Here is a 72,089-nt window from a genome sequence, read left to right on the forward strand (position 1 = left end):
TCTATAGATTTGTGTCTTCATTTCTCACACTAAAGTGAAGACTTTCAGTATTTTTAACAGAGGTGTCCCCCCAGAACCACTCCCTGTGGGATTGGCCAAGAACAACTGCTTGTCCTGGATCAGGTGTGACCATCCCACTCGGGACACTGCTGGGATGTGGCTTCTTGCCATCCTTAGGAAAGCAGGTGATGATGCAGGTGATGATCACTCCAGCACAAACTTGGGGTAGCACTGAAAAATACATGTATTTATCTTACCTGGCAAGGCCTCTCTGCTGGGATAGATTTCCCACCTCCAGATGTTTGGAATGAACTTTTAGACGGGGTGGGATTTTTGGAACTCCAACGTTCTGTGCTGCCAGTGGCTGCAAGGTTTGTTTTAAATGCAACCTCCCCCATGCCCTACAACCACTTTTACCAGCTGATGGAACTGCAGACTTACCTTCAGGATTAGAGAACAGGAGGATTAAGAGAATCCCAAACCAGAGCTTCCCTTGGATTTGGACTCAACCAGAGATGAAGAACGTTGCTTAGAGAAATACTTGAACCTGTGGCCCCATAAGGCAGGTGAGAACAACAGGATATTCAAAAAGGACCTGATGAAACCACTTGGAAATTGTAAAACCCTGAAGCACCTGTCATATGGGTATTGCCATAGGTTGGAGAGGGGGTGGAAAAGGGCTGTTTCACCCAAAAGCTTTTTTTTAACTCTGAAAACAACCCCATGAATGAAGAATTTCAGAGGTTACTTTTGCTGCTCACAGAGTTGCTACTAAACCTCTACATTCCCCATCAAGATTAGCAAAAACCTCTTCATTTCTATAAAACAGCGACTTAAAACTTTTAATAACCAAGGGTTTTTGTTTCCTTGCTTTTTACTTGTATAGAAAGCTATTGATTAAAGTCCATATAGAGTTGCTGGAAAGCCAACAAGCCACTGCAAGACTTATTTTCAGATCTTGCTCACAAATTAGTCTGTTATTCAGGTTATACTGTCCCAGGAAATCTTCTGGGGACTTTACATGGCAATCATTGTTTTGGAAGCAAATTCATCAAAACAGTACAGGGGATACTGATACAAAACAGCATCAAGAGAGAAATTAAGAAAATAAATTATTACCTGAGTGATTGGATCCTCATATTCAGAGGAAAAAAGCTCATTATTGAGAATATGAAAGAATTTGAGAGTATTACTGCAGGTGGCCAAATTAAATCCCAAAGCAGGAAGCCCAGACCAGCTGAAGTTGTACCAACACTTTCATTTCAGTTTTATACTAAACAAACCATCTATCACTGTGGAATTGGGATTCAGTGGTTTTGTACTCATCCTGCCAAAAAAAAAGAGATTTAATAAATGCAAACCCCTAATTACTTTTCAGCCTCTGTTTCTGCAGTATCTTGACAAACAAGGGAAAAGTTTTCTTCCCCTCAGTCTTAAAAAATAAGCCAATACACAGCTCACTGAACTGCTCCTAAATTTATACTTTATTGTTATAATCCTTGAGTTTCATGAGATTGAGTTTCATTTCAATGAAAGGCTGTTGCTCAGCAGTTCAAAGCTTGACACATTCAGAAATGATGAGTTGTTAAAAAAAATGTTATGGTTAAAAAAAAAAACCAAGCACCCCCAACATATTTATCAAATTGTTGCTGAAGTCTTACAGATAAATATTTTTTTTATACTCCCAAAATAATTTTTATAAATCCTAAGAAATTGACACCATTTGGGCTGTCTGCATTCTACAAGAACAGCTCTTAAATAAGGTAATGAAATAATTTAGTCTCTGCTTCCAAGCAGCTTTTGCATTACCAAAAAGCTCCAGAAAAGTATTTTAAAATATTACAGTATAAGGAGTTCACGAAGAGGCATCAGCAGCAGGAGTTACAAGTGATAAATTAACCCTTGGAAAACACTTGAGACATACAGAGTTACAGATAAATAAGACCAGTCAAATTTGTGGGTTTTCTGTTTCGTTTATTGAAATATGAGCAGCAGTATGCAAAAAATATCTTTAAAAACATAACATAGCAAAACCTAATCATTTTAAAATTAACAAAATAAAAAGATGTTTAGAGTTAAATGAAAAAAAAAACAAAACAACAAAACAACAAACCTCATTGCTAGAACTGTGTTTCCTACAATGTAAACAAAAGCATAAAGGTTATGCTTGCAACGAACACAGAAGCAGGTTTATGGAGCAGCACAAAAAAGCAACATATTGTTGTAAATCTGATGGTTTGGTCTATTGATTTGAATTCAGAATGGGGAAACCTTCCTAAACAGAAACTTCACAACTACAGAAAAAAAAGTTAGTCACGTTTGCTGTTTGAAGCAAAACATTTAGAAAATGTTTTGGTTTTTGGGTTTTTGTTTGTTTGTTTTTCTAGAAACCATCATTAGCAATTTGAGCAAGTAAAACAATATCCTGAAAAAATTATTATTTCAGACTAGGGAGGAAGCCTGATATGTTTTAATGTCCTCTAGAGCTATAGTGCAAGGATCCAAGTTAATCTCACACCCAAGAACTGACAACTTTCACATTTTAATACTGTGGGGGGAAAAAAAAAATCATCATTTTGCTTCAAGAAAAAACTAGAAAAATTCCAATAATTTAAACAATTCTACCCCGAATTGTAACACCAGTTGAATCATTGTTTTGCCTACTGGGCTGCTAATTTGTCTCTCATCAGGCACACTAGAAAATTGTGTTTTGGTCCTACAGATACTCTAAGCCAATGTCAGCCCTTCCAGCCTGATGTAGTTGTGGGTGTAAAACACAAGGCACTGATTGACTGCCAGCACTGAGGTGCCCAAGGAGCAAGATCCAAGCTCTTATCCCAGGGACTGCAGGAGCAATCCCAGCAAGGATGGGTGTCAGCCTGCTCCAGGCTCTGCTGGTGTTGCCAAAGCTGCCAGTCAATGCTGTGGTTGGTGCAAAGGAGATGCCCAAAAAGAAGAAAATACACTAAAAAAGCCAAATCAGTTTTCACTGAAGGGTAACACCCAATCCAAGCTGGGCTACACTGGAAAGGCTCCTTCTTCCACTACCACACTACTGGCTGATTTAATTTCTCCATCTCTCCATCTGGATACAGAAGTGATTTATACACAGGATGCTGCCCCAGCAGCAGCACTCCCTGCTCTCCCTGGACTTGACACATCGTTAGGGTCAAAAAACTCTCCATCCCATCCATCTGTGCACTGATATCTCATTTTGTACCAGCAGCACAGATGAACTAAACAGGATTAGGAACACCATGAACCAGCAGCACACAAAATTTGCTCACTAGAAAGCACCCAAAAAGCTCTGCTTAAAAGGAACAGAGAAGTAGAAGGCAGACAAATCTTCCTGGGTTTGCCCCTGCTCCTGCCCTGCCAAACCAGCAGTCACAAGGCTATCCCAGCATCCCAGATATTACAGTTCCAGAACGTGGACACAAGCAGAAAAAATGCCAGAGCACTTTAGCACTTAATGACAGCATCAGAAGTGGGTTAACTGGATATTATTGCAGAAATTATGGTTCAGTGCACGGGCAGCCAATCAAACCACAACACCAGCACTAAGCACCAGCTCTGGCTCACAAACACCCACCTCAGCACCCATTCTTGAGTCACTCAGTTGGCCACATAAAAGCACACAAGTGAACAGAGATGAAGCCAGGTGAAAAACATCTTGGATAAAGTAAAATCTTGTACCTACAATTGCAATCTTTCCTTAATTCAACGTGCCATGGCATTTATTACAAAAGCTAGTCAAGAAAAATAATACTCTGTAGTGTCAAATATACATATTCAGCTACTTGACAAAAGTCAGGCCCCGAGGAGAAGAAAACAAGCTGGATTCTGTGGCCAACTGACTTGGCATCTCATTCAATCAAAAGAACTGTCTGTGGGTTGCAGCTCCAAAGAATGAAAGAGAAGACCCCAAAGGTAAACAGCAAATAATGTTCCTCCCCTTCTCCTGAAGATGCACTTGTTGGTTTTTAAACACACTTGAGAAACTGTTTAAAAAAACCCCAAAACACAAAAAACACCCCCCAAAACACCAAGTAATACAGAAATTCCTGTACAGGAGAACATCAGGGTTCTGCAGAAGTGTTACAGTTTATTCCTTTTAAGGCATTTCAGAAGAAACATTTTAAGGACACGTAAACAATTTGAATCCTTTAAGATCATTTGTTACGCAGGTACCATACGATGCATGATTTCCACATCTGAGCAGAAAATGTCATTCAATAGAAGACACAAGAACTTGTGTAAGCAATCAGTGTCTCAGGATTGCAGCAATTAACTGCAACACATCTTTCCATAATTATTTGCATATTAGAGTTTTCAGCCTCTCCTCCAAACACTGAACCCTTTGCTGAAGAGATATTCAGGAAAGAGAAAAAGGAAGGTGAGAAGTTAAAAAATACAAGAGGTTTTTTCTGCATGCAAAGACATTTTGTATATAATTCACTTCTAATTCTCTTAGAGTATTTCAGCCTCCTTTTTATCATAAAAAGGGGGAAAACAGGCATAAGTTATTTAGCTGATTTCTTTTAGTGTTTAGTAGTGTTTGAATTCTCCACCAAAGCTCACTGATGCAAACTTCCTGAAGTTCACCGAGGTCTTACACCCGGGTCAGGGCAATCCCAGACACACCTACAGCTCGAGTGCAGAAGGGAGTTGGAGTAGCCCTGGGAGAAGGACTTGGGGCTGCTGGTTGATGACAAAGTCCCCATGAGCCAGCAGTGAGTGTTCACAGCCCAGAAACCAACAGGATCCTGGGCTGCTTCAAAAGGCTCGTGGGCAGTAGGGCAAGAAGGGGATTCTCCCCCTCAGGTCTCCTCTTGTGAGACCCCACCTGGATCACTGGGTACAGTTCTGGAGTCCCCAGCCTAAGGACAAGTGCAGAGGAGGCCACAATGTTGGCAAGAGGACTGGAGCACCTCCCCTGTGAAGACAGCTGAGAAAGCTGGGGCTGTTCAGCCTGCAGAGGAGAAGGCTATGTGGGGACCTCACAGCACCTCCCAGGGTCTGAAGGGGCCTCCAGGGAACCAGAGAGGGACTCGTTGTCAGGAACTGCAGTGACAGGACAGACAGTAATGGGTACAAACTGGAAGAGGGAATGAGCTCAGATATCAGGAAGAAATTTTTTCCTGTGAGGGTGGTGAGGCACTGGCACAGGTTGCCCAGGGAGGCTGTGGCTGCCCCAACCCCAGCTATGTTCAAGGCAGGTTGGGTAAGGCCTTGAGTGACCTGTTCTAGAGGGAGATGTCCCTGGGCTTGGCACTAGATGATCTTTGAGGGCCATTCCAACCCCTGAGCATTCCATGACTCTGTGATTCCTTACATGGGAGGAATTTCATCATATTAATGCAGTGCTTCAGTCCCACAAAGCTGCCAACTACAGTTACAAGTCTCCTGATTGAACCCCTGCCATGAGGGCCAGGAGTGAGACCATCCTTTCATGTAGGCTACAAAGAAGGGATTACTTTTGGTCATTACCAACAGGTCTGCATTAAATTATCTGGAAGTAAAAGCTTCTGCATTCAGTAACTCATTTGCTAAGCCACTCACAGTCTTCAAAGAGACTCAAACTCATACTGAAAGTGAATTAAATACAGTGTAATCACTAATACTGTGTAATGTCTACTGAGAGATTAAAAAGGCCTACACAGATCAATTCCAGACAGGTAAAATAAACAGCTAGAACACCAAAAAGAAAACAAAAAACTTATTCCTTCCAAAAAGTAGTAAGCACTGCCATTTACAAATAGTAGTGTTTATGTTAAAAAAGAGAAGGGTACCTAAAAAGAGACAGCCTTGGCAACCAAATCCAAACTGCATGAGTGTAAATCAAAGCAAACCAAGAATTACTACTCCAGAAACGTGCAAGATGTTTACCTTGTATCAATTACTATTTTAAATGGTGGTTAAAAGAGATGTTACAAAACCAAAGTGGGAAAAGGCTAAGAACTGCTATTCTGCATTAATATACAGTGTGTTTATGACAGCATTTTCCAATAGAAAATACAAGTGTTTTTACACCACTCCAATATTTGTAAAAAGTATATTCATGTGTACACTTAAAAAAAAAAATCACATTGTTCAATCTGAGGCAAATTAGCCATAATAAAGTCTAATTTTGCTTATGACAGATGTCAACCTTAAGATGTTTAAACCACTATGCTAAAAATACAGCTTGCAAGCTGGAGCTGCACATGTTCAAACAGTTTCATAAACATTAAAAAAAAAATCCCAAACTATGATATGTATTTATTTTCTGAAGTCAGTCTCCATGATTCTTGTCCCTACAGGACAAAAAGATTTTCCAGTTAAGACATATGTCTGTTTAAGTTCTAGGGGAAGGAGGGGAAAAAGTGTTCTGAATTTCTCAATAGACTATTTTTTCCCTTAGGGCTCAACTGTCACTTAAGCATCACAAGAACAATTTGAAATGTAAAACTGATTAGCTATACACAATGGAATTGGTCACAGAGGGATTTAAAAAAAAAAAAACCAACACAATTAAACCATAAGATCCATTCTCCATATAGCTCACAGTATCCACTGGAAGTTGCTCTAGAATTAGAATAAGTTCGCTAAAAATAAGGCTGGAGATAGAATGTCAGCACTATGAGACAGATGAGATGGGATTCAGAGGAGAACCCATTTGGGTAAGTACTTTATCCAGCCACTGGAGGGGCCCGTGGAGGTGGATCTCTATCCAGCACGGGGTGCTCGTGACGTCCTGGCGGTGGTACTCGGCTCCCCAGCCCTGCAGGGGAACACAGGGTTAGCCAGCAACTGCAGGACACGGCTCTCTTCTAAAGTAACACTAACAACAAGCAGGAAAGCAGGACTGAAGATACTTATCTGAAGGTAATTCACAATTTAGGAACACTTCTTATGTAAAGGAAAAAACCTGAGGCTGGGCAGGAGCAGGAGGGAGGGGCAGCTGGGAGCCTGAACTGCCCACTGCAGAGCTGGAGTGACCACACGGGCTCCTGGGGAGCTCTCTGCCCACTCCAGGAGGGCTCCTGGCATGGCCACATCTCTCTTCTGCTTCAACCTCCTGCTCCCTTATCCCCCACACTCTCAAACTGAGCAGTATTTATCATAAGTGACAAAATCAACACGACATCTTTTGGACAAGATGCAAAAAAACCCCTCGACTCCACAGTAAATCCGAGAGGGACAGTATGACAGTATCTTCATTAGACAATGCTGAGAAAACTCCTGTGAGACAACAGCACAGCTTGACTTCATAAACTCAAATCAAGCCTTTTTTCCATAATCATTTTTTAAAAATAATATTAATCAATTGGAAGGAGTTGAGTATTTTCTGTAATCAATTCCACTTCCTTTTAATGGACCTGTTATTCACTTTGTTCCTTCAAATTTAGAACATGAGCTCAAATCTTCTTTAATAAAATTACAGCAACCACAATGATTAAATCCCTGTCCTGGATACTGAAGTAATTAAATACCCAGCCAACATTCAATACAGCAATCTGTGCTTTTCCTTTCTTGCACTGATTTCCCTCTCCCCAAGTTAAGCATTTTCAATACACTGATCATTGAAAAGACCCACATCAGGTCAGGACAGCTTTGCTACAGTGCTGATGGAATTACTCCTAAATACCCAAACCCACAATTAACTTAAATTGCCCTCAAAATAACTTACCTTTACAAAACTCATTCGAATGGTGCACATTTTGGTGAGCTCATATACTGCTTCAAATCCATGGTTGACAGACTGAGCTAAAAGCTGAGCAAACTCCTGATTGTTAAATATTTTCAGACTGCATCCACTGGGAATCTTGCACACAGTTGTTGGATGAAAGCCATGGTGGTAGTTGCAGTTCCTGCTCTGTACAAATATGCTGCTATCACTCAAACACTCAGCATAGACTTCTCCACCAACGTAGTAGAGATGAACTCCTTGAAAACAATGATAAAAACACTTCAAATTAGTTTGTTGTCTCTGATTTTGAGGTGGTTGTAGTAAATCCTATTTTTTTTTAAAGTAAACTTTCTGCCTGAGCTTTTCAGAAAAGCTCTTTTGCTCACACTATAACTTACTTTCCCATTTCAAAATACAGTAGGCTCATGATACACCAGCCACTAGATGTCCTTCTCTGACTAGTTACAAAATAGAATGGAAAACCTACTGCCACATTTCTTTCAACTGCTATTTCAAGTTGTTTTTCAAGAGAATTTATGTGCCTTTTAAAACTCCAGTTTTATACAACTGGTAGCTTCTGCCTATGGCAATTCCAACAGAAATAAGTGTGTCCTGGGAGAAGGGTCAGACGTGAATGAGGAAGTACATCCATGCTCTGATTTTCACAGCATCTTATCAAGCCAAAGGAGAGGCAAGTCCAATTAGTTGCTCAACTTAATTACTATCAGTCTTTACAGACCTTAAAAATCAAACATGGTATTTTATCCCCAAACAGTCTTAACTGTATGTAGACATTTCAAAGCTCATTGCAGCCAATATTACCCTACCCAACCTGATGGATCCTGGTGACACTCCTGACCTTGGGAAGATGCACAGGATTCCTCTGCCAGTACCACTGAGAGGGGGGAGCCCAAACAAAAGAACCTGACAAACCACTCACACCTCAGGAATCAGCTGTTCTCCTTTATAACATTGTTTTATTTATAAATTTTCTTGGATAACTGCATTGCAGAGCCAAGTTTCCAACACACATCAATAGAACTTGTGGTCTCCAAATTATCTGCAAAATTTTGCCATAGTTATAGAAGTTTCTAATCTAAAAAGACTGTTAAGGGACAGGATGAATTTTCATCAAGCAAAACTCAAGACCAACTTTACCAAATGATCTCAGGTGCAATAGAAAGAGGGTTCTCTTCTCAGGACTGACTTGGTCACAAAAGAGAAGATATTAAGAAAAGGAGCACTGCAATTTAAGATAATCCAAGCACATTCCATCACAGATGAAAACTGTGCATCTCTATGTGCTATCAGCCAAACAGCACAGGAAAACTAGAAGATCTTGCAAAACCTGCTGTCTCCAGGAATCCCTCCCACACACAAACACACCCCATGGATTCACTCAGACAAATGAGCCCTTGCAGTTTTGCATTAGCACTTCAAAGTCCTGCTGCCAACTCACCAAGATATTTGAACACAGACAGCAGGTAATGCCTTGCAACAACAAAATAAAACAATCTTTGATATACTGTACAGAGGGATGAAGAATATGATTTAAGGAGGAGAGAGAATGCAGAATATCAGGAGTCCTGCAATGTTTCTTGGTGCTGAAACAAAAGAGCTCTAGGTAAATTGTCATGGGGGCTTGTTTGTTAGGGTAAATGATAATCTTGTTTGGCAAGGAAGAGGTAAAATTTAGTCTTTTAAATTAGCACCAAAGAAAAATGTCTGCAATTCCTGACTAATTAAAATTAAACCATGCCCAAAGAAGTTGTCTTCTGATTCTGCAGAGGTCAATAATGCATCAGATCTCAGATTACCTCTGGTATTCCCATCTGAGAACAACCCCTGCTGCAGTGCAGAGAGGGTGAACCAAACCTAGGGCCTTGGTTTCCTAAGCCCAGCTTTACCTTTGCCAATGTGCCGCCGAGTGTTCTCGATGGTCGAGTTGCGATTTACATTCGAGAGCAGCCCTAAGCAGAACCTGTTCTTGTTGTTGGAGGGATCTGTAAACCCATCTACCAAGACACTTGTGGAAGATGCATGAAAGGCCTCCCCAACACGATTATTTAACTCATAATACACGATGGAACACCAGTGTTTGGGTTCTTCGTAGGCAACGGGCTGGACATCTGAAAAGAAGCAAACAGAAAGAACATTTTACCTCCCAAAACATCACTAGATAAGTAAAAGCTTAGCTGACACTTAGGATGGGCAAGGACCATCCTGTTTAACATCTTCATGATTTTTATCTTCATGCATTTTAGCTAGTCTGCTGATTTGACAATTATTTTCCAATTTTAAGTCTGATATTAAACTAAAAAACCCCCCTACACGCACACGAAAACACTGGGATAACAGGTGAAACATGAGTCTCCTGCCCACTTTTAAAAAAATCTGTTATAATGGCTATTTTGGGACCCAAATTTTCAGAGCCTTATTTCACATATAATTCCAGCAACAGTCAAAGGTGGCAGAAAAGAAACGAAAAAGAGTTCAACTTGTTGGAAGCCCTCAGGCTTTGAAAACAAGAGATGAAAATAAGCCAGGCAAGTTTTATTTCTCAGTTTTCTCTGCTACAGCCCCAGTTTGCCTTGAATGACTTACCAGCGAGGTTTACTGGCCCATTTGAAGTTATTCATTCAGTTTGGTCGTGAGCTGCAAGAAGCCAAACTATGTAATTTTACCCCAGACCCCACAACTCACCTCTGGTGGATATATTTGGCATGATTTGAGGGATCATTGTATTGCTTGTGTCCATGGACTGGGAATTATCCTGCCCCATTTGATCATCAGGGGGCATATAGGCAGGAGGTGGAGTATCAGCTACAGAGGTGGAAAAAATAAGAATAAACCTCAACAATTTAGAATATTTATTCATTGTACTGTTGTAAACATACCAAAAAACCCCCAAACCCTCTTGAACAAGAGATGTTAAAAAATTTGGACCCATTTTCAAAGTGATCTGAAAACAGCCAGCTGTCTTTACAGTAAACTCCTTCAATAGCTGAAGTTTTATGTATGGGACTAACAACAAGATTGGATACCTTAAAAAAATGTACTTTTTTCTTTTTGCCCCTTTTTTTTAGTTTAATAACTGCACTCCTGCAGCTGGGAAAGATGACTGTGGTTTCCACTTTTTGCCACACAAGCATTAGCTTTCTTGCCTCCCCTTTTCTCCATGTTCAAAAATAAAGTAGTAGCAGAAATAACTTTATTTGCTGTAGCAGAAAGAAGGTCTATAGCAGTTTTTGGGGTTTTTTTCTGCTTTTCTAGGCTGAGGTCATTCTAAAAGTGGGGATCTCTGTGTTCTTCCAGCAGCACACAACTGTGCCCCATTAATGCATCCATCCCAGTGATCCCAGTACTCAGCCAAGAGATCCCCCTGACTGGGACACTCTTTTGGGGGAACTGAGCAATCAGAAACAACAAAGATGAGGCCACTGAGCCTCATGATTAAAATCATTAATCAATTAACTTCTTGGCTTTATAATCACACCAAGAGCCAGACAATCAGTAAGACTTCTTTCCTTTGCCCCTATCAATTGTTTTTCCCTTTTTTCACCCAAATCAGTTAAAGAGAATCAGTTTAGTCCCATCTGTTTCTAACAAAGATTTGCTACTTTTTTCCAGTTAAACACCACTGTATTCAGAGAAAGACATCAATAAACCTCTTGCTCTGCCTCTTATATCTGCTTTCATTTCATTGCTAGACATTCTTTTAAAGTATGTATCAGTTACTCTATACTGAAGTTGTGCAAAATAACTCACCACTATTATATCCATGACAAAAAACACTTGGAAAAATAAAGCTACAATAATTAAGTCTGACCAGTGACAAAACTAGGAAGAAAACTCCCTGAAATGCAAACGGAAAAAGCAATTTATTGCAAATATCACAAACTCCTGAGGTAATAAATCCCAAGAGCACAGGACATTTCAATTCTTTTTATTGAACTGACATTCAGGCTGGACTTACCAGGGAGCTGGAAGGGACTGGCTGGCCCCGAGCTGGCTGGGGAGCTGGGGTAAGTGCTGCTGGCTGGAGAAGGGGGGTAGGGGCTGTTTGGGGAGATGGAGAATGGAGTGTTGTTGGGCTGCTGGAAGGAGTCAGGGAACGTGGCGTTGTGTGGCATGTGGGGCTCGTTGTGGCTGAGGTTCCTGAACTGAACCAGGAGGCTGTGCTGGGGGTTGAATTCACTATGTCGAGGCACTAACACTGGAGGTAGAACTGGAAAAAACACAGAGGAAAACCAGGTGAATTCACATTAAAAACTGAGCTAGAAGGAGATCCAAATGATGTTGTGTTCTGGTCATCATGATAATTCAACACTAGTGGGGTGGAAAAAGGAGCAGGGGGTTAATGTGACATGCCTTTACCCTGTCCTCTCTCCTTTACTTTTTAAATTATGCTTCATGAAAGACTCAAACTTTACTCTTGCAAAAATCACAAAACCACACATATATCTCATGCAACTGGAAGATGACCTTTCTTTTTAAAAACAAGAAACCAACAAAACAAACCATGTGGCACGTACTGAAGTACTGATGCAGAAGTGCAAAACTCACTGTCTGTGTGCAGGAGCAAAACAGTGAAAATGAAAATACAGTCTGTAGTACCACAGCCAAACTATATAGTTACATATTGCCCCTTTCACTGAAGGCAAACAAAATCTATACTGCAATATAAAAGTATTGCTAAGCTGGAGTTTTAACTTTTAAACCCAGGGCTGCTGGAGTCTGAATTCCAGTGCTGCAGTTTGAGCACTGCAGTTTGCAGTAGAGTTACAACCACTTTGTGGAACAACAGAAGGAACTTTTCACTCTGCTGTCCACAGCAACATCCTTCATGTCTCCCACTTGCAATCCCAACACTCCTCCCCTCCTCCAATGGCAGAATTCCTGAACAGCAGGCCTGTAACCTGACACAAAATTGGTACAAACCTTACTCTGATCACCACTCTTGGCTCTATTCATCTCTGCTCTCTGTTGATTGGAATTCAAGTGGGGAACTCTACCATCCAAGAATTTTATTTCTTTTTTTTTTTATCTCCTCAAGTCATGTCACTCACAAATTAAATATTAAAATAACATCACCAACCTCCTTGTGAGAACTGGGATTTTTAAAGAAGTTTGTCAAAGAAACTGAAGTCTTTTTATCACTGCTTTCTGTTTTGCTACAAATGAGGACTTTGCTACTAACTTTAAGGGTAGCAGGCTGAAGAGATTAATCCCAAAGAATGGACAACACACCTCCCCAAAACCACACCAGCAATATACCCTTTGAACTTCCTCTCCCAAACTCCCTCATACACCAGTTCCAATCAGTTCCACAGGACTGGAGGAGGGAGCGACCAGTAAGTGGTTACAGGAGATTTTGTGCAGTTGTAAGACAGTAATTTTCCAGGTACCTGGGCTCTCCACCCTCTTGTAGTGGTATGGATTGATGCAGACTTCCTTCTGTTTCGATCCAAAAGGAAATTCACAAATATCCAAGGGCTTCAGCTCGTGGTGGCTCTGGAGGTCAGGCCAGCGCCAGACGCGGCAGTAAATGACGTGGGGAAGGCCCTTCCTGTGGGACACCTGGAGCCGCCCGTCCAAGGAGCGGGGGATGGTGACACACTTGCTGGGCTGGCCTGGGCTGCTCAGGGCTTTCTCCAGCTCTTCCATAGCACCCTTTTTCTTTTTCAGCTTTTTTACCAAAGCGTCAACAGCTTTTTCTGCCCATTTTTCCTCTTCGTCTCCTTGTTTCCAGCCCAACAGACGCTTTACAGCTGGGCTAGTAAAGGAGAACAAACTGGCCATTGACGTCATTGGACACAAAGTCTTCAAAAGGTTTGGTGGGGTTTGGGCTGTTGGGGTTTTCTTTGTTTTTCCCAAATAATTGTCAGTGTATACCCAAGGCAGTTACTGCCACTGCTGAGCTCTATTATTTCTTGGAGGCTGCCAAGTGACCATAGAGATGTCAGAGATGAAGTCTTCACATCAAAAATGGTAATAGATTCCTCTAATTTAGTTCTGTCAAAAAGATAAGTTAACAAGGAATTAGAAAACAAGTAAAACAAAAAGGCAGATAGTAAAAGGCTCTCTGTTTCAGCATTGTACCTGATTTTGTCTCAAAACAAAAACCCAGAAGTACTAGGAACTCACCCCCCCCAAAAAGATCAGTCTCTAATTCTTACATTAATGATTAGTGGGAAAAAGGACCAATAAGGGATAATAGGAACAGCATAGTTCATGTTACTGTTCCTTAAATCCATGACTTTCCTTTAGAAGACAAGTTTGAGGAATATGCTTTAAAACTAACAGTCTATCCCTGTCATGCTGCCTCACTAAAAGACTAAACTTGCTATGAAGGAACAGGGAAGAGGGAGGGTGGAACAGGCAGTTCCAAGGCCAGTAGTGCATTCTCAGATGGACCTTTATTTCCCAAAAGGAGAAAATCCTACAGCATCTGCTTTTTCCTGCTTTAACCCTAATTAGTTACCTCTTGTTTTTGAAGAGTATTAAAAAAATTAGGAAGAAGCTGCAGATAGAGAAAACCAAACACAACTAAAAGAACAACCCAATAAAAAGCTCCAACCAACCCTTCCCCAGCCACTCAGAAAGGTGGTCAACTCTTTTTTTTTTTTAGCTGGAGCTATTTTTATGCTGCACTTCCTTATATCTTTTAAGAAGAATATTTGAAGAGCAGGATATTTTTAGCCTTTGGCAAAAGAAAAAAAAAATTGTTTTCTTTTCCCCAGAAAAAGAGGGGAGGGGGAAGGCATGACAGAGTAAGGACTAGAAATGTGACCTTTACTACAAAGTCAGAAAGGAGAGGAGCAGAAGAGCCCAGGGCAGCTCATGAATGGTGTTTTACCACTCCCCAGCTCCAGAGCAAATCCTCCCCCCACCAATTTACCGATGACAAGAGGAAATGATGTGCTGTGGCAACCAACTGATAAGAACTTGTAAAATCCCTTGTGAATACTAAATAAGCAAGTATAGACAATGAGCAGCTGGCAAAAAGCAAGAGCTGGTCTAAGAGAAAGGATGTCAATAACAAAAGATGCTTCCTCTCCTGCTACAGAGACTGCCAAACAACATTGTCCCTCAGCTTTTGATAAACCACTGGGAATTAGAGCACCTACCACATGCCCAGACACCAAACCTGCACAGGAGACACAAGGGTGGTGGTGGTGGGGGGGAAGCAAGATTTAAGCACCTCTGTGCTGGTTCTCTTAGGTTGCCACCTTTAATCAAGAAGATCTTTCTTCCTCCCATCTTTGATTCACTAAAAGTCATCTGATAAGGCTTTTCCGAGTGTCTGGGCACATTTACAAGCTCGCTCAGACACCTGGACAGATACTTTTCTATAACAGAAACATATACTAAGTAGCAAAGGTACAGCAAACATCCCTAGGCAAGGCATTTATGTACCACAGATATTTTTTCTTCTGGGAGTTAGAAGGTGAGGAAAGGAGGGAACAAACCTAAGGACACTTGGTGTCTCCTGACAGGAAAAAATCCATTTATTTCACACTGTAGCTTAATCCCATTGGTACCTCTTTGATTATTCAGCTTGGTTTGAGTAAGATGGAGAAAAAGTGGGAAAACCAAAACAAATAGAACAACTGTTTGAAGACCTTTCTTCCTAAGCTTCCTATGCAAAAACAAACTGGAAAAAAAAAGAAATTAGGAAAATACAAGTCTCCCACTGCTTCAGTAAGTCCCTGGAAGGAACTGAAAAAAGAAAAAAGTCTCAATCAATTATGTATCACCTTATTTCTTCAGAAATACAGACGTGTCTGCACTTAAAGTCTAATTTAGTTCCCCAGAACTATTACACAGAAGAACCTTTGCACCCTTCAAAGCAACAGGAAATACATAAAGAGAGAGAAACTTGGCCAAGAACTCAGACTAAATTTGTTCTTTTACTGAGGATAAAAGTTTACTGTTCTAAAAAGTAAAAGCTGTTTACAGTTGCAACTCACTTTCAAGCCTTGTACCTTCAATATCTCAAGATAACAGCAATTGCTCACAGCCCTAAAAAAGGAAATGAACCCACCTGGAGTCTCAGAGCAGAAAGAAGACAATTCAAAAGTTCTATTTTTGTTTCTCAGCTATGCTTTCAAAGAACCTAAAGTATCATCAAGGGAGAAGATGCACTAGAAATTCCTATAGTTAAGCTGAGCTCAAAGGAGATTTTAAGAAACTCCTCTTGGTGCTGCCACCCTGATCTATCCCATCACATCTATATCAAGTAATCAAGTTTACAGACCTACAAGTCTGTTCTATGATCATCTGTAACTGGATATTTCATTTTGTAGTATTCTGAACGCAGTGCATCAACTAGGAAAGCAATTTTAGTGGCTGCATATAATTTCAACATCATTTACCCACAAGTATGTCCGTGGAATAAACAACTAACTCAAAGCAAAGGAAGTTGGAACAGTTCTACTAAAATGATGTTTTGCAGTAACTAGTATTTGTAGGGCAAGTGTCAAGGGAATTTTGATAAATGACTCTGTCCTATAAACTATGATTTTACAAACAATCTGCTTGGAGTAAGTAACATAATTAACTCTAAAAGCTTTACATTTGTCTGAGGGCCTATCAAGGAAGGCAAAAAGTGTTCCAGAAGCATCATAACAGATTTGATCAAAACTGTTTCAACTTCTTCAAAAAAGAAGCTTCTACACACATACTTGTGCTGTAACCACTGAAGAAGGAGAAGGCTGAAGTTTAAAATATTTTAACATTTACTGTAATTCCATTTTGCCCCCCCACGAGCTTTCAAGACTTCTACTGAAGAGTATTTTTACCTGTTCATGAAAAGCAAGGGCAAAAAAGAAACTCTGCAACAAAATACTTTGAGAAGTGCAAATGACACTGAATTTATCTCATTACACACCTTTCAGAAGTTCATTCTGGAAGGTAAAAATCCTGAAGCTTTCCAGCTTTTGCTTTTTCTTAAGAAAACAACGTAGAATTAAAAAACTTAGTGAATCATGAGCTATTTAAGGCCACAAAGTAGCAGGTTCAGGTATTTATGTAGGAACTTAACATTTTGATGTAGAAACTGCAATTCATGTAGGGTTTTTAAATTTCTGAATGAGAGGCACAAACCACATTTAGAACATTTACTTGCATTTGCTGTAATTTCAGCATCTCATTTGCCAAAGGTTTCTAAGTAATCCTGCCATCTGCCAGGAAGAGCCTCCCCAGAATATCTATATTTACAATCAATTTCTTCCGAGGCTTTAAAAGCCCGTTATGAGCTGTGATTGCAGCACAACAGTGCATCACTGTAAGGTTTGAGCACAGAAACAAATGGTTTAAAGAGTCACATTTTCATTCAGTGCTGCACAAATTACTCCTATTGCTGCACCTCTACACACAGCTGGGAACGACTTTCAGGGGGGGAAAAAAAGCTTTCTTAAATTTCCTTAAGAAGCAGAGGGCCCATTATGCATTACCTTCTTTTATTAAATAACTTTTCAGCTGAGCTAGGGGAGAACATCAACTGAAAAACATGCTGGTACTTTAAAAAAAATAGTTACAAACACTCTTTAAAGAGGGACTGTAATGAATTGCACTGAGAAGCAAGAGGGGGCTTTTAATGGGCAAGTATAAAAGGAAGTAATCACTGTATCAAAATGAGACTTTGGGGCATGCATTATTTATACATTGAAAGGTCTTGTTAATGACTACAGCAAATGGAAGGAAACCAGTTGTGTGAACAGGTCCATTGTTTGAACCCCTTCTTAATACCTCAGCCAGCCAGATATAAACAGCTGGCCAACAGCAGAACTTACAAGTTGCATTTGATTTGTGAAGACAGGACAAATATATCACCTTTCACCTGCCATCACAAATACTAAGTAACTCCACTACCTTTTGGTGGTTCTTGTGAAGCTTTCTTAGCTTACTCCATTAAACTGGCAAGTTAAATAGATTATTCATTTGATTCTGTATCAAGGAATCTTCTTTTGGCTAAAAGAGTAAGAACAAATAATGTAACATTACATATGGTGTAACTATTTTATTGAGAGGCACTTTTTGTGTAACACGTTCTGCCGTTGATTCCAAACTAATTTCCCACCTGCAAAATTTAAATTTGAAGTACCACTAACCAAGCAAACCATCACCCCAAACAGCCTGGCAATGAAGAGCAATGAACAATGCTCCCACAGTTTGTCCCCAAGGATAAATGGGTAACAACTGCATGGTCCTCATCCCTTCCCACTGCCAGGACTCAGCTTGTGCTGCACAACGACAGGCTCTATTCTTTTCCTGCTTAATTGACTTGTTTGCAAATTCAGGCAGCCTCCTGTAGCATCATACCCAACTGAAATAAGGAACTTCGCTGCTGATGATTAGAAGCTGCTTTGAGACTCTATTTCATCCCATAAACAAAGCACCACTTATAACCAGCAACACAACTGGCAGTTCATTAGAGTTGCTGCAGATCTGCAGCTAAAGCTGTTCTGCACTCAGCTCTTGTGCTTAACTTTATTGCCCCAGCAAGCTCAGAAATGCTCGTTTCACTCCATACACATATTTACATACTACATATTCTTCCAGAGAGCTCAGAAACTCAACTGCAGTGTGTTACAGCACATTTTGCCATATACACTTATAAATACTTTCTTTAAAACTACAACCTCACACATCAATTTCACCTGGTTTTATTAGAAATCCTTCTTTCCTTACAGATTTCCTGAGAGGAACTGTGCAGGACCGTGCTTGGGTTTTATTATCATTTTCTTACACTGCAGTCCCCTGCAATGAGCCTTTTCTTGAGAACAAATATAGAAGAAAAGTGAACTCCACAGTTTCTCCAAACACATCAAGGATAAAATAAACCCTAAGATTACACTTTGGTTAAAGAACTTGGTTAATAACTTGAAGGGCCTGCATGCCACAGCCAATCCACAGAAAAGAGTTTTCTTCAGTTGCAACATCTCAGCCATGAGAAATATCATCAATGATACAGTTTTATTTCCCTCCTCCCCTCAAGGCTAAGTAAAAGATGAAAGGAGATTTTATAAAGTGTATCAAAAAAGAACTTGTGGTATTTTCATCAGAACTAGGCCTGCAGAGCTAAATGTACATTCAGTTGGCCAGAATCTATGATAAGTGCTTTTATACCAGCACTAGATTTCTGTGCTTCAAACATGCCTTGTAAGGCAATATGGTCTAACTAATAATACATGTAAACAAGAACAGAAAAGAACTGTCTGGTATCTTCCAAACTTTTACTAACCATGACTGCCCTCCAAACAGAAAAATATATTGACAATTTCAGACAGGCCTTTCTCACACAATACTTTTTCTTTTCATTTCCACATCTGTCCACCATCTAACACAGCTTAAAAAAAAAAAATAACAGAACAAAAGCCTGAAGCATTTAGCTCTGTCAGCTGAGAAGTATTTAACCAGTACGCTCTTACAAGAAACCTAACAAAACTCTGAGGCCAAGCAAAAGCAGCAAGAGATACAATATACATGCAAGAAGTGGAAACAAAAGCCATGTAGCTCAGATAGCAAAGGGATGTTTCTGGTTTTTCTTAACATCTTCTCAAAAATTACTGTTAAAAAAAACAATCCTAGTGACAATGATTTATATCACAAAAGAGGACAAGGTCCAGTCAAAGAGTTCACAAATAAAGCTCCACTGCATTTCCAAAGCACCCTCACTTCCATCTGATGCCAAGAAAAGCTCAGAAAAATTATACCCAAAGAACAGAGAGTTCTGAATTTGCTCTGCATCATGGCAAAACTTGAGTTTAACTGTGATACAGGGGGAGGGAGAAAACACCAAAACCTCCAAAGCCTAAAAAAAGTTAGTATCTATTTCTTCAAGCATCCCCGCTGAGAACACAAAGATCCAGCGCTCCCATGGCCCTGGTCCCTGCAGCTGCTCTAATTACTGAGCAATTAGCTTTTGTACAAGTTCTCAAAAACTACAAATTCTGTCTTTGAACCAAAATCCCTCTCCCCTAAGTGTTTTGTCACAACTGTGCATTTTCTCACACTTCTGTTTCAGCTAACTGGCACTTTCCAACAGGAGCATTATGCTGGAAAATGCCACCATCCACAGCAGTCAGCCCTGAAACTGCCTCATGTTTTTAAGATTATTTAAGATCTACTTTAACCAAAAGTTAGCATCCATTTCTTAATTAAAGTTATACAGAAGAGCACTGCTAATTTTCACCAAATACAGCAACAAAAGCCTATACCTCCACTGGGAGGCTGGTGCACATGGACAAGCAAGTGGGTGATTAAGAATGACCTCTACTACAGCTGGAGGAAAAAAATGGGAAAATTACACTTTTCACAAACCCTAAAGTATGCTAAAAAATTAATAAGCTGGACAAAGTCTTCCATAAATTTTGATGTTCGTGTGCAAGGCCCTCATTAAAGACTAAGATCCTACATACTATAACTTGGCAACAAAAAGCATAACCTGAAAGAAGGGACACTCTCATAAAGCTTTAAAAGAGGAAGAAAAATAAAGATGTGTGTGTGTGTGTGTGTGTGTGTGTGTACAATTCCACTCCAAGTGAATTGCAACAAGCCTGTGACAAGCTCACAAAAGCTGCAGGATTGGAGGGAACGCTGACAACAGTAACTCAGCGAGGTTTTTTTTCCCCCGTGCACAGAATGAATGAACGGCAAAGTATTCTAAATTTGTCAGTTTGTGACATGCACTGACCCAGAATTCAGAGACACTACTTCATAGCTGCTGTATCAGTAGCAGGGACTCTGACAAAGATCCTCTGTCAGGGATGACAGTGCTGGCAGGCTCAGCCCTGGTGGTGGGTCAGTGGGGATACAGCCTTGGCAGGCACCGTCCTGCCCCTGCCAACCCACGCTCCAGGGCCAGCCAAGCTTCTCGACGTGGTCACAGGAACAGGGCTAAAAAGGCTTCCAGAAAACTGTGCAGGAACTTGCACTGTGACTAAAGGCAACTGCAAAAGTCTTAAATTACTGTTCAGCTTGGTTTTAATGAGCTGTTTATCGTTAGCCATGGGGATATCTAAAAAGTGCTCTCAGCTCACAAGGGAACAAATCTTTTCGTTCTGGGCATGAGCTCCTTACCTGTTCATATCAAAAAACCATATAAAGATCTTTAAAGAAACATTAACAGATTAAAATTCATTTCAGCCAATCTAGCAGAGATACTACAAGAACTTGTCCTTTAATTAAGAAACCCAAACAAACATAAAGAAAATGAAAAACAAGGCCTTAACTGGCAGTAAAAGATGATATAGGACAGCAGTATTTCTGCAGGTATGTAATTCAACCAAGAGCAACAACAAAAGAGTTCTCAGCATTTTCTTAAGACAACTAAAAAGAAAATATACGTGACATTTTTCTGGAATTAAAAGTGTCCTCTGAAATTATAAAGACCACAATATAATTTGCAAAGAACATTCACATAAACCCCAAAAGTCGCTTAACTGAGCACGAGCACTTCATCTTGGGAGACAGAACTTCTTCCAGCTCAAATAATACTCTGTGATCAGCAAAACTCTGCACAGACCACCCACTCTAGGTGCAAGACTAAAAACCTGACTTCATAACAAGTACCAAACAGCAGAGGGTCCACAGTTACAGTTCCTTCAAGTTCCATAAGAGGTTAAAACTCCAAACCTCCAAATAAAAACCCCACCCACCACAGCTGTACACAGCAGCACGCCCTGCCCTGCCGTTGGGAGCTTTTGTCATCCAGAGAAAGAAATGCAGAGGAAGCCTCTCTCTTCCTCCTTTCAGCCCCATCACCACTGTCCATCTGGGCTTCCACTGGGAAAGTTCTCTCTTTAGGAAAAAAAAAAAAAAAAAGAACATTCCTCCTTCAAAAGTATTTCCTCCACATCTGAAAGGAAAAGAAGGGTTTGACAAAGGCAAACCCAGTGAGCACATGGTTTGCTGGGGTTTTGTTTTGCAGATATAAGTGGCATAGCACTTAGCAGCAATTTCAAGGCCAAGTGAACAATATTTTAATATCAGAGGTAGGAGTAAACCACTATCAAACGGTAGGGATTAAGACATTAAATCCAACACAGACAGGGCACTCTCAAAAGTTACAACACACTAATTATGAAACATTGTCAATTAAGTTATTTGCTGCTTCTATTAACTTCCACTACCACCAGCTGCCAACTTCATAAAGCATTACAGCTTTTGATGAGCACAGGCACATGACTGCAACTATTTGCACCCTTTCCTTTACTCCTCTTCAATCAAATTCTGTGATTGCTCAGGAGGACATTCTGTCCAGAACTTCCATAACTGATACACGTAAGAACAATGCTCATTCCAGTTTTCAGGATTTAAAAACCACCCATGGAAGGTTAATTATCTGAAATGAATACAGGAATGAAAACCAGCAAGAGATTTCATGTAGAACCATCACACACTGACAATCTAATATCCCATGACAGACAAAATTTTGCTGATGCAAATTTTGACAGTTATTCCTTGGAGGTTTTGTTAAAGCAGTGGGCCCCAGTGATTCACTGAGTAGAATCTCTAAATCCCTACAGATTCCACCAAAAGATTCAACAACTATTACTGAGCCTATTCAACAACATATTCCACACTACTGCTAAATCAGTTCTTCCCTTCATCTACTGTGACATGCTATTCAATCACCTTAAAGTCACACCAGAAACCCCACAATTGGCACAGATCACTTGATTTCCAGTCTTGTGCTTTTAACCGCAAGACCATATTTCCTCTATTAAGTTTTACAACCCGCAGAAGACAAAAAAAAAAAAAAACAAAATAAATAAAAATCGCCGTCCTAAATCACGGAGGCCGCGCATCTGTTGTCAGGCATCTGTCAGGCGAGGAGGGCCACGGTGGACAAGTGTGCGTGTGTGTGAGTGCGAGGAGTGTGTGTTCGTGTGCCCTCACATCGCCTCCCGCCCCTTTACCAGCCGGGCGGGATTGCTGCTCTCCTCTCGCTCGGCCAGGCCTGACTTCAGCCAACAGCTAGCTCTCGTCTCAAAAAAATAAAATAAAATAAAGTAATAATAGTAATAATAAAAAACCAACGACAAAAAACAGCAGCAAAAACTAAGGCACAACCCCCGCGGTGCCCGCACCGTCCCCACGCGTGTCCGCGCTCCCCGCGGGCGGCCCCGCGCTCCGCTCTCTCCCTCACGGCGCTGCTCCTTCCCCCACACGCCGCTCACCGTCCCCTCGCTGCCCCTGCCCGCCCCCGCACCACCCCGTCCCGGCGGCCCCGCGGCGAGGCCTCGGCCCCGCGTCCCCACAGGCCCGGCCCGTTCCCCCCGCCCCGCTCCGGAACCCCGCGGCCCGCACCCCCCCCACACACACACCTCAACCCCCCGACCCACCGGGCGCGGAGCAGCGGCCTTCCCGGGCGCGGTGTCGGTGAGGGGCTGGGCCGCGGCCGCCGCTGGCGCTGCTCCTGCGGCCGAACTTGTGCGCGGGGCCGGGACGGGACGGGCCGGGAGCGGGGCCGGGAGCGGCGGCGGGGCCGGCGGGGCCAGCGCCGGGACCCGGATGTGCGCGCGGGGCGGGGCCGCGCGCGCGCCGCGGCGGCGGCGGGAGGAGGAAGCGGGAAAAGGGCCGGGCCCGGGCCCCGTGTGGGGAGAGTGAGGGGCGGCCGTGGGGAACTGGGCACCCGGGTGCTGGGAAAGGGAGCGAAGTCAATAAATGGATATAAATAAATGAGTAAACAAATGAGCGTGCGGGGTTCGGCGTCCGGAAAGTGACGTACCGCACAGCGGAGGGATAAGAAAGCCCCCCAAGGCCGCGCTGCGATGGCGGGCGCTGCTGCCCCACCAGCGGCTCAAACTGGCCCTGGCCCACAGCTCGGGGGTTGTTTTCACAAAATTAATTAGGCTAGAACAGAACTCTGAAATCACCCAGTCCAACCGGTGACCCAACACCACCATGTCAAATAGACCGTGGCACTGAGCACTCAAACACCTCCAGGGATGGTGACTCCACCACCTCCCTGGGCAGCCCTTTCCAATGTCTAATCACCCCTCCTGTGAAGAAATTCCTCCTAATGTCCAACCTAAACCTCCCCTGGTGCAGCTTAAAGACTATGTCCTCCTGTCCCGTCACCTTTTATCTGGGAGAAGAGTCCGAGCCCCATCTGGCTGCGACCTCCTTTCATGGAATTGTAAAGAGTCAGTCATAAGGTCCCCTCTGAGCCTCCTCTTCTCTTTGGTGAGACTGGGTTGGTGTACTTGAGGTCCTTCAGGGGGCTGCATATCAGAATAAGTTACTAAAACCCCATTTAAAACTTAAAAAAAATGTGTCAGCAGCGTTAGGAATGGCTCTAGAAAGGATTGCATGGATGAGGATTTTTGTACTGTATATAATGCCAGCATGGGACAAACTCTCATTGTCCTCGTCGTGTGAAGTGGAAGAGAGCACTGTTTCCTCAAAGTTATTTCTGAAGAGCACAGAAGAAATATTTCAGAGAAATACCATGCCAAAAACACCTCCAACAGCAGTGCCTGACCTTGGTTAAGCATAGTGCAGGCACAAGGGTTTCTTCTCATTTTTAACCGAGTAAATTGATTGATTCGAGGGTAAATTAAAGAAGAATTGGGTTCCACGCCATGACTTGATGTAAGAACCTTTTAATTTTTTTAAATTGCCCTCAATATCCAACCAACTTTTGGAATTCCAAGCACATGAACTTCTGCTAAATCTGAATACTGAGCTTACTTCCATTGAAATCGGTAATAAAAATCAGTTGTCCGTGCAAAGGCCTCTCATGGTGAGGAAGGACTGGCCAAGTCTAGTTTGCCTTACAAAGATGAGGTGCCTTAGAGCAAAATGTGCAAGGCTGAACCACGCTCAGCTCTGCTCTTCAGTTCAGGACCAGGTGGAATTGCTCACCACGATGTATTGTTGAGGCCCGAACTCCGCTGGCTTTGAGAAATTCAGCTTTATACGGGCAACAGGAACATCCACAATTAGAGGAAAGTATTTCACACTTCAGCCCACAAAGTGATTTTAAGAGGAAACTTTTCCTACAGGAAGATTACTTCATGACCCAAAGGCTGCTTTTCTCAGGGGAGGCTGATCAGAGCTGGTTTCAGACATGCTACTGAATTAAGCTGGGTCCTAGTTTGATCCACTACTGAAATTCCTATAAAAGAGTTTCTTCCTCTGGCAAAAAAAAATTGTGTAGGAACAGATATATGGGGCAAAAATCATCATTTCTACATAAATTTGTGTCTCTGTTACCACACCATCTTGTAGCAGTTAGAAATCTGGCATGCCAATTGCATCTGGAATGCCAAGTGAATCTTGCTATCACATTCCTTTTGGAAAAAATAGAAACAAGAAAGCATAATGGAAAGTGATTTATATATATATATGTGTATATATACAAATACGTATATAATTCAGCTAAAAAGAAACCACATGAAATCCCATCTTTTATTTGTGTAAATTAAGGGTAAAAAAATCTACCAAAAAGAAAAAAAATATATGAAGAAAAAGCAACGTGGAGTTGAGAGAAATATGGAAAAATATCCAGTAAGCCAAGCTGAAATTTCAATTTCAAATATATTTGAGCTTTTTCTTCTGGTTCAAAACTACGTGGCTCATCATTTTTGATGTAAACAGAGGTTCTTAGGAGATCAATTAATAGCCCAACAGGATATCTCTACTAAAGTTCATGGCAGCAGTGAAGGAGCAAGGCTTTGGTGTAATTTAGTCAGAGCTAACCTTTGGGGACTCCTCTGTATCTCTGCCCCAGCAATTGTTCTGCTTTGGCCAGGCAGTCCAAAATATGGGACCAAAAAAAAAAAAAAAAGAAAGAAAAAAAAAGAAACACAACTGTTGGCCTTTCTCCAAATCTTTTGTGTAACTTAATTAATAAACCAAGTAACAAACAACAAATTGGCAGCAGGCATTTTAGGTGTTGTTCATGTGCCAGCCATCATGTCTCTGCAAAACAAAATGTTCTCTGATTGAGGAGTTACAAAACAGTTGTGCACTGGGGGTGAATCTACAACGCAGAGCTCCCATGTGCTTCCTGCTGCAGAGGGTTTGGAGTTCCAGGGATGAGGAAAGCTGAAGGTGTGCATGCAGGAGTATGGGAGAGGACTAGGAAAACTCTAAGTTTTCCAAAAAAACCCAAGTTTTCCAAAACATTCTCGATTTAAAACGATTTAGACGTGCTTGCAGCACACCCTCCACAGAAACCATGGATTCTTAAGCACAAAACACAGACTATTTTGGAGTGTGATAGCAAGAACTACGGTACACCAGCCAAAAAATAATCTTCCTTTTTTTTTTTCATGCCATTTTGTCACAGACTAATGTTGAATGGGCAAACCCCTAATGTCTGAAGTCAAGTTATCTCCTTGTAGTCAATGACACAGATAAAGGACGAAGGAACTTTGCTATCTGCTGATTCAGGTCTGTTTATCCTTAAGGTCACAGGAAAATGAGCACCACTTTCACCACTACCTGTTCACACATGATTTCCATCCCTTGGGTCCACTCTAATAGCATATCAGGTTCAAAAAAGGGTTCAGAACAGGGAGATTCAAAGCATCCCGAACACATTTTCCAGAAATCACGTGATTTTGTGAATTCACAAATTTCACAAGTCATGGAACCATCAATCCTATTTTAGCAGCATCAAACCCAGATTTCCCAACACATGGACAAGCAGCTGGGACAATCCATGGAAAAATGACTAGCTAACCTTCCCCCTTTCCCTGAATGTTTTAATTATTAAATTGTGTTTGGATTCTGCAGAGGCAACTGCACATGTTTATACTTTGGGTCCTGCCTTGTAAAGTCAACTAAAGCACAAGTACCTGTCTTACATTCCTTTGTGCACTGGCTGATGGCAATGAGGACAGAAAACTGCCTTCTCATAAAGCTGTAAAGTTCTCATAAAGGTGCTGTAGGTGTTTATGTCAGAGGGAGTGAAAACCTCCCAGTCTGAGCAAAGTGCACAACAACCAACTGAAGAACTACCTAAAGGTATCAGGCCTTGCATGCTTGAGAACAGGAAGTTCAACAAGTATCTTAAATTCCACTATTTTCATTTTACTCTCCAGGTTTTGAATATGATGCCTGTATTTCTTAATGAGATTTTTTGTTTGGTTAGAAGTGAACAGTTTGAAAACTGAATAGATAGTTTCAGTTATAAGGAGATAGTTTTGAAAAAAAGTTGCTTTATTATGAAACTTTGGCCTTCCTGTGACTTCTAAAATGACTGTATTGTTCAGTTTAGTTCCCTATCAGCTTTCTCAATTGCTGGGGGAAGAGGGAGAAATGTAATTTTAAAAAGAAATATATATATATATATATGTATATATATATATATATATCTATGAAAACAGTTGTCATGTCTCTACCCACATTAAGCATTTACAAAGCCACTTTATGTTAAAAAAATCCTGTAGTGTGGAAGATGGCTTGGATATTTAAACTTAATCTAGCTTAAAAACAGAATTGGGGGCAATGGATAGGATAGCTGAAGAAAGTTCCACTCTCACAGCTGTCAGCTGAGAAGAAATGGGGGAAGGGGGAAATGCTGCAAAAGGAATTTATTTTTTTTTTTTGGCAGTGAAGAGAGGAACATGCCATCCCTGTTTGAAAAGTTTCAGGGTGGGAAAGGCTAAGGAGAGGCTAACATACTATACATACCTTTACATTTATTTTTGAGGCAGAAAAAGAGTGTTGTGTTGGAGCAGAGTTCAGCAAGCAGAGAGGGAGGTGCTCTGGCCATTTGGTTCTCTGCAATGAGCCCACAATTTACAGCAGGCTGAGGACAGCACTGGGTGGTAAGTGGCTGCCTCACAGCAAGAAGGCAACACAAACATTGTGTACCTTGCATCACGTATGTAAGAAAATAAAAATAAAGTTTAGTGTCTGGAGGAAAGATATGGAGAGTGCTTATGGACAAGGCCCTTGGGGGTGGAGGCTCCTGTGAGGTCACAGTCACTGGTGACAGCCTTTGAATTCCCAGAGAATAAATTAAATTTAAATTGTTCAAATTAAATTAAATTGTTTAAATTAAAATTAAATTGTTATTGCTACAGCCACACTTCTGGGTACCTTGTGTGGCACCTCAGAGTGGTATAGAGAAAGAGAGGGAGGAAATAAGAATTAGTCTTGTTTCCTGAAGCTACAGATAGAAGATGTTAATGTGAAATTTAGACCAGGGGAGGGAGGGGAGGCAAGCCAAAGGTATAATGCCCAGCAAGGTTAAAGATGCAAGCTTTTCTTCCCAGACTGGAAGAATAAATGGGATGAGACATGTAACTAAATAATGGTACATCTATGGGATGCTGGAAACAAAGACATTATTATATAAAGGTTTTGTAAGTTCACTCTGTCTTTTCACACTCTACAGAACAGAATTGTCAATATACTGGGGATGGTGTATCCAGCTGAGAGTCAACTAAGGATGCAAAACTGAACACACAGCTCAAGAAAAAAATGCCTGAAATGCATATAAAAAAGGCAAAATCTTAAGAAAGGGAAAGAGACTGCAGGAAGAGTAAGATGTGCATGAAGTTATGAGTAAGACAAGCCTTTTCCTGAGAATTGTTGTAAAGTCCACATCAGAGTATGAACCATCATCCATGACACCTGTGGACAGAGCCCAGTCAGGGCACAGTTCTGCTAAATGGGATCTGCTCCTTGGAACAGGGGGTGGAAACCTTCTCAGAGGAATGGAAAATATGTCCCAGCTGATTAACACGAAGTATTACACTGCTCTCAGAGAGGAAATGATAAAGAAAATAATTTTAAATGGCACAATGCCTCTGAATATTCCTCCAGCTTTGCTGTTTTTCTGGACCATCCCCAGCTTGCCCTCCCCATTGCATCAGCAGTACAGAAACATGGAATGCTCTCATTCCTCTAAATCAGTGGTTTTTGACTATTTCCAGAACATGACCTCGCATTATGAGAACACTTTCTGGAGTCTGACACCCACTACTAAGCTCAGAAAAACGTTACCTCCTGCCTCCTAAAAGCTGTCTGCAACAACCAGACCAATTTCCTGTGGACAACAGAGAGGTTGGACCATGGAAGTGGGACAGAAAATGCAGGACAGAAAGAGGATGACTCTGACATTACAGTGCTATAACCACGTGAGCACTGGGAGCTTTTTTACCTTCGATGAAAACTCTGCTCCAAATGAGCAAACTTGTGTCTTATTGACTCAAAGGTTTCCACCTTCCCTTCCATTTGTTCTACAGCCCACACTGTTAGCCAAACATGGAGATTTCTGGGTGAGTTCTCCACTGTTATCTCCTGCACAAACCCAGTTTTTCCTGGGGTTCTTCACCCCCCAGCCAAAATGCTGCCTTCTGAGCGTGGTCCCTTGTGGATGTGTCAGGCCTTTGGCTGGGACACATCCTCACTTTGGGACAGTGAGGAGATCTAACATTCAGCCTCACACTCCACATAACCATCTGCTGACAGTCATGAGCTGGAGTTTCATTCCTTGCAGCAACAGTAGGGACCAACATCCACAATAACTCTGCTCTGAAAACTTGCATTTGTGGCTCCGTGGCCAAAACCACAGGAAAGCTATTTTTAGCACAACGGAGCTCTAAATAGTGGAAGCACTGAAAATTTAGCTCACATCATGGGCCAAATTCTTCTCCTGGTTACACCCACTCTATGGAGAAGGTTGAGTATAATAAACAGAGACGCTGCAAAACAGAAATTCAATTTTTTTTGAGAAAGAGAAGCTTTTGCTTATGGGTAAAATCAGTATTTGAAACTTTACATGAAGAAAGGTACACATCCTCCAGCATTTCCCATGGAAATAAATAAAAGGAAAGGCAAAAGGAATGGTCTGAAACAGAAGTGCTCTATGGCAATAATTGTACCTGTTACAGTAAAGGTAATTCTTCCCGCTGTGTATGGCTGAACCTACCCAGAGCTGCCATCTCTCCATTCATTATGCAGATACTTTTGGCTCAGACCAGTGAAAAGAACAGAGTTTATCTGTATCTTGAGAGAAGACACAGCAGATGAGTGTAACCTCTGAGTAACAAATCAGGTTTTAATAGCCAGACCTACACTTAATTACTCACAAGCCAACTTTCTAACAGCCCTTTTATCACCCCAGGATTTCCCAACACAAAGCAATTAGAGATGGCAGGGCAGAGCACTGAGCCTTTCTCAGGCAGGAACTCACAGGACCTGACTTTCTCCTTCTGGGTGTATTTCTGGCAGACTCACCAAGTTACAGGAGGCTGGGCCTTTAGAACTTGCATTTAAATGTTGTGGCACACTTAGGGACACTTTTTTTTTTTCCTCCCACCCTCATGACCAAATAGTTGGGTTTAATAATTTCCTCTCCCATATCAAGATCTGTATACACAAGCATAATTATGTCTATTGTAAAATTAAAGTGCTTTTGGGCATAGTGGAGTGCAGGTTTTGGACAGTGTGTTGCAAGCTATTTGCTTTCTTTTCCCAAAATTTCCACATAAGTTGTTTTTTTTTCCCCCTTTCTTTGCTTTTTGTTAGGAGAAGAGGGAACCAGGTCATTTCCTAAAACAAAAATGAAAAGTTTTTGGAAAAACCAGTAAGATGAGAAAATCACAAAATAGTAATACAGTAATAATAATGGTATTTCTCATTCATTATTCTATTGTTAATGAGTTTTCTTGCCATGTTTAAGCACTGCCCTATGACATATGTTTTAAAAGGAAACACAGGAAGGAAAAATCAAAAGGCAAACAACACATTTTCAAACTTGGTCTCATTTTTTTCAAATCTGAAACAAATTAGGATTATTATTATTATTATTGTCTAAACACCTTCATATGTCACAGAGTAAAGGGTAAAAACTAAGATCATAAATGCTCCAGCTGCTCAGCTGGGCCCCATGTAAGGCACTGCCACCAAAATAGTTCACAGCCCTAATTACAATTCACCACATCTTGGGAATGACATTTAGGATTCTTGAGGCGCTTTTAGATAATTTTTAGACTCGGCGTAGAAGTTCAGCTGTCACAAAGTCAGTTTTATTTTGTAACAGATTTTATCCTCTGGAATGTTATGTTTGGAGTGAGCTGTAGATACGGAAAAACACATGCAATATAGTTTGCTTACCCGACTGAAATATAACCCCTAAAACAAAGCTGAAACATTCTTTTCCCCCCCTTTAATGTTCATATTCCAGCCTGTGCTTGTCTACAGCTATTTAGATTTGGAAAGGGGGGGCAGGAGGAAAATCTCTCCCTTACCACACTATTCTGACTCCATTAGTGTAATCAGAGAGAATTCCTGCTCTCTCTCTGTAGTAATTAAATAAATATTTAACATTGCAGGCTTTAATTGGAATCCCAAAAGTTAACAATAGCCTGAGCTCTCGGTGTCGCTCTCTCAGGGGTTCTGTTTGCACAGGGGTATATTTAGATCCCGGCCACATCGCCCACTTGGCGTTCCGAATAGTTCAACCCCCTTCCCCCTTTAAAAAAATACACCCAAAAAGAAAAAAAAAAAAAAGGAAAGGAAAGAAAAGAAAAGAAAAGGCAAGAAAGAAAACAAACAAGAAGCTCAGTAAAATCTGGAAACTTTTTACGAAGTGACGCCATCTCCGCGAATCTCCTTCCCCCGCTGCCAAAGGCGCTTCAAAGGCAGCGAAGGCAGCGCCGGGCGGGCTCTGCACCCACCAAGGCGACACAGAGCGGCGAGGGACGAGCTTTACCTGCCAGCAAAAATTACTGCAGCTCCATGTTCTCTCCCCCGGGATTTTTTATATTTTTTTTTCCCTCTAGCTCCCTTCCAAGCGATCCCCGTTTCTCCCTCTCATGGTGGTGCTGGGGCCGGGGAGGAGCCCAGCGCAGGGTCCGGGCGGTGACACCCCCGGAGCCGCCCGCGGAGAATTCCCGGCCCCGCTCCGCAAACTCTCTGCAAAACTCCTGTGTCGGGTCTGGTTTTGCTTCCTTTTTTCATCCTGGAATAACTCCCTTCAGTCCCATGCGACGCAGCCATCTTTTGTGCTCTGCCTTTCCTACAATCCGTGGGTTTTCCCGGTGTAAATCCCGGCTTTGCCAGAGCAGGCTGATCCCTTTCGGTGATTAATTTATCTCTAGTTTGCAAAGTGGGAACAACTGCAGTCACAGGGCATTGACTCTTTGCATTGAATCTCTCTGCACAGAAAGAAAACTCACAATTTGAATGCATTTAATGGATATAAATATATATATATATGCATGTATGATACATATAAATATATATAAACATATAAATATATATACATATAAATATATATACATATAAATATATGTATATATATTATATACATATATACGTATATATTTATATATAATATTTATATTTTTATATATATATAAATATATACACACATAAAATATATATAAATATATACATATAAATATGCATATAAATATATGTGTATATATTATATACATATATGTATATATTTATATATAATATTTATATTTATATATATTTATACATATAAATATATACACGCATATAAATATATAAAAATATATACATATAAATATATATATAAATATATATGCATAGAAATACATATACATAAATATATATACACATATATAAATATATATATAAAGTATATATACACATATTTAAGGTATTCACATGATATATCTATGCTCACATGCACACACACACCTAAAAATGGGGCAGATTAATTAGGATAATGGCTCTTTCCGTGTAAAAATTATGATTATAAAGTGTGAATGATCTTGATACCAGGCCTTCTATGTTTGCATTTCACTACTCTGTGTGTGCATAAACAAAGATGGCAGAAATGGAGAGTAACATTTGTAAGTGAGAGTACAAGTCTGGAAAAAAAAGATCATTATCTGTGTGTCTACTGAGCTAAACAGAGTAAAAGCTGATTAGTCTTGTTGACAACAGAGCTCACAGAGGTTTCAAAGTCCAGTTAATAGGAACAGTCTGACAGCTGCACTCCCTGGAACCACTTAAAACAGAAAATAAAATTTATGTGATTAGATGCTCGCAGAATCAAAGCATTTCTTACTAAAATAATGAGATTATTTTGATTATGTCTAATCATTAGGCCTTGCTCTTCGTGAAGAAGTCATCTAGGAGAGTGAACATGAGGACTTGATGTGAAGAACTGAAGAAGTTCCCCATACTGAGTGTGAAATAAAAAAGTAGATGAAAATTGGTATAAATGTAAATGTAAAGTAGCACACATGGGAGTGAAGTCACATCCAAGATGACATTCTCTAACATGTTCTTGCTCAGGAACTATATTCTGTAATAGTTCAATGCGGGTGTTGGATGAATTTTTGATCACCAAGGAGTGCACTGGATATCAGGAATTGCTACAAAAGGAATGGCAAACACAGCAAAGATTTCTCTGGTGCTGGGAATTCCTGGTGCACCTCAGGTTCTGTGCAGAGAGCTGGTTCTCCAGCTCAGGAAAGAAATGCTGCATCTGGCAGAGGTGCAGACAAGGCCACAGAGAGTGATCCCAAGCATCAGATGGGTCCCATGCAGAGCATTTTTAAATAGTCTCTTCCATCTGGAAAAGAAACAGCTGAGGAGGGATATCACAGACATCTGCATAAAGCCCAAACTGAAAAGGGAAGGTGAAAGAAAACCTTGTCTTCCTGTTCTGGAGGAGGTGGAAGAAAACTTAGTGCGGGCTTTTGGGAAGAAAAAGGTAGTTCCTCACCAAAGTGAGATAAGGGGCTAAAATTTCTGCCACTGAACATTGTGATATTAAATATTTACATGAAGTCAAACCCCAGAACTGGTGACAGAGGGAATTCATAAAAGAAAAACCCATCAGAGGTCATTAAACACAAACACATGGATCTCTGGCTCTGGAAATCCCCTGGTTGCAAATTGCTGGGTGAGGGTTCTGTGCCATTCCTGTGTGCCCAGGGTGTGCATCCTTCCTCTGGGCATCCTGTTTCTGTCTGTTGGACAGGACACTGGGCCAGACAGGCCTTGGATCCCACCTGGATACTCACTCATGGTCTTCACACACTGTTAGGAGAACTGTTTTTCCTCATGGAGCTCATCTCTCACTGCAGTCCCATTTTATTGCCTATAATATCCCAAATTCTGCATTTTTTCCAAATTGTGTGATAGCCCAATTGAACCTCTCCACCACACTACAAATATCATTATATATATATAAATTACACACATAAACACATCTGTTAATAGTAAGAAAACTTCAAAACTTGTGAAATTGTTTTTATGTACCACTCTGGCTTTCTCAATATGCTCAGAAGCAAAGCTTCCAAAAAGTCAGTAGTGGGTTTAAACTCAAAAATGCATCAGTTATTCTAATCTACATTAAGAAACTGTTACTAAAGATTCCACATTAAAAATAATTAAAAGAGAAGTTTCAAATCAGTGAAGCTTCAGGATGGCAGAGTACAACTGTGCAGAGCTCAGTGCAGATACCAAGTGAACCAACCCTACAACATCTTGTCATCCACATTTTTATATCACTGTGTACAACAATTCATGTTGTGTTTTGAAATGGACATCTGGTCTCTTCCAGGGATACCAGAACTGCATAATAATAATAATGTGAAACTTCCCTTCATGCCAAACAGGAAAAAAAAAAGGGCTTTTTTACATTTTCTGTGAAGAGAGGCAGGAGGATCATCTGGCATTTGAAGAGTTGTGTTTCGATAGGAAAAAATTCCTTTTGAAACAGGAATGCCATTGAGGAACATCTAATGGAAAATTAATTTCCAAAACTTGAGTTTTAACTGTGAAGAGATGGGATGAGCAGAACTTTTTCTTTTGTCCATTCTTCTCCTTCTCTAAATGAGCTGTGAAAAATATTTCACAAGGTAATAAACAAATTTTTCTATGCCAGTGGAACAGATTTAGGCCAGAAATTCTTTGGTCCAGCTAAAAAGGACAGCAAAACACTGTATGAATATTTGTTTACTACACTTTCTAAGAGAAAGGCATTTGCATTCCTATTAGAAATACAAAGAAAATAAGATTCAGGCAGAAAATGCCACATGTCCAAAATCAATCAGATATATCAGTGGCAACTTCAGAGCTGAGATTTCTAATTCAACCTCAAACTTGGAATTCCAAAGACTAATCTGATGCAGAGAATCCTGGGTGTAAAAACACAGAGCAGTTGTAGTTGCTCTGCAGTTCCCACTATCCCCTAAATACTGAATTTTGGGGTTTTGTAGAGCAAGGAGGTGTTTCCATTCTAGATTGCCAAGGAGGTGTTTCTGAGAAAGCCACACAATTCAACTTGAAATAAGCTCTTTCCTGCCTTTCTTGTACATAATTCATCACACCCAGATTTTAATATTTGTGTTCTTGTTTCAAACCTACCCTTGTAATTTATTATATGAGCAGAACCTTGATTTTCATTCTGTTGAACAAATTCCTCAGAAAAATTCTGGTGTTGGTGCCAGGTTTAGTTGGTGGGACACTTGGAACTGCTGATAGAAGGCTATAAACTTTGGGTTTAGGAAAATAGGGATTAGTGCTTACGTTTAAGCATGAGAATGATCTCTCATTTATTCAGTGAAGTATTTATGGCTGTGTTTTACTTTAAGCACACGCTTAAATTCAATTAACTTCATTTTAATCACAGGCTTAAGTGCTTTGCTCTCTCAGGATAATAAGACCACTGGCATTTCATTTAGCTGGCTGAGCTTGTTTTTAAGTAAATCTTGTACTCTCAAGCACAAACTGACAAACATGCAAATATGAGTTACCTTTTTTGCCTAAAGACAGAAAATGATAAACCCAGTAGTTTTCCAGTCCATGAGGGGAACCACCTAAGCAGGGAATAGATTTCCATTTCCCTGATACTATCATATTAATTGTCTGGAAGTGAAACACTGCCTTGCAAGAAGAGTTTGTGCCATCTTTGATCTCCTCCTCTACTGGAGCAGGGACAGACATAAGCATTACTTTCCATTGAAATGAAGAACCTTTGTTTGCTTGTTTTCTAGACAAAAGCAAATGTCTTTGAGACATTGTGGGCCAGAGCTCCACTTGGTATAAGTTGGCACGTCTCCTTCATTCCAGGGGAATTACACTAATTTTGCACCTCAGAGTACATCTCAGAGACTTTCCACGTCATGTATAAACTTGAATAGAGAGATTCTGTATCATGAGGTGAGATCATAATGTGCAAGTGTTTCACAGACATAAAACTCTGAGGTCTGGGAATGCCTGACGGTAGCCAGTAAATACAGCATGGTCTAGTCATTAACTGGGACCCATTGTTTATAAGCAGAATAAACCAGTTGGTAGGCAGAGCCAAAAAGCAGTTTTCTTTACCGTGGCACTCCTAATTAACAGTTTTTCCCCGCTGAAGCAATAAAATGCAAAATTATGGTTTTATTAAGTCTTACGTGGGTCCAAAAAAAACCCCCCTTTCAAACGTCATTAACACTTGATCTGTTCACCAGAGAAGTGACCGTTTCAAAAAGAAGTGAAAGAAGAATTGAAAGCCCTGAGCATAAACCAGCCTAAACCACTGGCAAGGTTATTTCTGATGCAAATTGTGAACTGACCCAAAACAATTCCAATTTTACCACTGTTCAACGTTAAAGGAAATAGATTGTGTTACGTTGTCATAGTTACTTCAATTAACGTTAAATAAAAGACATTCAGTGTTTTCTGACAGTGCTTATGGAACCAGATCAAAAGCAAGCCCAGCAAAATTGGAATTTCTCTTTTCCATACAATGACTCCCATGAATAATGAGATTAGCAAAGGCTCAGTATGAAAGAACACCTTGAATGCATGTAGCACACTTCCATTTTTATATTGTGAGCAACACTGCCATTATTTTCACAGACAGGAAAAAACTACATCAGTACTGAACAGCTATTGGGAGAACTTCGGACAGGAAACTTGGTACCTGACAATTGAGTGTTTTGAAGAGTTTTGAGTGATTCATGACTGGTTTAGAGCTGAGAAGCTGCCACCAGCAGCAAGAACTGGGGGGTGGCTGGGGGTACAACCAACACCTGAGCTGCACATGCACCTTGGGGATACCCATCCTGTGCTCCAGGGAGCTGCTCCAGCCTGGAGAGGTGGAAGGAGAGTGGACTTTCCCTCCTCCAGGCCAGTATTGCAGCAGGAAATTAGGATGACTGATAATGAAGTGAAACTATGAGAAGTTTGCAAAGAACATTTAGGGGTTTTCTCTCAAATTGCAACATATCAGTGCTGCTGGTGGCTCCAAAATTTACAGGCAGCATAATGCTGGGTGGGATGGCTCCCCCAGGTCCTGCCCTTCCTCTGACTGACAAATACCTTTTCCTAACTTGAAGAAATACTGGGTTTGGTTGGAAGAGGTCTCTCTGGCTGACAGATTGCTCCCCCTGCCTGCCTTTTGTCCTTTCCACTTACTTTTCCAGGCTTTGCACCATAATGCCATGTATAAGCCCTACAGATATTATTTAGTCCTTTCTTCTAAAAGGAAAAACAAATCCGAGGGCAGAATGATTTTGGGCTGTTCAAATTCCTGACACAGAAAACCCTGTGGTTAGGCAAAAATAATCCTGTTATTTCCACCAGTTTTACAACACTATAACCATCACTTCCCGTTGGGTGGTTTTGAAGCTACATCAATGTGAAGGGAGAACAAAGTTAAATCACCCCAGCTTCTGAGTACAGAAAGGCTTTGGAACCTCCATAAAAGTTCACTTCCTTGTTGTAAATGATAATAATTCAGGACAATTCTTCATAGGTTCCTTGCATTTAAACATCAAACAACATGCCAGGCTTCAGAAGCACTCACCATCTGAACTGTGAATCAGAAAAAGCAAGAAAAGCAGTGAGAGTTCATAGCTTCTTTGGGGCATATCATCATTTACAGCCTGATCACCACTAATGTGGACCTGAGCAACCACTCTGAGTTCATAAAGTTCAGCGAATTCAGTGAAGTTTAAATGAAATCTTGTGTATTAAAGGCCAATCATATGGGTTTCTTCATGCAGGCAGAAGCCTCACTACTTTCCTTCTCAATAGGGCCTGATTAACAACAGCAGAATTCAGCTCTGTGTTAATGCCCCATGTAGTGCCCCACTTTTGCCCACTGCAGTGCTGCAGCTGTGCCCATTTCATGTTCTCAGTTAAATTAGAAGCCAAAAAGAACAGATTAAAATGGTGCATTGCGAGTATCTCGCGTATAATCTCGCTCATAAGCGGAATGGCCCTCTTTGTAAGCAAAAAACCGGCCTCCTCTCCCAACTGGAGGTCTTTTTAAAGTCTGAATCTGGCTTTTAAAATTCTTTCTGGTCTGCACTGATGCTGTGCCTGCAGATTGCCCTCCCTTGCAGGGGCACAAAGCCCTGCCCTGCCCGGTGGTTGTGGGGGAATCATCCATTTTTATCACTCTCAGTTATTGTTTCCTTCCCTTGCCACAAATATTTCCCATAGTGCCACTGTTTTCTCTTGGCCTCCTTACTCATCCAAGCTCATAGTTAGGGGCACACTGGGCATTTTGTTATGCTTTCTTTAAAATTTTTTTTTTGTGTTCTGGTAGGCATGAAAACACTCAGTAGGGATTCCATTATGTTTTAGCACTTGTGTTGAAGGGTGGAATAACTTCACAGCCTGTCAGGGGACTGATGCATCATGAATAGTTCTTTCTTTATTCTACATATTTTTATTTAAACATTCTTAACCATGTTTTGTAACAAGTTGCTTTCTCTGTACTAGACTGTCTGGAGGATCTGTTTTAACTTTCAAATGACCATGAAAGACTGGAGAGAAGCCACAAACCAGAACATCTCTGTATTAAGTTATCAAACTTTTTGCAGGGGTCTGAGGCCAAATTCAGGAAAGAGTTTTTACCTTCATTTGATGTTGAGCTACCCCTTTTTAAAAAAAATTTCCATTGATCTCACCTGGGTATTGATTTCATCTCAAATGGTGACAATTTTGTCTCTTCTGTGATTTCTTTGAAGGATGAATGTGTCAGAATTTGCATGGAAAGAGCAAGGGGCAAACCAGTGTCAAAGCCCCACTGGTACCCTTTTACTGATAATCTTAAAACTTCTGTCAAGAAATCCTATGTTTCCAACAAAAGAAAATGTCAGATAGGCCATTTTTACTCTTACAGGAACTCATCTCCTTACCAAATTCAGTAAATAACTGCACCAAGCCTTTTATTAATGGGCATGAGTGAAACACTCAAACCTCCTTTTATGATATCAAACATGTGAAGGTTGTTTAGCCTGGAAGGGACTGTGACACAGGTCAAGGATGGAACAGGGAGAAGAGGAAAGGGCATCTTCCTCCTCTCAAAGTTCCTTACAGTGCAGTTCAAGCCAGAAGTTATTCTGAAGTATTCCTGACTCTTCCTCACCTCCTTCAAACAAAGGATTTTGTACCCATAAAATGAAGTCAAGTCACAAAAAGTTTGCAAAGTATTCTCAGTCTGATAGTGTCCTTCTGGCTGACCCCAGCCCCCTTTTGGGTTTGCTTTTGGAATCTCAGGGGGTGGCCAAAGCCACCAGCTCTGCTGGTCCACCAAACTGACACGATGCACGAGCAGCAGTACAGCCTTTGGTATCTTGACTTATGCTCTGACCTGTGCTCATGGTTAACATTCCTTAAATAACCCACAACATTATATGTTCCCCCAGATGTCCACCTTTAAACACAGTCTAGGCACCAAATTCTAGAATACTAGTTGGAAACCTATGAACAATTTCTTCACAGTACTCGAGTCTGGAGCATCTGTTCTCACTGTGCCCTAAACCCCACTCGTGGTGAGCATGACAGGTGCTGCCTGGAGGCAGGCTGAGGTTTAGATCATGACTCAGAGGGTTGTTAATCTTCCTTCCTTAGGGTTTCCTTCCTCCCTGTCTCCAGGAAGTGGGTCCTACACCAGCTTTCTGCCTGGAACAAAGAGTGGCCCCACCGCGGCATCTCGAGCGAGGCTCTTGCAGAGGAAAGGAATTCCCTGCACACACAGCCCCATCAGTTCCTGCTGCCACCCAGGGGAGGGACAGAGCTGCCCTGCTGACACCACTCACTTTGGTGCCGCTCCTGGCAGTAGCATCAGGAGCATCAAGAGCGTGGAGCTCCTCCAGAGTTCTGCTTAACTAATCCAGACCTGGGCCAGGTTCGAGCACCCTGTGCAAGGTCCTTCATTTCACTCAGCATCCCCACTCCCAGGATGCTGGTAGCCAGCAGCTGGAAAAACAAGGTCATGAAGCACAGACACTGTAGCAGTGCTGGCTTGTGCCTTGAAGTCACAACCATCTCGGGGTGGACCTCCAGAAATCAGTGGTCTCACACCCACCCCCCCACTGAAACCAAAACTCTGCTCCCCAGCTGATGTGCTGCACCAGTTACAATGCAATGACAGGCTTCACATCTCATCTTCTGCCCCTAAAGTAAAAAACAGGGAGGGGGAAAAGGAGTATTTAGATCAGTCCATTGTTCTTCAAAAAGATTGCAGTGAACTGGACTTTCACATCCCACTCAGTAACTGCAAACTGAGAAGCCTCTTCCTAAAGCTCTGCAGATCTGTGCTGATTTGCAAGTCCTAAGAGCAAAGTTCATTCATAACAATATTCCTCTTATGACTTGACCTGGGAATTTTTTTTTTCACCCCGGTTAGGAATTTATCCTAAGATTGGTTAACACAACATTTATCCTATTGACCCGGGAGAAAAAGATTTAGGACTGATTAAAATAGATGGCTGTGTGGATTCAGTGGCACAGATGTGCAAACTAGCACCAAAATAATACCAAAAAGCTTTAGAAAAGCAGTAAAACATTTTGGATCTGTCCTCAAGCTGAATCATCATTCATTTACTATGAAGGGAAGAGTTGAAAGGAAGCATTAGACTCAAACCCCAAAGAAAGCAATAATGAGGTCCCTAAAATATAATGGCATCTTTACACAAAACAAGGAGAAATTTCGGGGAAGTTCTCTACCATGTGTCTAGGCTGTCCTTTTAAAGAATTCCACGAAGTGGCTGGGCTTTGCAAAAGCAATTCAGTAAATTTAGCAGCACGAAGGTAACAGTGGCTTGGTTTTTTATTAGTTCCACAATGTTGATAACAAATCCCTCGATAACAAATCCCTTTCCTTTTTCTGAGAATCTTGAGAAAAACCTTTTTTCCACTTTTTCTAAATAAAATCAGCATTTCTTTTCTGATCCATTTGTTTTGGATATAACTGTGAACCCCAGGATAAAATTGCTGGCTGCATGCAGCCTGTGCCTGAAGGGCACAGACCAGACTTGGGGCTCCCTCCTGCCTCACAGACATTTTATCAGTTGGAAGAAAATTAATAACATCCCAAATGCACTGATTTGCATTTGCAAGCTCAATGAAAGAGAGGGAATGCAGGAAAAGTAATCACACGGGAATGTGCAGAACATTAAAACCGGCAGCAAAAGAGGGTGTACAGTCAAAACACAGGTGCTTCATCACCATATTTTCACTCAAGTACCCATATCCTCAAATAACCTGCACAAAAAGCCCTGGAAGACGTGCTGGGAGGACTCTGGGGGATGAAGGAAACAGTCTGAGGAGAGCATGGAGATGGTGCCAGAGGATCACAGGCAGCAAAAGCGTTTTGGGTTAAACTTCACATCAGTACAAAGCTGCCCAGTCACAGGCTGGGCTCTCTGGTTGGTGGGTGACCTGCTTCTATTTTCTCAGAAGAACAGGTAGGACCTAATAAAGCAAATAGATCTTTTGGGTTTTCTTGGCTGTGAACTTTCCAAGGTCAGGTTGAGGAGTGGACCCTTGCTGGAGAAGGGGAGGGCAGAGAAGCCCACAGTGCTCAGCAGTGCCAGCTGCCAGAGCCAGTAGCATTCTCCATGCTGAGTGTGCTGGAATTAAACCACAATAAAGCAGATGCCATGAGTCTGGAAATGTCTGCATCATGTTACTCTGGTGACACACTCCTTTCACCGGGGTAAGAAAGGTGCTTGAACAATCAGAGCTGTTGAAGAGCAGATGTCTCGTACACTGTTTTACCATTTCTGGTCAAAAGAAGGAAGGAGAGAAACCACGTACACCCACAATTACAAGCCAGGGGCCTGATCCAGAGGCTATGGAAGTCCATTGGAAGGTTTCCATTGATGTCAGCAGGCACTGGATGGGCCCCCAGAGCTTCACTCTGTGGTAACAATGCCATGGCTGGTGTCAGCTGGAGCTTCCTGGGGAGAATTTCAGCACTGGCTCACATGCCCAGGGCTCCTCTCCTGGCATGATGGGTAAAAGGGCAGCCTGCAAGGCCAGGGCTACAGGTTTTAAGGCTGGTTCTAAACCAGGACCAAGCTTTGGCATATTGTGCGGCAGCCTTGGGCTGTGCTAAATTAATGCCATCTGCTCCTGGCCTTCCTCCCCTGGCCTCCTCCCACCTCCTCCCTCAGGGGGCTCCTGACAGTGGAGAATAGCTGGAGTACAGTCACAAGCATCACGCCTCTTCCTGTCCCTAACACACCCTTTACACCCTTTGTTTCTCTCTAAGTGTCATGGGTGGAGTAGGATCCCAGTGCTCTGGCTCCAAACCAGCTGGCAGCATCAGGCCAGGCTCAGCCCCATTTCTCCCAGACTTGGAGGACCTGAAGCAGGCAGAGCCTTGGCTCTGCAATCTCCAGGGGTTAATGGAGGGGTTTTTTCACCCAGGAGAGGAGGTTTTTTGAGTGACATCACCACCTTCCCAGCTGAAAGCTTATGGACTTTCCAAATTCAGAGGAGAACTGCAAACACCGTGTGAAATCTTTTCTCACCCGGGGTTGAAACCTTTGCCAAGAGCCCTCTCAGGGCAGGGATCCCACCACTAGTCTGAAAGTTCAAAAGGTAGGAGCCATTTCTCACCATCAGTGTCTGTGAAACCCAATTGAAAGGAAAGATCCTAATTACATTTGGCATTTCTAATAGTCAGTCTCCTGCTAAACAAATGACATCATTTGTGGCATTGGCAGCAAAAGAGCCCACTGTAAGGGACTGTAAACAAGAGTCTGTCCAGCCTCATTCTGCTCTAACAAAAGGAAAGGGGAAGAGGGAGAATCTTTTTAAATGACCATGATGTCCACATTTTTTTTTTCAAGGATTAGACATGTCCTGATACCTCTGCAAAATGGTTTTAAAATGGGGGATAGAACACACTCAGCAACTGAGACTTTTGGCAACCCCGAGGAAACCCCTGCACTCAGCAAAGTGCAGCAGCTCAGGCTGGGGGCTTTCTGGTCTGAATTTTGGGGGTGTTAAAGATCTGTGAGGCTGGATTGAGCCTTCTCCTGATCATTTCTAAGGGAGGCAATTTTTAAAAAGTGTACTTAAATTCACAATTCCTCTTGGAAAAATGGTTGCACGTCATTGCACGTCACCTGTGCTCCTTGCCCTTCACCTGTGGGTGTCCCAACTCACCCCTCTGTTGAAGGGGGAAGGGATGGTTTGGGTTTTAAGCCTAGAAGGACCTCCCTCTGCAGAGGAGCAAAGCAGCTCTTTGAGGGATGAGGTTCACACTGGTGTAGAAAAACAGCCTGGCCTTTCCAGGGAAATACCAGGAAGTAGGAACTGTGCACTGAGTCATAATTAAGGGAACAGACCAAAAGATCTACCCTCCTTTAAAAAAAAATTAAAAATTATGTATATATACATATACACACACATACACATATATCTATATATCTCAGACTGCTGAATTCCAGTCTTCAGTTGAGTATTTTCCAGTTTTTCTGTCCAGCAGCCTGTCCCACAGCTGTGCTGGGAATCAGGACAATGCCAGCTTAGAGGAGGATTCTTCAGAGCTCTCCTTTCCTCATAACGACCCTGCTTGGCTCTGCTTGGGTAGTGACATTTGAGGGCATCACAGCATGAGGTGGGGTGAGCACAGGCCATTGATTGTAACAGGATGCTGTTGAGGGCTGTTTAGTGTCTCCCTGCCTGTAACTGTAACCTGCAGCCAGCTATTTCCAGCCCTCCACTCAAATAAAAAGTGCCATTTGCATTCAGATTGCCCTCAGTGCAGAGATGTGCTGGATGAGAAATTAAAAGTACGGCGTAAGGACAAGACCCATCTGTTCTGTGGCAAAGAGATACTATTTTTTTTTGCCTTGCCACGTTCTGTAGATGGATGGATGGATGGATGCCTTCTGCCTGATTTCTGCTTTGGCAATTGCACTCACCACTGAAAAACAACTGCTCATTTGGACTGGGAGCTGGATTAAGATCTTAATAGTCTCCCACTACTCAATTTTTGAAATCTTCTTAGCTGTGCTTCTGCTACCTTCCTTATTCTAAGAAAATAACTTCGCTTTGGTCTTTTTTTTTTTTTTTTGCTTTGCAGAAATGAAACATGGGATACATTCTTGATCCAAGCATATGGGAAAATCCCCTCAATTATGAAAGGAGATGCATTCATAATGTTCCTTTCTCTTATTAATTTAGTTACAAGCCACTCTCTGAATCCTGTGCAGTATCATCATGCAAACCCTTTCACGCTAGTTAGGCTTTATTCAGAGGAGCACTTGCCTTGCAGAGTGTGAAAGAGGCCATTTATGCTTAATAATGATAATAACCAGCAGTCGGAGGCTGGGAAAAGAAAGGAAAATAAAACCCCGCAGAACTTTGCAGGAAAGGACATTTAGTGTTGCCAGGAGGGTGAGGAGGTCAGACATCTGGTGGTGAGTCTCGCCCTGGATTACAGGCAGGAATGCTGGGCCGTGGAGCTGGGGCTCAGCTGGCCATGGCAGAGGCACCCATGGGACTTTGGGGTGCCCTGGTGTGGCCCCATCTGCACCAGACCTCGCTGGTTTGGGGGTGCAGAGCACAGAGAGAGCTCATCCCACCCAGCCAAACCCCCTGGGAATTATCAACGAGCAGGAGAAGTTAATGCCCTGAAAAAATTTAAGGAGATTAAGTTGTGGTAAAGACAACCAAGGAAATACTGAGGAAATCGCTCAGAAATCACGTTGTATTTGTCCTTGTTAACTGTGGGAAAGCCCAACACACAGGGTCACCTGTGTGCCCCCGCTGGGTGGTCCCGAGTTTTCTGGGCACAAACTGTCAGATTTTCATTACAAAGTGTGTGTTTGAGAGGCCAGTGCCAAACCACCTTCCTGCCTGTAGATCCTTCCATGAGGGATTCCTGAGGGAGCAGGGCGATGGGGAGCTCCCAGGGTCAGCTCTCACTTGGCCACAGGTCGTTGAAATATAGATCTACCCTTTCCTAAAGCCTAGAATAATGCTCGAGTTTAACCTTCCAGAGCTCAGCAGCCCCCAAATTGTATCTTGGAATCCAAGTGTGAGATCTTACGATGTTTTTCCTTTGGTGCTGCAATTTCCACACCCCCAGCATTTATTGTAAGTTATCTCAGACATTCACTGTCTTCAGTTTACATTCATCTCCATCTATTTTTAACAAAAAATAAACTCAAAAGCACGTTGGAGCAGTACAGTATTCCTCTAGGGGATCATAAGACTGCTTGATCACGTCTTTTCCTGGCACTTAGTCCATCTGTTTGTGAATTATTTTGTTACACTGAGTACACAGTTGATAGTTTAATGGCTGGAAGTGATTGTTCTCGAAATATGGATGGAGTTGTCATGGAAATACATTGCTAGGAAGATTAAGGCACGCTTAAATTAAGGCATGCGTTGAATTCTCAGTTGTTTTAGCTGTTCTTTCCTTACCATGTTTGGAGAACATCCTATCTAGTGCAATGATCCAAGACATCTTGCTGGATTCCCCATCAAGCAGTGAATTAAGGCACCAATTTGCCATCCCTGGGCTTGGGCCAGTCCTGTGCAGCAGCAGAGGGGCAGTGATTGGCCTCCAGCACTGCCTGTTTTCCAATACCAGGAATTCCTTCCAGCCCCTTTGAACTAAATTCTGAACAGACTCCCATCCAACAGAGCATTTGGCTCCAAGATACACAGGAAGGTTTTCAAAAGCACAGAAAAGTTCAGACAACAGCAAGAACCGGTTTTCTAGAAGTTGATTTTTCTGGGGTTTGAAAGCCCTGATGGTGATAGATGGGGCACGAGGAGATTTTTCAGAAAAAGCACTGACAGTATCACCCTGGGGTTGCCTCCCACGTGGCCCAGGCAGCAATTTGTTCAGAGAAAGGCACCACAGTAAATCCTATCAGAAACTCGGATAACAGATTTTGATAGAGTATGTCAGTACTTCTGATAGACCACAGCATTTCTGGCTTCTCTTGAGAGAGCTCAGCTGACACCAGTTAAATCTCTGGGCATCTATGACCTGTCCCTGGGGATATTTTCATGCAGCCTCACTGACAGAGTGGGTGGGATGAGAGAAGCATAATTTCCCCCAGAAGAGTCACCCATAACCAGCCCACTTCAATATTCTTGGTAGATTTAGTCTGTGTCTCCCCCATCTATGCACAGTAAAAAAGAATATGTGCCAAATCCTTATTTTTGAGCAAATTTCTGTCAGAAAAGAGCATTACTGGCAGTTCCATGCAGGGTCTCAAATCCATGCTGGTATTTGAAACGTGAGCAAAGAGGAACTTTCAGACATTGAAACTCAAGGAAAAGAAAAAACCCAAACAAAAACAAACAAGCCAAAAATACAACAAAAAACCACAACCCAAAACAAAATAAAAGGGCAGCCTGTGCACATGTGGAAATACAATTTGCAGACTTGCTAAGTGAAACAGAAGCCCTGTATTTATCTCTGAACATCCTATTGCTGTGGACAAAGGAAATCCACGGCAATAAGACTTAGCAGAGAAAATAGTTTGTCATCAAATCCACTGACAAGGATTAACAGCTACTCATTGCAACTGCAGTCAACACCTTTCTTGTAAATCCAGCAGATAAATATTCCCTGCCCTGTACGTGATCTGCAGCCTGCAGCAAGGATGACCCCAAGTGCATCCCAAGCACATGGGAAAAGGATCAAAACAAAAAGCACGTGATGGTTCTTAACAGAAACGACATTATCCGTGGAAGGGACAAACACACATGGCCTTCAGATCCCTGTAAAACAATACCAGGGCTGCAGCAGGGCTGGAACTGGGAAAAGCAGATGCTGCCCAAAGCAGGACCTGCTTGAGAAGTTTAACATACACAACACACCCCAGGAAATGTGAGCACTTTCATGGGAGTGGAGAGGGGAAGACTGGAGAGGCAGAATGAAGCCCAGGACCCCTGAGTTCACTCAGTCTGGTTGAGTTTGCCCATGTGTTCAGGTCCTTTTGGAGACAGGAGCCAGCTACAGAAACTAGAGCTACTGATGAACACAGGATGAGTTCTGCAGCCTTTCCTCCTGGAGATGCTGTTACCCACAGCAAGGAGCAGAACATTTCAGCTGGTGCTCATTCATGGGATATTAAAAAGTCACACAAAGCACAAGGGTCCCAGAGACACATCCCCCCCAAGCCACATGCTTTTGACTCCTCCAAAGGTGAACTCAATTCAACCCTTAAATCTAGAACTGTTAATGCAAATGTAAGAAAACCATCTCTTTTAATAGGTGCCAAATCCATTATCTTGGCTAGAGACTCAAATTAGCTTTGGGCCAGTTTAACAGACTAGATGATTTACTGAAGCCCCTTTCACAGTGTTTGCCATAGTTTTATAAACCAATTACAACATGCAAGGAGTTTTAAAAGCATCCAAGGGCAATGTTGGCCTCTTCATGCAGTACAAACCTGTGCAGGCTGCATGGAAGTTGCCAGAATTGCTTCTGACAACTAAAACAACTTAATTCTTTTCGTTATTCCACACTCCCAGTAACAGACATGGAAAATTTAAGCCATGTTTACAACTGATTTAGAGCTAAAACACTTATAAGTCAACCACGAAAAGATGGCAGATAAATCTCATTAGATAAAATGGACAAATACTGGTGGTGTCCATGTGGGCTGAGTATCTCCAGAGGAATTCTCTCCTTGAATGGTCCTGGTGGAAGGCATGGAGCTTCCTGTGTGTGTGTGTGCAGTTGGGAATTCTCTATTTTCCATGTGCACAGCTTACAGATGGGAGAGAAAGAAACCTCCACACTCAGCTACAGCTGCTTACAGGAATGGGAAAGATCAGGTCACCACATTTCAGGTTCTCCCCTCTTTTCCCACACCAGGGTATTTGCAATGAAGCTCCGAGAAGGTGGCAAAGACCAAAACTTTTCCTCCTCTGTCACTATCAAGCACAGAAAGGTGATGCTGAGTCCCCACGAGGAGGTGCAGACCTGCTGCATCCACAGTGCTCACCACTGCAGCACTCCTGGCCTTCATGGATCTCCTTTGGGATCTTGCAGAGGAACTGCTGGGCCGTGTGAATGGGGCAGGTGAACAGCAAAGCTCAGGCCAGCAGTGACATGGAAACAGCTGGGTCCTGAGGCAGGGAGGTGGCCACAGCTCTGGTGTTGCTGTTGGCTGCCCTTCCTGCCTGGGACATCCCAAAGGTGTGCAGGGAGTGGAGGAGCCGAAGCTGCCTCAGGTTTGGGATGTAAAGGAGCCTGGCAGAGCGAAGGAAAAGCAGCTCGTGCCTTGAGGCTGCTCTTGCCCTTCCTTTCTAAACAACAAACAACTTATCCCAAAGCCCAAAAGCTTATCAAGAGTGTAGGGCTGAGACCTTCTCTAAAAGGGTTTTTAAGAGAACCTTGTGCCCTTTCAGAGTGTTGTCTAAGGGGGAGTTACCCCGAGAGGCTCCAACTCCCCTGCTCACCGGGAGCCACAGCCATCGCTCGCAGGCAGCCCGGCCCTGGCCCTGGCACAGGAGCTGCCAGCCAGGGAAACATGCAAAGCAGCCACTTGAAAAACAAAATTCCCCACTTTTCTCGTGCGTGTGGAATGAGCATGATTTATCTGGGAAGGAATTTGCCCTCAGTGTTGATCTCCTTAAAAGAGACTGTAACTAAAATAGCTACAGGCTGCTCAAAAATTAACCGGTTGTCATGGGCAGTGGATTTCCAGTTATTGCCCCTATCCTAAAGCCAGACCCTTATCCCAGTATCCATGTCAGTATGTCCTTAGCCCCTATCCCATAGCAGAGATGGGTATCCCTGTGGGATGACTGCTAATTCTGCAGAGGAGCTGGAGCACTGCTGGGAAAGGAGAGCCTGGCCTGGGCTTCCCAAAAGTGGGAGACTTATTTGGGAGGCAGGGAAGAAGCCAACTGACACAAATTGCTCACCCAGACAAACAATCAGGATTGCAAGTATCAGGAAGCAGGATTAGAATCACAATTTGTTGGCACAGACATCATTGGCTTAATATTGTTTGCGAAACCTACAATGAATTGATTGGGGGGAAGGAGGGAAATCAGCCATCCACCAAAAAAACCTCCCAAACAAAACAGTCTGTCCTTTGTAGGTTCATATGCAAACTCTCCCACACAGCCTGGGACCAAGTTTTGGATCGAGTCCTCAGCTTGGCTTTCATTTAGTGGCCAAAAACAACGGAGTGGATTTAGGGGGGGCAGGGCCGGGCTGTGCGAGGGAGGTTGTCATCTCCCTGTGCTGGCCCTTCCCTGTCTGCATCTCAGCTGGAGCTGCCTTTGCAAGGAGGAGGGAGAGGAATCCAACTCACTTTGCAGAGCTCCTCACTCCTGGTGGGTGCCCAGGGCTGGGTAGGATTTAACCCCTGACACCTACAGCTGTCTGTCACCAACAAGTGACATCAAATCAAACCCCTACAGTGATGGGGCACACCTTGGGCACCAGAGCTGCTGAGTGCCTGGGGAAGCTCCAAACAATTGGATGCTGTCCCACACTGAGACATCTTAAGGATGTTTGTCCCAGAATCATAAGGATGATGAGGTACTTTATCAAGTCTTTTTACTCAGGTTATTATTCACAAAAACCTTCGGTTTGGTCTTTTGTTTAGAAAAAGCAAGAGGCCACTAAAGGGTTTAATGACTCTTTAAAGACATCACTACAAACACTACCAGATTAACCTGCCAAAACAGCATTATTGAGCTCCTGGAGATTCTTTGCAAAGAAACACGGGTTTAATGCACCTCACTGAACTCCTCTTATTCACAGGAATCAGCAGGTGTGTTCCTGTGAAGCACTTGAGATGCTGATGGAGACAGTGTGCAGTCTGTGCCTGCTGGAACTGGAGTCACACAGGCAGAAAGAAAAATACTCTCTTTTTTCTCCCCAGAGCCCTCCAGAGGCAAAGGGGTTTTTTCAGTCTCTCTTTCATAATCCAGCATTTTTATTCCTCTCCACTGCTTTGACCAGGATTTATCCCCACCTCACTGTGCATTTCACCACAGCTCAGATTCCAGCAAACTTCCCTTGATGGACCAATGCCTAAATATAGAGGCACTTATTGATGTACTACTCTTGTAGTGTCAAAGTAAATACTACAAGTGAGTTTCTGGAGCACAGTTCAAATATCTGCCCTAACCAGCTGATTATTGCTCTTGGAGCAAAGCAGCACAGACTGGCTCAATTGAACCAATGTCCACAGGAACAAAACCAGAGAGATATCCCAAGTGAGACAGGACAGATTTGTATTAGAGGTACGGAGCAGGAGACCTGGCTGCATCCCAAAACATGCCAGAAGCATCCCTGAGTCCGTCTGACCCACACTCTGCTCTTGTTTTGTGGCCTGGAAAGCCCTCCCTGCCCTGCTCACTCCCCTGGGGAACTGCTTCACCACCTCACTGAAACATCACTACACAATTCCTGCACTTGCCCCAGATTGTTACAGTTCCCATGACCAGCACGGCCTCCCCCAGTTTCCTTCCTGCAGACCCAGCTTCTCACGAGGTGCAGTCCCTGTCACCCCGCACTCCCAGTCAGTGCTCCAGGCTGAATTCCTATTTTTTTGCATGGACAAACCAAAAGCTGTATCTTGCAACTCCCAAAAAAGCACCAGGGCTACCAAACTGCTGACAGTTATTTGTGAACACGTTGTTTTACCCCACAGATAAAGGCACACAGACAAATAACTGAAGATTCACCAAAGCTGAGAACAGGATGCTATAGCACACTTATCCCAGCCTCAGGCAGAGTGGACCAATTCTAGGCTTTGCTTCCAAAACTGCTCCATCTGATGGCGAATTGATGTAAAGCATATCCATAACCCTAGAGGTGCCAAAAAGCTGGCCCTTTGCTCTCATCTTCCAGCCCAAACACCAGCTCACAGCACGGTGCCAGTGCTCACAGCCAGCATTTCAAACACCAAGATGCTCTTAGCACAGAGCATTAGGAAGGGGATGTCATGAACTTGCCCAGCACAGCTCCATGTGGAAGGGACCCTCCTGACTACTGGCCCCAGCCCAACAGCCCCAGGGCAGCAGCCTGGCACCTGTGTGAGGATTCCCCTCCTCCCCAAGCCTGGCAGTGCTCCCAGCTCAGCCTGACCCCCTCGGGGATGCTGTGAGTGATGCAGACAGCAGGACCACCCCCAGCTGCAGCCAGGGAGACATCCTCTGCTCCTGGGAACATAACAGCGAGGGAAGGATGACAGCAGAGGAAGGAACAGGTCTTTTTTGCTTGACTTTGAACTCTCCCTGGGGAAAACAGCCCTGGGGGCCTCTCCCAGCTGACCAGTGCTCACTCTCCCACTTGCTGCTGGTGCCAAGTGCATGGCAGAGATCATCAGGATTGCAAACAGAGCTTTGCTGCTGGCCTGGGTGCATCCTGACAGGACACAGTTGGAAGAGAGAAAAAGGGAATTATTCTTCTATTTCCCACAATGGAACTCTACACCGTGCTAATGGAACACAAGAACACCTTCTGTAAGTAGAGCAGTTTGAAGCAATAATGCTGTTTCCCTTGTTTCATTAGACCTTCCTGTTTGATACTGAAGAGGACAATCCTTCCTGCTGCCCCATATCTGCATTACTCCGTATCCATGTTCCTTTTTTCCCCCCCACTTATTTTCATTCCCAGGTATTTCCCAGGGCAATGCAACCAGCAGCTGATGGGCACCAACTCCCCAGCCCCTCTCTGCCCCTCTGCTTCCCTCCGTGCTCTGGGTTTTCTGGGAACAATGTTGGATTGCTCCTGCTTACTAAAATCAGTCCCAGTTTTTACAGCACCATTTAAACAACTTCCTCAGGAAATTTCACAGGCACACTGGCAGGCATTGATTTCAAGCAGAAAATATCCCAGTAGGAAGCTTAAAAAGGAAAGATGTGCTGTAATTATATCTCTCCTGGGCTCACAAGGCAGAGGAAGGAGAGATATAAACTAACACATGCACTGAAGCTGTAAGGTGCAGTAATGCTGTAATCAATACAGTCAAAGCACATTTCAGAGCATTTTTCTTGCAATCAGAGTTTTGAAGCCGAAATGCACAGCTTTCCATTGGGTCCCACACGTGATCCCAGCAGCACCAGTGCTGAATGGCACAGACCATCTCCTCTCATGGCTCCACAAAACAGTTAGACAGGCACAAACAAATCCCTGCGACAGCTTCTGGCTCACAAGAAGGGGGAAGAGGCAAGTCCAGGTTTTCAGTCACTTTCTAGAAACAATAAATGCTTTAATAAAGAAATCTGCACAATGGATGTGGATAAAGGCTCTGAGAAGCCTGAAACTACTTCACACTGTCACAGTTTTACACAGCTTCTCTGAAACTGCCTTTTCCCAGCCAGTTTGGGATCTGCACATGCATTCTGCCCACATCCTAAATGAAAATGCATCTGTGGTGTCTTTTTCCTTCAATGAATACATGATTTGCAAAGCATGGGTGGGTTTTAGGGTGATACTCATTTTCAAGTGAAATTCTCAGATGGAGAAATGAGGGTTGGAGTGTGGGGGGGACTGGATTCACAACTGCTTTTGGTTCAATTAAGTTAATTTCAGGACTCTTCTCTGAAAGGAGAATCCTACTAATCAAAAGGGATATCCTGCTCTTCCAGTGTCCCAGAGCCACCCCAACATGTTGGAGTGGAAAGTCCAGAGCCAGACAGTACCACTTAAAGATTTAGTGAGGGATTAACCCTTTCAGCCAGGATCAGTGGGGATGAGATTGCAACCACAGACCACATTGAATGGGCTGCCAGTGGGCACCAGGAGCCACTGAACAAGAACTGTTTTCACTTTTAATACTCTTGAATTTGCACTGGAGAAGAAAACTACCCTGCAGAGCCAGTCCTTCTCCAAAGTAGCAAACCCAATATCTTCACCCAAGGGAAGAGTACTGATGAGGATTTTGCTGGGGTTTGACTGTGCTGTTAAAAAAATAAAATAAAATAAAAAAATCACTATGTAATTCTTGCATCTGAAAATTCATCAAGTAGAAACTTGATTTTTTTTTTCCTGAACCTGATTTTGAAGGAACATTGTCATTTGTATTTGTGACACAAAAATGTCACATTTATTTGTAACAGGGCAAAACACGCTTATTATTTTACATTTCGGAGCAGATATAAAATTACTTCTTGTAACTTGCAGGGAAGGAAAAAAAAAATCTTATTATTGGCACGAGCAGGAAATTCAGGGATAAGTTTATAACAGTGTTTTATAGACCTGCTCTGCAGGCAGGGCATTCCTGGAGACACTCCTTTCTCTCCCGGTGACTTGTCCCACTTTCCTCACTCCAGAGCTAAAGCAGAAGTGAAGCTTTGATTTGCAGGCTGCGTTTTGCGTTGTTCCAGCACAGCTATTTATACTCCCGGGAACAATAGCTGACCTTGGCCCAGCGCGAGCACTCGTACCCCGTGCCTGCATTGTCCCGCAGCATTCCCACCCCGCTCCTGCGCTGCCTTCCCTCCCCAAGGCTGCCAAGCCCTTGGATGCAGGGTGGGGACATCGCAGGAATCATAAACAAAGCCGGGCAAGCCACAACACTCAGCGTGTCCAAAGCCGGGGAGAGGTGATTTCTCCCGGGGAAAAGCTTCCCTGCTGACCTCTGCCATGGAATCGTTTCTGTGCCACCAACAAACTGCTCGTTCGAAGTGTAAACCAAACCTCTCCCTGGTGGTTTTCCTACTGGCAAACAAGCCAGGTGCCCTGTTTTTCCTCCTGGGTTATTTTTTGCAGCAAGGAAAGTGCAGTTGAAGGGGGAACCCTGCTGCCTTCACCCTGTCCCCGTGCCCGGTCCTGGGGCAGCCCCTGAGCTGCACAGGCTGCAAAGAAGGGAGATGCTGCCAACCCCCCACGCCCTGGCACAGAGCCTGGATCCTCACCGGGAGCTTCCCGGGCAGCCTGGCGGGGCACAGCGGGCACATCCAGTGAAAGGGCAGCCCAAGGAGCCGGGGAGGAAGGGTTGGTGAGCAGGGGCACAGAGGGGTGTCAGGAATCCGCCCCGGAGCAGGGGTTCGCCCTGGGGTCACACGGACAAACCTGCCGGTGCCCAGCCCTGCCCGTGGGGTCGGTCCAGCGGCGCAGAGCTCTGGGCTGGCTGTGGAGAGAGATCCCCACCAGAGGGACCTCTTGCTCAGAGCTGGGGAAGCCGGGATAAGCCATCCAGCTGCGCGGGCTCCATCCATCCATCCTGCTGGGCAGCTCCTGCCCGTGCCCAGGGTCCTGCTGGGCACGGGCAGGAGCAGAGGCACGGGTGGGCAGGAGCAGCTCGGGTGGGACATTTGCTTTCCCTCTGCCATGGCCCTGAGTTTAGTTAAGCTCCCACAACAATTGATTAGGGGTTAGATTGTCTCCCAAAATCCCCAGGAGAGCCACAAACATAAGGAGAGGATGCAGAGCTGCAGTTTGTGCCAGCACACCCCTGCAGCAAACCCCAACCAGCCGCACCCACAGCACCCACGGGTCATGTCACACCCACAGCACCCACTGCCCCCCTTCCCCTGAGCCCCAGTCACCAGAGCAGCCTCAGAGCAGGACTGCTGGGACGGGGTTTAATTGCTGATGATATTTGCAGAAGAGGTTCAGGGGTGAGTAAACACACACAAATATTTATGAGGAGTCTGCAATTAATCCCCGTTTCCAGATGGCTTCCTTGGAAAAGCACTGGGATCACTGCTCTAGCAGGAATAACACTTTGAAACCTTTCTCTGGAGTCACTCAAAGCACAGAGGTTTCCTTCCAGACCCACACCCCCAGCACCACCTGAGGGTGGTGTAAGGAAGATTTTAACAGTGAGGGTGGTAAAACACTGGCACTGGTTCTCCAGAGAACCAGTGGTGGATGCCCCACTCCTGGAAACATTCTAGGTAAGGCTCTGAACAACCTGATCTAGAAAGTGTCCTTGCTCGTTACAGGGAGGTTGGACTGGATGGCCTTTACATGGAATAATGGCCTTTACAAGCCAACCCATTCTCTGGTCTGTCACTTGCTGCATGTTCCAGCCTCTGCCTCTCCCTCCCTGGCACCACCCAAGTCCCTCTCCAGCCCCACAGCTTTCTCTTGGTGGCACACATGTACAGATGCTGTTTTGATGGGTGATCAAACATTATCTCCCTGCAGCAACCTCCAGGCAGCACTGCACCAACATCTGCTTCACACCCGCTCTCCCCAGTGTCCCAGACATGATTTCCACACAAAGTCATGTTTCAGCAGTAGCAGAAGAAGTGATGCTTTAAGGATTAGGTGCTGCCTCATCACACTGCTGCCCATTAACACTCTGCAGCCTTGGAAGAAACAATTCAACAAAAATCAAAGAGCTACAAAGGGGAAAATATTCCCTATGGCCAAGCTGAACTCCCACTGAAATCCCTGTAAGTGTTTCCACTGGCTCCAGGGGGAATTGGGCCAGTCACCGTCCGGGAGACAACCTATAAATGGATGATATTTGTGTGAGTCATCTATATATACAGCCAAATTTAGCTCCTTTCTCCAGTGGTTCTTTTGTCTTGTCGTTGCTGTTTATGTGAGGAGATCTGTCCTTCTGTCATCTCAACAATTTAATGACCAGACAACTTGGCATCACGCACAGGGTGGTGACTGTGGGCTGCAGAACATGAGGCATCACCTCCTGACTTTCTGCTTGAACATGAATTCATTTGTTCCTTCACAGAATCAGAGAATTATTTTGGTTGGAAAAGACCTTTAAGATCATCGAGTCCAGCTGTTAACCCAGCACTGCCAAGTTCACCACTAAACCACATTCCCCAGTGCCACATCCACATGTCTTAAATCCCTGCAGGGATGGTGACCCCACCATTGGCCTGGGCAGCCTGCTCAGTGCCTGACAACCCTCTCAGAGAAGACATTTTTCCTGATATCCAATCTAATCCTCCCCTGGCACAACTTGAGGCCATTTCCTCATCCTATCTTTTGTTACCTGGGAGAAGAGACCAACCCCCACCTGAGCCCACCCTCCTGTCAGGGAGTTGTAAAGAGTGACAAGGTCCCCCCTGATGTCATTATTTCCTTATGAGCATCACCTTCCACAACACAAACCTGTTCCCTCCATTTTGAAACAGCACGTTGCCATGAAGAAGAAAGAGGGTTTCAGAAGAAAACACCAGTTTGTAAAAGCATTTTGTTAGATGTCATCAAAATAAATGCTTGCCTAGACTCACTTCCCAGGGAGTGCCCCCAGGAGGAATGTTGCTCCCCTGGCATCTCCAGGAGTAAATTCTGTCGCTGGAGATCTTAAAAATGTTTAAAATATATCAGCCTTATCTGTTAAAAGGGTTTAAGCAAAGTGAGACCAAGGCAGCTCTTCAAGAACACCCAGAAAAACAAGCAGACATGGGTGGGAAGTAAGTCCTGCAAACCCAAACCCACTCTTGTCTGCTTCCCCAAACTACCACTTCAGTCAGTTTAAGGGGATTTAGAAGGACCTGATGCATTTTAAGACGGGATTTCTGAACACACCGGCAGGGAAAAGAAATCCAGTCATGAGAGAGAAGCCCTGAAGAAGCAATGAAGCTCCCTCACACCACGTGTTTGAGACAAAGGAAGTAACAAAAGCTGTAATTACTCGAAGGAAACATTTCCAGAGCCAACAATTATCCAACTAAAATAAAGGCAAATATATATAGGACAAGCCTGAGGACAAGCAGCAACTCTATATCCCCAGACTGGCTCTCTATAAACAATGTTTTTTGCCAGAAACTGGGCTTTCTGGCAAGACACAGCAGGTCCCCACTTTGAGGGGCAAACAATCTGTGCTCTGAAAATATCACAGTCTTGTTTGTCTACCTGTGTGCAGCCCACATGTACCTCAACCACATGACATCAAAGCCAAGGCTTTTACCAGTCACATCCCTCCCCTCTCTGGGGCTCCAAGAGGACCTCAGAGACTCACAGACCCAAAGCAAAATGGGATGCTGGCAGGGGGTGGCCAGTGGTGCCTCTGGATGGTGTAACAGGATCACAGCCAAAAAATGAAAGAAATAAAAAAGCTTTATCTGCTGGGTGGATGTTTTTTCCTGCAGGAGCCAGGAGAGGTGGGCTTGGTTGGCTGCTTCCATGCTGGAAACAAATCCCCTGCCCACTGGACCTGTCCAGGCTTCCCTGACTGCATTGCACTCCCACAGTATTTACCTTAGAACCACAGGATAATTAAGGTTGGAAAAGACCTCCAAGATCAGTAAGTCCAACCTTTGACCCAACACTCCCATGCCCAGTAAAACACATCAGGAAGTGCCACATCCACTTGTTTCTTGAACACTCTCAGGGATGGTGACTCTACCCCTCCTCTTGATGGAATGGTTGGCCAAGTGTCATCCTAGAAGGTGTTTAACTCCCACATTTTTCAAAGGCTACAGCCAGAGGTCCACCATTAATGCCAGAGGTGGTCAAACTCATTTTTTCAGGCTATGGAAACCAGGTGTGCTCTCACACCCTGGATCATCTCCCCTCCACATCTCAGTGCTTTTGTTCTACATCTCATTTCTTGGTATTAGAAATTAAATTGCCCTCACTCTGAAAGACGAGAGCTCAGAGTTTCTCTGCAGGTAGAAGGAAAATAGAATAAAATATAAACCCTAATGTAATATTACCTCTAAAAGCGTGGTTGACTGACAGCTTATTTTTTCTCCCCCCTTAAGTGTAATTTTCAGCTTTGAAAAATTCCATTAAACTAAATTAAATTAATTTATAAAAACAAAATTAGAATCTAGATAGGCAGGGAAATTCCCTTTCATTTACAATTTTTCTGCTTTTTTAATTGCTTGGCTGAAGGCCAAGCAGAGCTCTTCTTATCAGTCTCCCGTGCTTATTGTTAATTTTCTTCTACAAACTAAACTCCAGACATCTTCCCTGTAAAAGCAGAATTTACAGTGGCACCAAACTGAAGCAATAATTCCTGCAGCAAATGAGTAAATTTCATTGCTGTCAGCATGTTTTTCACATCAGAGGAAAAGGCTGGACAACTCAAGTGTCACATAAGAGATGAGATTGTTTTACTGGAAGAGAGGACTGGAGGATCTCAGTCCCCTTGGTATTTTAACAGTTCTGATTCCTCCTACAAGGCAGTGACCAAAACTATAGAAATATAGAGACAAAATACTGACACAAAAGCTTTCCCTTAATTTCAGCAGAATTTGGACCAGCACGGGGATGCAGAAATAAGCTTATTTTGCATCTCCTTCAGGTCTTGTAGAAGGTTTTGGTATCACTTTTAGCTGGAGAGACTGTGGCTGCATAAGACAGGTCTTGCAAGGAGGTTTGTTAAACTGAGGAAAAGCTTCAGGAGAGAAATCCATCCTGGAGGGAAACATCTAAATTCCTCCTTAATTCCCTTTTCACCTTTTGCAGCCCCCAGGAATTCATCCAAGGGCTCTGGAGTATCAGGCATTTCTCTTTAAATCCTCTTAGCACCCCATTAATTTCAATTTTAAGTTAATTTTTAAGGAAACCTTGCTTGTTTCTCTCTCTCTCACTCTCTCTCCTTGCTTTCTCCTACTATAAATTCTTGTTTGAAAGTTTAGGGACAACAAGAGCAGGTCCTGCCAACAGACAGTTCCTCAGTCCCTGTGGAATATTAGAGCAAAGGAACAGCAGATGTCCAGAACCCTTCCTTCTTTAACCTTGGAATACATTGTGATTTGGAGCAACTGCAGGGGAAAAAACCCCCAAGAGGTTATAGAAAAAAACCAAGTACACAAGACCACAGAAATAAGTCTTTCACCATCACACCAGAGCAGAGGTATTTTCAATCTGCAACCACTAATGTGGACAGGAAAGTTCAGGAAGAGCCCTTAAAGCTAAAAGCCTGTTGTTAAAATGTGAAAGGGCCCAGGGGAGAGGCAGCAGCTCTAAAAAAAAGAAAATGCAAACCAAAAAACCAAGAAAACTTGAGGATCTTTGTACCTTGGGGCTCTTTTCCTCCAAGAATTTTTTTTCCCTTCACCAGCCCACACCCACATTGTCCCACTTTTCAATGGAGTAACAGAAAGTCCACCAAGTCCTGACACTATTTTCATTTATGCAACAATCTTAATTACATGGCAACAGACACATATTTATGCTGATGTTTAACAGCTGATAAAGAAATAATCGAAACTTGAGATTCACAGTTGATTTTTGAAGGAATTCTTGACAAGACCATCAGGCTCCAGAAGAGGTTCAGTCCCAGAGGGACTAAGGAAGGCTCCAATGTGCTATAACATCATTCCAGTGATTGCTAGAAATGTTAAATTAGGAGCCAAAGGGTGCATGGCCCACGCCTGGCTCTCCATCTGCATCAGCATTCCAGAGTGCAGAGTGGAATGACAGAACCACACAGAGAGCCACAGCCTTTGAAAACCACAGGGCCCAGCCAAAGGCTTGAGCTTCTTGGTTGCAATAGAAACAAAATATTTGGTGAGTAAAATCAGAGACAAATGCTTTCATCAAGACCTGAGGCTGATGCTCAGAATTTAACAGGGTGACCACAACCAAAGAAAAGAAATGGCACATGGTAGAGCAATAGCCAAGAGTCTTAATGATGGTGCTCTCCTGGGTTTGGTTTTGACCATTAACTGCTGTTCAAGTGGTGCTCCATCAGTTGGGTTTTTTTCATTCAAATTTAGCTGCATCTTATTTTCACTGACCCCACATTGAAAAGTGGTGCAAAAAACATCACTTTTTTAAAAAAAGTGTCTTGTCTGACATCACCCCAGTGACCTCACTGTTTCACCATCCATTTCTCTTCAGCATCCAGATGCATTAGACTCCAATCCCTCCAGCTTCCAACAGCCAGCAAGAAAGAGAGGGGCTTTTGCAGGAAGAAGGGGGTCCAGTTCTCTTTCCAGGAGGTTGGGGAGAGCTGCCCCAGCTTGGACATCCACAGGGAGCAAAGGGAACAGGAGGAGGAGGATGATGCAGATCCCTGCTTGTGAGGGGCAGTGCTTCAAAAGGAGCTTCCCAAAAGTGCACAGGAAAGGGAACCTCCAGCCATCCCCTGCTCTGCAAAGCCAGGTGAGCTGCTCTGGGTGTCACATCACAGCCCAAACCTGGCCCTGGTCTCTTCCCTGCTGAGAGGTGATGCTGCCCAGATCACCAACACCTCTGCGGAAGGGATGTGGTGGCCTGGGACTGACAGGTCTTGGTTGAGCCTCAGTGGAAATCAGTCCTGATCCTGCAGGGCAAAGCAAAGGCTCTTCTACTGAGCATGAAACACTAGTTATTGAGCAAATGGATCATGATACAGGAGCACATTTAAAGCAGCTTTGCACATGGTGAGGAGGCTGCAAAGGAAAACCCAGGACACACAATACTACAGAGAGAACAAAAGCTTGAAACAGCAATAAATTTAAGGAAATGATTTCTGAAATCCCTAGGCTGTCTGCACTCAGTCTGACCATATGAAAACCACCGTGCTCTTTCCACAACTGAAATACTTGCCATGCCTGAAGGAACCTTATGTAAACAGGCAAATAACTTGCTTATATTTTCTTTAGCAAAATTGCCTGGTTTTGTGGCACTGCCTGTGAGCACAGGGTTTTCAAAATGCAACAGAGGAGAGCAACAGGTACTGGGAGAGACCATCCCAGGGAAACTACATAAAAATGTGCAAAACACCCTCAATAAGCACAGTTCTGCAGCCTCCCCTGCTCTGCTTCTGTGGGAGAAACTTTACTGCCTGGGAAGAACAGCCAGTGCAAAGCAGTAGGCTTTGAAGTCTAGTTTATTTTTCTGCCATTAAAATTTGCACTTTCATATGAAACACTTTCATGACCTCTCCTTCCAAGTGCTTGGGATGAATATTCTCTTTCCATTAGCTGCTTAGCATTTGCAGGAGATGCTTGCTTTGGAGAAACCAGCCCGAAGCTTATCCAAAAGGCTACAGCTTGGACACGAATGCAAGAAGGGAAGAGCTTTCAGTATTAAAAAGACATTTTTCCGTTAATATTTAGATGTCAAGTGAGTATGTGGAAGCTACTGCTGGGAAGAGATGTTCTTGTGTTAGTTAATGAGCAAAGGTTGTCTGGCCCATCCAGCCTCTGGAAAGGACTGGCTGCTGGAGGTGGGACAAGTGGAGCCTGACTCCAAATGCCGTGGCCTCAGCCCAGCCCTTGCTTAATGACTCACTTGGATCTGGGAATGTTTCTCCAGCACAGCTGCCCTCAGATCCAAGCATTGACATGCATGGTTGAAGTCTTCAGAGGTACAAGAGAGTCAGACACTCTTTCCAACGCCCCCTTCCCAAACAGGGAGTTCAAACGTTCCACGTTCCTCCTGACTCCAGTGCTGAAAATGGACAAATCCCTACAAGCTTTTTTCTCCTTAGAAATACCCACACTGCAGATGTGGAGCAGCAGAACAACTTGAGGGAATCCACAGGGTGCCAGAGCAGCCACCAGGCACAGCAAGTCCCTCTGTAGGATCTCCTCAGGGAGGGGAATCCCAGACACCTTTACTAGAGCCCCTTCTTTGCACCAGGGACAGAAGGGAGGCTGAGGACCTGTTCCCAGGCAGCAAGAGGTGCCTGCAGACCAACATGACCCACTTTAAGAAAGTTTTGCAGCTAAAGAACAGTTTCTCAGCTCCCTGTGGCAGATCAAGGCCTGCTCTACCAAGTGTGACTTAAACAAATAGCTTTACCTTTTTCCCCATGATTTAAAGAATGTAGGAGTAGGAGGAAAAACTTCAAGTACCTCCTACATTCATCTGAACCTTCCATTTGCTTCTGACATTTCTTCTTTCCCTTCTCCCCTTGGCCTCCCAGGGCCAATAACATTTCCATGCCATAAGCTGGAAACAATTAAGGCAGAGACAACACAAAAACATCCTTTACAGATTAGTTCACGTAAGTAATTGCATTAGCCTTTTCAGCAAACTGTGTCAGAGCCAAAAAGGCTCCTGGCTTCAGTGGCTGCAGGAGGTTCCAATTATAGTCACCCTCAAACAAATGAAAACACAGGCTTGCTGTGAGTGACAGTGATTCTGCTCCTCCAGGAATGGTGACACAGCCAGGACGTATCTGACTGCCAGGGACTGGCCATCTATTCTCCAGAAACAGATTACTAGAACCAAAAGAATGTGGATGGAGCTTATAGTAAACATTATTGCACCACTACCTTACCCTGGTGGTGGGGTTTCTACATCAGGCTCATAAAATGCAAGGCATCTGCCCCTGCAAAATGTAGAGCGGTGGAGAAAAATCCTCGTTAAAATCCAGGAGATGAAACACAGAACAAATTCCAGAGCCTTTGCCAGATCAAGCTAGCAGCAATGGAGAACAAGTCTTTGCAGATGCCTGCATCCCTTCAGCACAAAATTACAGAAGGACAGGGCATTGTTCACAAATAGATCTTGTGCCATGGTTTGAAAGGCCACACTGATGTGGACGTGCACTTGTTCCCTGGATGGAGCTGCTGTAGGTGCAGCAGTGGTGTTACAGTACTGCAGTAGATACTGGAGCACATAGATTAGGTACAGGAAGGTATATGTCTATTAATTTAAACAGTTTGTTTAAATGAAGAAGCAGAATGCCCAGAGAAGCTGTGGCTGCCCCATCCCTGGAAGTGTCCAAGGTCAGGTTGGACAGGGCTTGGAGCAACCTGGGCTAGTGGAAGGTGTCACTGCCCATGGCAGGGGGGCTGGAACCAGATGATTTTTAAGGTCCCTTCCAACCCAAACTATTCTGTGACCATCCCAGGAACAATGGGGGTAGGAAGAGACTAAACCAGGAGCTTGTCTCACACCCACACTGGGCAGGGAGGTGTCCAGGGCCATCACCAAAAGGGCTGAGAGCTCAACATCTCACATTTCAATCCTGGATATGGTTAAAAATAACAAAGGAAACAGAAGGTAAAGACATCTTTCCACAAAGGAGTGGGCTGGAAGTAGATAAGGGTACATCTATGAATAGATCCCTGGTGGGTGGGGCCCTTTTGGAACAGCAGCACTAATACAAGTTTTTGCTTTTGGATCAATGTGTGGCACATCCAACTCACCAAAGGTGTGACTGTCAGGGGGAAGTCAGCCCAGCAAGGTCTGAGTGCCTCAACCCATACAGTGAACAAGCCCAAAATTCCTCAGACAGGGGTGCTCAGGCTGCTGGTCCCCCTTGTCTCTGAGCTGCCATCCTGAGCTCTGGGGTGTGGCACAGATGGGAGTAGCTCCAACCACAGCTTCCAGCTGCAGCAGCACCTCAATGCTTCTGAAAGATCCAGTTTTAATGGAATGTTAAGGTAATAGTCACTGCTCTGGGGATGAAGCATCAGAAGCAGGGTGTAAGCAGGCAGGGTACATTTTAATGCATGGAAGGATTTCATCAGGCAGTATTTCTCCTTCCACTATTGCAACCAGAAAGATTCTGTGGAACTGCAAAGGATGTCAAATGCTTAAACCTGGTGAGTCAGTTCTCTGCACTGTGGAGCCAAGAGCAGATGTGAACCCATTAACTTCCTCCTGTTGTAAGTCTCCAGCAAGTTCTGTGAGCTCAAAAGGTGCATCATGACTGACCTACTGAGCATTGTATGGCTGGTTAGGGGACATCCTCTCCTGCAGCCTCCAAAAACCACCTCAGGCTTTTTTAGGAGCCAGCCAGCTCAAGTACTGCCCAACATGTGGTTCACAGCTCTGTCTGAGTCCACACAAGGTGCTGGGAGACCTCCCTCAGGTGGGAAAAAGCACCTGAGGGGTGAGTGAGCTCCCTCTTGCCTAAATCCAGCCTGAAATACCAGCCTCAGCTTCTCAAGCTCAGGTGTGAGCTGTGCTGTGATGGTCTCTGTCTCTCCTACCAAAAATCCCACACAGGATATAATAAGAAATCTTTCTCATAGTGTCAAAGTTTTGGGTTCAGTGAATCAACACTTCCCAGCAAAGGAGGGTTTACTGGAAAATTCCTAAACCAGATCTAATTTGCTCCTAAATGTAATAAAAATTCCAGGCCAGATCCTCGAGTGCTTCAGTTCCAGTGCCCAAGGCAAGGTGGAGTGATGCCACCTCTGCAGTGACCTGGCACACAGAGCTTTGGCTGCTGCTCTCCTCTCACTCCTTATGGACATCCCAGTCTGCCTTGACCTTAAACAACCCAACCTGCAGTGGGCAGCTCTACTTAGATCTATGACTTGCTCATTCCCAAGGAAGCTGGCAGGGACCTCTCAGCACCACGGGTGTCTCTGAGCATCCATCCAACAACACTCCCTTCATCCCACACCAGGCTGAGATCTTCCTTTGTCACAGCCTCATGAGAAACTCAAGTCCTCCCAGGGCTGCCCACCTGGGTGCTTTATTTCCCACTCAGAATTAAAGCAGGTAGAGCCCATCCAAGTAGAAAAGCTATGAATAAATTTGCTGCTGAACTCCACACTTTATACTGCAATAAAGCCTCCCCGAGATCTTACTGCCATTAGTCTCTAAAATTTACGAGAATCCTTAAAACTCCATTTCCTTGTACAGTCTTGTTGCCTCTTAAGTGGATTTTGCTCACCAAAATTGCCCCAGACAGTGCAGTGTAATTTAGTCTGTGCACCCCATAGCCAAGCTTGCCACAAACCATTGACCTGTTTCAAGGAAAATTAACTCCCACAGAGGAAGTGGATAAGGATTTGCTACCAAGGGCCAGGAGTCAAAAACAAACAAACAAATTCTCAGCATCAGAAAGCTCTTCTCTTCCCATTAAGGTATCACAGCAAAAAGAATTTAACTGAAAAAAACAGCTCAAAAAGATCTGTATATGGAGGTGATAGTGGGGATAGTAGAGACTGAGTTATTATTGTAAGGATTCATTCTTCAAAAGACTCCAGGTTTTCGATCTGTATTTCACTTCATTTTGAAGATGCTTGAACTGAAGAATACAATTTCAGATTCCATATGCACACTAAGGACATTTGCTTTATTCCAGCTCTATTTCAATATAATTGACTAGGAAATTACATGAATCAGTTTTTAAAAGCCTAATAATGCTTCTTGCCTGAAGATGAATTTAATGAATTCATAAATGGCAGAAGTTGTTTAAAACAGATAATTCCACTAAGATTTAGTGTTACACTTTTTTCCATGTTTTAGTGCTCAAAAATATTGTCTCAACACCAAGTAATGAATGAGCAGAAACAAGAAAATCCTAGAAAGGAACTCGAAAGGGAGGGGGCAAAAAGAAGTTCCAAAACATGAAGTGCAAGGTAAAACAGGCCTCCATTCCCTCAGGTGGCCATGGCTCCCACCATCCTTATCCCTGCCTCATTGGTTTCCATTCAAGTTGTGTATTTTATTTTCTTTTCCCCTTGAAATTATATTTACCATGTCTGTGTTGAGGTATAACCCAATTTTCTTCTTTAAAGCCACCTCCTATATCACTGTGCAGACATACTGCTTATAGAAAACTGGCTGAAAGAACCAAGGCTTCAAGAAATCATGAACTTCCCTCAGGATATGGAACAGTGGAAGCCTGTTGCTATTTAGACTTTTTTTTTTTCCTCCCCTCTCTCTTAAATACAGATCTTAGCTACAGTTTACTTTCCCCGCTTAGAAACGTGGAAAAGTTTGTTCAGCTCAAAATTTCCTGTTTGGCATTAGCAGCTGCTGGCTGTATTTATAAATATTTCTGCAGACATTTCTGGGGGAATGTGGTTGCAATTAAGCAGCCAGGGCTCTGCAGTTGCCTCCCTCCCAGGCACAGCCCACGCTGCCCGAGGTGACCCCCAGGACAAGAGGGGCTGCTGCTGGCTGAGCTGGATGTGCTGCAAGGCCAGGCTTAGCAGCCAGCAGCCTGGCTTTGGGGGGTCTGTTTTTTAAACAGGAAAGTGAAATCACTTGCTTGTGGTGTCCAAATATAGTAGCTGGGGAGGAACTTTTGGCCAGCAGGCCCTGGACCACCTACCCCGAGCGTCTCTCACTGCGCTTCCCTCGCTCCCCTCGAGCATCCCCAGGGCAGGGCAGGGCAGAAACACCTCTCCAAGCTAAGCATCCCACCATGGCATCCTCTCCCTGGGTATACCCAGGCTCAGTTCTCTCTAATTTTCATTAATATGACCTAAAGATAAGCAAGTTGGAGCAAAGGGCAGAAGGAAGAGCTCAGATCACAGAATATGCTGAGTTGGAAGGGACCCATCAGGATCATCCAGTCCAACCTTATCTCTCCACAGGCCCATCCCCAAGAGTCACACCACATGCCTGAGAGTATCCTCCAAGCACTCCTGGAGCTCTGGCAGCCTTGGTGCTGTGCCCACTGCTCTGGGCAGCCTGTTCGGTGCCCAACCACCCCCTGAGGGAAGAACCTTTTCCTGAGATCCAACCTGACCCTGCCCTGACACAGCTCCAGCCATTCCCTGGGTGCTGTCCCTGGTCCCCCCAGAGCAGAGCTCAGGGCCTGCCCCTCCTCTTCCCCTCCCAAGGAACTGCACTGAGGGAGGTCTCCCCTTCTCCAGCTGAACACACCAAGTGCTCTCAGCATCCTCACACAGCTTCAAATCAAGGCCCTTTCCCATCTTCATTGCCCTCCTTGGGCCCCCCTTGTCTGCACACCTGATAGAGGGCATCTCCCAAATCTGCACCAGGAGCTCTACAGCACAGAACCATGTCTAAACCTGCACAGGACCATGGGTGAGCCACCCCACTGTGGCTCACAGTTCACTGCTGACCCACCCCAGTGCCCCATCTTTAGGGTCCTCCACTCAAAGCCTCAGTAGCTTCACAGGCGTTTCAGAGAAGTTCAGAGCACAGGTCATTTTATTACCATTTCCCTACATTTCAGGGTCAACACCAGCAGGAACATGAGGTGGGAGCAGCCCAGAAGAAGAAAGCCCACGGAAAAATTCCACAACTGAAAACTTCTACGGGAGAAGCGACTTTAAGTTCCTCATTTGCTGGTTTTACGTAAAAGGAGGCAAAATATGCTGAGCAAATGAAAGGAATCATTGCCTCACCCCAGCCTGTTTCCTGCCCGACACAGCAGCACCACCAACTTCTTAAGGAGCAGCATTTCCTGCGCCTCAAGTGCTCGCAGATGGTGTTGTCCTGGAGCACTTTGTGCTGATGCCTCTCAGTTCCCTTTGCTTTGCGTGACTGTCCTGCAGCTTGGCTTTGTTTATTCCACTTTTTCCTGCTCTCTAGTTACGAGCTGAGGAAAGGAACCAGCCTCTTTTGCTCCTTTAATCACCAGCTGGTGCCAGTGCACGTCCGCAGGGCGATGGCAGGGTGTGGCACTGCCATCCCTGTGAGCAGGGATTGCAAAATCAGGGTCCCTTCAGTGCAGAAATCACAGAATGGTTTGGGTTGGAACCTGAAAGATCATATAGTTCCAGCCCTCCCCTGCCATGGGCAGAGACAGTTTCCACTAGACCAGGATGGAGATACCATTGTCAGGGATGAGTCCATAAATATTTGTGTGAGCACTTTGGGTTATGAGTGATAAGAAGGTGAGGATCTGTTTGGCTGTGAGTAGGACCAGACTTGGTCTTGGAGCCAGACTCACAGCCCGAACTTTGAGGTTCCAGCTCCACAGGAGGCTGTGTGTTGTCCAAAGCCATGAACACCACTGACAGCACTGGCAGGAGAACACCCACAGTGCTAAATACAGGGATTAGGATGCCTACAGTTTATAGCAAATGGATATGTCTTCACACTAGAACAGCCTTAGTTATAATTTCATGACTGCTGTCATGGTCATCAGGATGCTTAACCTTTCTTTGGTTCTTCCTTTATGGAGGTTGGTAACTTCCCAAGTGCTGCATGGACAAAGGTAGTATTGTAACACTTGGGGATTATCTGGGATTTCCACCTAAAGGTCACTGAGAAAGGTCTTTTATCCCAACTGCAAACTTTGAAGCAAAGGCAGAGAGCTAGAAAAGCTACACAGCAGCACTGGTGGAAATCCTGAATTCCAGGAATTCATCCTCCTTCTGCAAAACTAGAAATTCAGCAAGAGCCCTGAGAAGGCTTCCAGCTTGTGCACTGTTATTTTCCAAACAGGATATGTTGATTCTTCTCCCAGAAGTAACAATTAAAATGTAATGAGTTTTGCATTTGCCAGCTAATAAGGGTTTGATGCACAAGCTGCATGTGAAAGAAATGAAGGTGCGAGTTCAGAAGTCAGATCAAGTCCTGTGAGAAAGAAGAGACAGGTGGCAAGTCAAAAGCTGAAGAAACAGCCAAACTCCAAGGAAACCTGCAGGAAATTCAAGGTTAAGTGTAGCAGGACAGATGTGCCTGGGCATCCTGGAAGGAATTTTTCAGTGTATCATGAATGGCAGCACCCAACAAACCAACCTTTCCTGCCACCTTCCTTTCCAGGAGATGAAAACAAATCCATAGGAGGGTTATTCTGCCCTAGCAGGAGGATGCCCTCACAGTGTGCTGCATGGCACACCAGGCACTGCTGCCCCTCAGCTCCTGCACCCCTGACCCCTCCTGGGAAATGGGCTGAGCTTTTGCAAAGTGTTTGATCACAGAAGTATTACAAAACAGTGAGGTATCGTTTGTTGTTGGAAAGAAAGTCCCCCTTAAATATTTTTCTTTGGAAAAGTTACAGATTTCTACAAAGTATCTCAAATATGTCACAGTAAAGGAGTCAAAACAAACAAAAATAACAATTCAAGAGTTGCCTCAGCCACAGCTCCTCCTTCAAGCCTATCTTTCACCAACACTAGTACTACCCTTAGTTTTTCTTTCTGCTCCTCCTGGGACCCCAGCTAACAGTGCAACAACTTCCCAATAAATCACATGTACAAACAAGAATTTGCCTGCAACAGAAAAGCAGGGAGTCAGTGCAGTTTTCCAGCCATGGCACGTGGGTGGCTTCACCCCTGTGTCCAGGTGACCCTTTCCAGGGGTCATCCTTCTGCAGCACATCTGGCTGAGATGCCTTGGCTCCACTCAAGCCTGGCCTTTGACAGGGGCAAAGGCTTTTACCTTTTCACCCCTCACGTCCCGAGGCACAGGGAGCTGCCATCACCCACCTCCCAGCCTGACCCCCCCACACCCCAGCACTCGGGGCAGCTCAGCTCCAAACCTCCCTCCTAAGCCGAGCAAACAGTGCTCCAAGGTTCCCATGGCACTGGAAGAGCACGTGTTTTCCACCCCAGCACTTCATGTGAGATCTCTCCCAGGGCAAAGCTCAGCCCTGCTTTTCCTCTTGCTTTAAGTATCTCTGCAGAAGGCCACCAGAAAGGAAAAGAACCTTCTAGAAGAAAAGCAACTCTGCTTCGTGTCTCAAGACGTAAATAAGCAAAACCACCACGTGAGGCTTCCCAAAACACAGAATTTCACATTCAACATCTGCTTTTCCAGCCCTTCAGAGGCACCACTTTCTGTTCCCTGCTCCAGCCCTGGGGAGCACTGGGGCTCCACAGGCACAGAAGAGACTCACAAGCAGCAGCCCAGACATGATGGCATCATTTCAGGACTTAGAGCACACACTTAAAAGCTGTATTTTTCCTCAGTGGATTTCTGCATACATTTAATCATTTTGCTGAACCAGAGCCACTGCGAGGGAAGGGATCGTTATTCTAAAAAAAAGTAAACAAGGGCAGCTGCACATCCCTGCAAATTTTCATTAGAAAAACACTCTCGACTTCAAAGGAAAGAAAAAGCAAGATTCTCCTCCAAAAGGCTCTTATCTGCTCTCAGCTCAGCTCCTTTTGCCCCAGTCCTGGTGCAGGTTCATGGTGACATTCACCTCCACTCTGGGTTTCAGGTGGAAATACTCTGACAACATGAGACACCCAAACCCCTGATGCCACAGGGCTGTGTGCTGAGCACCCCAGTGCTGTTTGCCACAAGAAGGCTCATCCTAAATGCTGCCCATCCCAAGGCTGCCCCAGGGACTCTGCAGCTGCCCAGACCCTCCCTCAGCAGTTCCTAAATCAGGTTTTGCTTCTTCCCTTCCCTGAGTGCTGCTGTCTGGACTCCTGCAGCTCTGGGGTGGGATGGGATTGGTAAATAGGGGATCTCTCAGTCCTTCATCCCACCACAGCCCTTGGCTGGGACATCCCTCAGGTTCCCACACCCATGGGAGCTCTGTGCCCCTCAGCCAGCACTTCCCCAGGGGAGTTATGTTTTGCCTCAGCACCAGAAACTTCCTTCTTACTTTCACTTCCACCTTTTGTCACATTAAAAAAAAAAAAATTAAAAATATTTCTTTAGAAAATGACAAAAAAGTTTTTGTTGCCATCATCTCAGCACTCCTCATTTCCCAATCTTCCAGCTGCTCTCCTCTTGCTTCATCCCTGTGCACCCCTTGAGGGCTGAAGAAGCATTAACATCTGACTCCCCTTGCTGGAAGGGCTGCCAGCACCCACCCTCACTTCACAGGATAAGGCTCATGGATGAACATCCATGGGGAAAGACATCCCCAAAGGGTCACTGAGTCAAAGCAGGGGATGCAGTCCCTGCTGATCAACTCAAGCAGCTCAACCACTGCCATTGATCTGATCCATCTGGGTATCCCTCCCTGAGCACAGGGGGATGAGAAACCAACTCAGAGCAGGGAAAGGGAGGGAATTATGTAATCTCAAGAGTTTCCACCAACATGAACTATCATCTGGAAACACCAAAAACCAGGGGGGGGTTCCCTGTGGGGGTCTGTGGGAAGGCACCCTGGGACAGCTTCCCAGGATGTGGGATCCCAGGGAAATTACAGAGTCAACACAGCAGGGACAGCAGCCCTGCACCCACAGCCCCGTGGGGAGCTGCTGCTGGCACCCCACAGCAGCTCAGAGGATGGAGCAGCAGCAGGAGGAGTAAGGGAAGGAGCACTGCCAGAGAACCAGCCAGAAAAGCAATGGGAGAGAGCAAAAAGGGAATTGGTTTGCAAGGTTAACACACCTCTAGCTACTAGGAACTCCAGAGGGACTCATAAACCCAGTAACCCTGCCTAGCAAAACACAAAAGAGATCACCACCAGTCCTAATGCCTGCCCAGAAACCACAGGGTGGGAAGCCAAGGCTGTATTCCCAGATGAAAACTCCTGTCTCAGCAGATGGGACTTCTTGTAGTTATTAAACTCATCTAAGCAAAGTTTTCCCTGCTCCCATCGACTCCAGCAGCTTCATTTTGCCATGAAACAATTAATTGGCCACCAGGCCAGGCATCAAGAAAGTACAAACAAGGGGCACTCACCGAGATGAGGAGCAGATCTACTTTCCACCTTTCCAGGTTGCAAAGGACTTTATATCCCTTAATTATGAAGCTTCAAGGAGGAAAAAAACAAACAAACAAAAACACCCCAAAGCAGAGCAAAAAAAAGCCCTTGCAATTGTATATGCTGTAACAGAGCCAGAGGTGAGGCAGCTTTCCCTCTCTCTCAGACTTTTGAAGGAAGAATATTTAATGACCCTAATGGCAAAAAGCTGAGCCTTCCCCAGAATTCAGTCCCCTGATAGGACTCATCTGCCTTGGGAATAGGGGGCTCCAAGGGTTCCCCATCACCTCCCCAGCCTTAAATACCAGGACCACATCATGCCAGAAAAATAGTAAAGGAAAATGAGATGGGAAGATGAAGAAGGGAAATAAAAGAAGGGCTTGGTTATTTTTCACACATTTGAGTTGTGCAGATGGCTCTGAGCATGTGGGATTTCAATCTGGGCTTTTAATAGAAGGAAAACTATCAGGGTGTTCCTCAACCAGAGCAGCCAAAACAATCTGGGGGTTTTTTGTATTCTGCACCTGATACTCTCTTTCTTGTCTTTTGCCTCATAATCCTGGGTTTCACCGAGGTGATGACTAACTGGGAGTGGATATAAAGCCCTGCTGGGTGAGTTAGTGCTGTTGGCACCACGGAATGGAGAGCTGAGCTCCAGCTGCCAGGGGAGGTGGCTGAGGATGCAGCAGGAGGGATGTGCAGTGGGAGGGTGGCTGCCCTGTGCTCCTGGAATTGTGTGACAGTGACTGCTCATGAAAGCACCATCAGAAAATGATGCCAGGCCGGGATCAGAGGGGAGAAATGCTTTGCCATTCCACCCCAGTAACTATTCAACCTGTTAACATAGACCCAGCCAAACGTGACCCCCCTCCTTCCCCGAGCTCAGGAGGGCAAACAATGCCAAAAGGCAGCTCAAACCAACCAAAAAACAAAACAAGCATTGTCATCGCTTCTCATATTTATATTTTTCATTTTATTTTTAATTTTTATTAAAAAACAACCATTATCAAAAACGAACCATTTACTGGAAGGCTTCAGCCAGGGAGAACTCTCATTTCAATCTCGTGAACAAAAGGCAGCACAGTTATTACCCAGAGGCTTAAAAAAAAAAGGTTTAA

General features: G+C 43.8%; 2 protein-coding genes across 3 annotated transcripts in view; both read right to left on the bottom strand.

Moving 5' to 3' along the window:
• Positions 1 to 1,953: 1,953 nt before the first annotated feature.
• On the bottom strand, positions 1,954 to 35,725 carry SMAD5 (SMAD family member 5). 2 transcript variants are annotated; one of them, XM_051794132.1, is made up of 8 exons: positions 35,395 to 35,725; positions 31,362 to 31,806; positions 13,081 to 13,687; positions 11,649 to 11,900; positions 10,376 to 10,495; positions 9,580 to 9,801; positions 7,673 to 7,929; positions 1,954 to 6,763 (listed from the first exon to the last, which is right to left on the bottom strand). In XM_051794132.1, exons 3-8 carry the CDS (start codon positions 13,481 to 13,483, stop codon positions 6,620 to 6,622), a joined length of 1,398 nt encoding a protein of 465 aa, XP_051650092.1. In that variant the 5' UTR covers positions 13,484 to 13,687; positions 31,362 to 31,806; positions 35,395 to 35,725; the 3' UTR covers positions 1,954 to 6,619. The 2 variants fall into 2 exon arrangements, with proteins under 2 accessions (XP_051650092.1, XP_051650091.1); XM_051794131.1 differs by lacking the exons at positions 31,362 to 31,806; positions 35,395 to 35,725 and adding an exon at positions 23,026 to 23,201.
• A 36,192-nt stretch (positions 35,726 to 71,917) lies between these two features.
• Positions 71,918 to 72,089, bottom strand: part of TGFBI (transforming growth factor beta induced) — a 22,076-nt gene continuing 21,904 nt past the window's right edge. Inside the window, exon 17 of the mRNA XM_051794077.1 lies at positions 71,918 to 72,089. This exon is cut by the window's right edge and continues 583 nt beyond it. The gene's annotated coding sequence lies outside the window, so the exon portion shown is untranslated.

This window comes from Manacus candei, unplaced genomic scaffold, assembly GCF_025592945.1.
Source record: "Manacus candei isolate 608988 ecotype Guabito, Panama unplaced genomic scaffold, ASM2559294v1 h1tg000037l, whole genome shotgun sequence".
In the NCBI taxonomy this organism is placed as follows: domain Eukaryota; kingdom Metazoa; phylum Chordata; class Aves; order Passeriformes; family Pipridae; genus Manacus; species Manacus candei.

Coding starts and splice junctions, on each gene's coding strand:
- SMAD5 (XM_051794132.1), bottom strand. CDS start 13,483: ATGACGTCAATGGCCAGTTTGTTCTCCTTTACTAGCCCAGCTGTAAAG. Junction 10,496..11,648: donor CAGTCCCTTCCAGCTCCCTG/GTAAGTCCAGCC, acceptor CCACCTCTGTAG/CTGATACTCCACCTCCTGCC. Junction 9,802..10,375: donor GCCAAATATATCCACCAGAG/GTGAGTTGTGGG, acceptor GCTTCTTTTCAG/ATGTCCAGCCCGTTGCCTAC.